Source organism: Pleurodeles waltl, unplaced genomic scaffold (genome assembly GCF_031143425.1).
Source record: "Pleurodeles waltl isolate 20211129_DDA unplaced genomic scaffold, aPleWal1.hap1.20221129 scaffold_37, whole genome shotgun sequence".
NCBI classification, from domain to species: Eukaryota; Metazoa; Chordata; class Amphibia; order Caudata; family Salamandridae; genus Pleurodeles; species Pleurodeles waltl.
Genome location: NW_027150076.1, coordinates 12,441,839 through 12,513,927, shown reverse-complemented (window position 1 = coordinate 12,513,927; position 72,089 = coordinate 12,441,839).

Sequence of the window (72,089 nt, the reverse complement as noted above, 5' to 3'; positions counted from 1 at the left end):
GGTCGATTCCTTATCAGAAGGTGAAGAGGGAGATGCAGAGGAACTCGGCTGAGCTCATGCATTCGTTATCTGAAGTTTCCCCAGAGACAGAGACCCTAAATAGCCAGAAAAGAGGGTTTGGCTACCTAGGAGAGAGGAAAGGCTACTAACACCTGAAGGAGCCTATCACAAGGAGTCTCTGACGTCACCTGGTGGCACTGGCCACTCAGAGCAGTCCAGTGTGCCAGCAGCACCTCTGTTTCCAAGATGGCAGAGGTCTGGAGCACACTGGAGGAGCTCTGGACACCTCCCAGGGGAGGTGCAGGTCAGGGGAGTGGTCACTCCCCTTTCCTTTGTCCAGTTTCGCGCCAGAGCAGGGGCTAAGGGGTCCCTGAACCGGTGTAGACTGGCTTATGCAGAATTGGGCACATCTGTGCCCAACAAAGCATTTCCAGAGGCTGGGGGAGGCTACTCCTCCCCTGCCTTCACACCATTTTCCAAAGGGAGAGGGTGTCACACCCTCTCTCAGAGGAAGTTCTTTGTTCTGCCATCCTGGGCCAGGCCTGGCTGGACCCCAGGAGGGCAGCTGCCTGTCTGAGGGGTTGGCAGCAGCAGCAGCTGCAGTGAAACCCCAGGAAGGGCAGTTTGGCAGTACCAGGGTCTGTGCTACAGACCACTGGGATCATGGGATTGTGCCAACTATGCCAGGATGGCATAGAGGGGGCAATTCCATGATCATAGACATGTTACATGGCCATATTCGGAGTTACCATGGTGAAGCTACATATAGGTAGTGACCTATATGTAGTGCACGCGTGTAATGGTGTCCCCGCACTCACAAAGTTCAGGGAATTGGCTCTGAACAATGTGGGGGCACCTTGGCTAGTGCCAGGGTGCCCTCACACTAAGTAACTTTGCACCTAACCTTTACCAGGTAAAGGTTAGACATATAGGTGACTTATAAGTTACTTAAGTGCAGTGTAAAAATGGCTGTGAAATAACGTGGACGTTATTTCACTCAGGCTGCAGTGGCAGGCCTGTGGAAGATTTGTCAGAGCTCCCTATGGGTGGCAAAAGAAATGCTGCAGCCCATAGGGATCTCCTGGAACCCCAATACCCTGGGTACCTCAGTACCATATACTAGGGAATTATAAGGGTGTTCCAGTAAGCCAATGTAAATTGGTAAAATTGGTCACTAGCCTGTTAGTGACAATTTGAAAGTAATGAGAGAGCATAACCACTGAGGTTCTGGTTAGCAGAGCCTCAGTGAGACAGTTAGGCACCACACAGGGAACATACACATGCACACCTATGAGCACTGGGGCCCTGTGTGACAGGGTCCCAGTGACACATACATATAGGCCACAAACCTATGAGCACTGGGGTCCTGACCAGCAGGATCCCAGTGACACATAACAACCATACTGAAAACATGGTGTTTTCACTATGAGCACTGAGGCCTGGCTATCAGGATCCCAGTGAGACAGTGAAAACAGTGACAAACACCCTGACATACACTCACAAACAGGCCAAAAGTGGGGGTAACAAGGCTAGAAAGAGGCTACCTTCTCACAATAAGTTACACCACACTCCTTCCACATGGCCTTTAAGTATGCAGACATGAAATTGCTTCCCCTGTCTGATACTACTTCCTTTGGGAAGCCCACCATGGAAAATATTCCCATGAGGGCCTTTGCCACTGCAGGAGCTGTAGTGGTCCTTAAAGGAATAGCTTCAGGATATCTTGTGGCATGGTCCACTACCACCAAGATAAACCTATTGCCTGAAGCAGTAGGAGGGTCAAGGGGGCCAACTATGTCAACCCCTACCCTTTCAAAGGGAACCCCAACCACAGGCAGTGGAATAAGGGGTGCCTTTGGTGTGCCACCTGTCTTGCCACTGGCTTGACAGGTTTCACAGGACTTACAAAACTCTTTTGTGTCCTCAGACATCCTAGGCCAATGAAACAAGGGAACAAGTCTGTCCCAAGTTTTCATTTGTCCCAGATGTCCAGCTAGGGGAATGTCGTGGGCAAGAGTTAGGAGGAACTTTCTGTACTCCTGAGGAATCACTAATCTCCTGGCAGCTCCAGGTTTAGGATCCCTTGCCTCAGTATACAAGAGGTTGTCCTCCCAGTAAACTCTGTGAGAGTCACTGACATCCCCATTAGCCTGTTTGACAGTTTGCTGTCTTAGACCCTCTAATGTGGGACAGGTTTGCTGTGCCACACTCAGCTCTTCCCTGGCAGGCCCCCCTTCACCCAAAAGCTCAGCAGTGTCTGCTTCCAGCTCCTCTGGTGTAGGTTCTGCACAGGGAGGGAATTCTTCTTCCTCAGAAGTTGAATCCACTGTAGAGGGAGGGATAGTAGGAAGTGGTTTGCTTCTACTAGCCCTAGCTTTAGGGAGCACTTGGTCCATTGTTCCAGGATCCAAGCTTCCCTGTCCTTTTTGCTTTATGGCCTGAGCCCTGGTTAAAGCAAATATATGCCCTGGGATGCCCAGCATTGCTGCATGGGCCTCCAACTCCACATCTGACCAAGCTGATGTCTCCAAATCATTTCCTAGTAGACAGTCTACAGGTAAATCTGAGGCTACCACAACTTACTTTGGAACAGTAACGCCCCCCGCAGTTGAGATTTACAACAGCCATGGGGTGGCTAAGTGTGTTGTTGTAGGCATCGGTTACTTGGTACTGGTGACCAAGCAGGTGTTGTTCAGGGTGGACCAGTTTTTCTATGACCATAGTCACACTGGCACCAGTGTCCCTGTAGGCCTGAACCTCAACACCATTTATTAGGGGTAGCTGCTTTTACTTATCCATATTAAGGGGACAAGCAACTAAGGTGGCTAAATCAATAGCCCCCTCAGAGACTAACACAGCCTCTGTGGTCTCCGTAACAAGACCAACCCCAACTAAGTTACCAAAAGTGAGCCCAGCTACTCCCTTGGATTGGCTATTAGTAGGTTTGCTCCCACCACCACTGCTATTAGTAGGGACACTAGGGGTAGCAGTAGGGGTTGTAGTGGTAGGAGGCTTGGCGCTTTTCTTTGGACAACTGGGATCTGTTGTCCAATGGCCTTTTACTTTACATAAATAGCACCATGGTTTCTTTTCTTTGTTTTGATTAAAAGAGGATTTGGGCCCACCACCCCCACCAGAGTGTTTTTGTGGGCCTGATGAAGACTCATTTTTAGATTTGTCCCCACCCTTGTCAGAAGACTTACCATCCATCTTTTTGTTGCCATCTTTGTCACCCCCTGTATGAACTTTTCTGTTCACCCTTGTTCTGACCCATTTGTCTGCCTTCTTTCCCAATTCTTGGGGAGAGGTCAGATCAGAGTCCACAAGGTACTGGTGCAACAAATCAGACACACAATTATTAAGAATATGCTCTCTCAGGATCAAGTTATACAGGCTGTCATAATCAGTAACTTTACTGCCATGTAACCACCCCTCCAAGGCCTTCACTGAATGGTCAATGAAATCAACCCAGTCTTGTGAAGACTCCTTTTTGGTTTCTCTGAACTTTATCCTGTATTGTTCAGTGGTTAAGCCATAACCATCCAGGAGTGCATTCTTAAGTACTGTAAAATTATTGGCATCACTTTCTTTCACAGTAAGGAGCCTATCCCTACCTTTTCCACTGAATGATAGCCATAGGATAGCAACCCACTGCCTTTGAGGGACATCCTGTACAACACAGGCCCTCTCAAGTGCAGCAAACCACTAGTTAATTTCATCCCCCTCCTTATAAGGGGGAACTATCTTGTGCAGATTCCTGGAATCATGCTCTTTTGCAGGATGACTATGGGGAATACTGCTGCTGCCAACATGGGTTTCTAAACCCAACTTCTGTCTTTCCTTCTCTAGTTCTAATGACTGTCTATCCAAATCCAGCTGTTGCTTTTTAAGCTTCAGTCTGGTTTGTTCCACCCTCAACTTATTGAGTTCCCTTTCTAACAATCTGTCATCAGGGTTGGTGGGAGGGACATTCCTAGATACAGAGGTATGATGGGAATGAACAGATGGAGACCTGTCCCGTACAGAGGGCACCCTAACAGCTTGGCTGACAGTGTAATGTGAGAGCACATCATCTGTATGATGTGACTCCACCTCAGTAACAACTATGCTAGACTGTCTAGTAATGGGCAGGCTCAGAAGTTTCTTTCCTGAATCTTTTCCTGGGGGAGTCCCTGGATCAGATTGGGAACCATTAGCTACTTTTTCAACAGATGGGGCACTTTTAGCCTTATCTTGTTCTCTAAGCATGTTAAGTAACAATTCCAAGGAAGGATTCTTCCCTACACTCAAACCTCTCTCTATGCAGAGACTCCTTGCTCCTTTCCAGCTAAGGTGATCAAATGCAATCTTAGACAGGTCAACATTTTGGCCTGTGCCAGACATTTTTAGAGAGAGTTAAAGTGATAGAAAAAGAGAAAAAAAAGTTTTCAGAACTTTTTAGAAAGACAGAAAAAACTTTTTAAACTTTTAAGAACTTTTTGAAAGTTTAGAAGTACTTTTCAGCACTTTAGAAAAGAGAGAAAAGAGGAAATGCAAAACTTTTGAGGCTATGTGTACACACACTGAACTTGTTTTGTATATTTTTCTCTTATGAAAAGTACAATGACAAGAGTGGTAAGTAGTCTCAAAACACTTATCCCACCGCTGCACAACCAATGTAGGAGGCTGGACTGGCTTGTAGTGAGTACCAAGGGGTACTTGCACCTTGCACCAGGCCCAGTTATCCCTTATTAGTGTATAGGGTGTCTAGCAGCATAGGCTGATAGATAATGGTAGCTTAGCAGAGCAGCTTAGGCTGAACTAGGAGACGAGTGAAGCTCCGACAGTACCACAAGTGTCACTTGCACAATATCATAAGAAAACACAATACACAGTTATACTAAAAATAAAGGTACTTTAATTTTATGACAATATGCCAAAGTATCTCAGAGTGTACCCTCAGTGAGAGGATAGGAAATATACACAAGATATATGTACACAATCCCCAAAATATGCAGTATAGTCTTAGAAAACAGTGCAAACAATGTATAGTTACTATAGATTGAAATGGGGACACATAGGGATAGGGGCAACACAAACCATATACTCCAAAAGTGGAATGCGAACCACGAATGGACCCCAAACCTATGTGACCTTGTAGAGGGTCGCTGGGACTATTAGAAAATAGTGAGGGTTAGAAAAATAGCCCACCCCAAGACCCTGAAAAGTGAGTGCAAAGTGCACTAAAGTTCCCCAAAGGACATAGAAGTCGTGATAGGGGAATTCTGCAGGAAAGACACAAACCAACAATGCAACAATGATGGATTTCCAATCTAGGGTACCTGTGGAACAAGGGGACCAAGTCCAAAAGTCACAAGCAAGTCGGAGATGGGCAGATGCCCAGGAAATGCCAGCTGTGGGTGCAAAGAAGCTTCTACTGGACAGAAGAAGCTGAGGTTTCTGCAGGAACGAAAAGGGCTAGAGACTTTTCCTTTGGTGGACAGATCCCTCTCGGCGTGGAGAGTCGCGCAGACATCTTTTCCTGCCGAAAGACTGCCAACAAGCCTTGCTAGCTGCAAATTGTGCGGTAAGCGTTTTTGGATGCTGCTATGGCCCAGGAGGGACCAGGATGTCGCAAATTGCGTCAGGAGAGAGAGGGGACGTCGAGCAAGACAAGGAGCCCTCTCAGCAGCTGGTAGCACCTGGAGAAGTGCCAGAAACAGGCACTACAAGGATGCATGAAACAGTGCTCACCCGAAGTTACACACAGGAGTCCCACGTCGCCGGAGACCAACTTAGAAAGTCGTGCAATGCAGGTTAGAGTGCCGTGGACCCAGGCTTGGCTGTGCACAAAGGATTTCTGCTGGAAGTGCACAGTGGCCGGAGTAGCTGCAAAAGTCGCGGTTCCCAGCAATGCAGTCTGGCGTGGGGAGGCAAGGACTTACCTCCACCAAACTTGGACTGAAGAGTCACTGGACTGTGGGGGTCACTTGGACACAGTTGCTGGATTCGAGGGACCTCGCTCGTCGTGCTGAGAGGAGACCCAAGGGACCGGTAATGCAGCTTTTTGGTGCCTGCGGTTGCAGGGGGAAGATTCCGTCGACCCACGGGAGATTTCTTCGGAGCTTCTAGTGCAGAGAGGAGGCAGACTACCCCCACAGCATGCACCACCAGGAAAACAGTCGAGAAGGCGGCAGGATCAGCGTTACAGAGTTGCAGTAGTCGTCTTTGCTACTATGTTGCAGTTTTGCAGGCTTCCAGCGCGGTCAGCAGTCGATTCCTTGGCAGAAGGTGAAGAGAGAGATGCAGAGGAACTCTGATGAGCTCTTGCATTCGTTATCTAAAGTTTCCCCAGAGACAGAGACCCTAAATAGCCAGAAAAGAGGGTTTGGCTACCTAGGAGAGAGGATAGGCTAGCAACACCTGAAGGAGCCTATCAGAAGGAGTCTCTGACGTCACCTGGTGGCACTGGCCACTCAGAGCAGTCCAGTGTGCCAGCAGAACCTCTGTTTCCAAGATGGCAGAGGTCTGGAGCACACTGGAGGAGCTCTGGACACCTCCCAGGGGAGGTGCAGGTCAGGGGAGTGGTCACTCCCCTTTCCTTTGTCCAGTTTCGCACCACAGCAGGGCTAAGGGGTCCCCTGAACCGGTGTAGACTGGCTTATGCAGAATTGGGCACATCTGTGCCCATGAAAGCATTTCCAGAGGCTGGGGGAGGCTACCCCTCCCCTGCCTTCACACCATTTTCCAAAGGGAGAGGGTGTAGCACCCTCTCTCAGAGGAAGTCCTTTGTTCTGCCATCCTGGGACAAGCCTGGCTTGACCCCAGGGGGGCAGAAACCTGTCTGAGGGGTTGGCAGAAGCAGCAGCTGCAGTGAAACACCAGGAAAGGCAGTTTGGCAGTACCAGGGTCTGTGCTACAGACCACGGGGATCATGGGATTGTGCCAACTATGCCAGGATGGCATAGAGGGGGCAATTCCATGATCATAGACATGTTACATGGCCATATTCGGAGTTACCATTGTGAAGCTACATATAGGTAGTGACCTATATGTAGTGCACGCGTGTAATGGTGTCCCCGCACTCACAAAGTCCGGGGAATTGGCCCTGAACAATGTGGGGGCACCTTGGCTAGTGCCAGGGTGCCCTCACACTAAGTAACTTTGCACCTAACCTTTACCAGGTAAAGGTTAGACATATAGGTGACTTATAAGTTACTTAATTGCAGTGTAAAATGGCTGTGAAATAACGTGGACGTTATTTCACTCAGGCTGCAGTGGCAGGCCTGTGTAAGAATTGTTAGAGCTCCCTATGGGTGGCAAAAGAAATGCTGCAGCCCATAGAGATCTCCTGGAACCCCAATACCCTGGGTACCTCAGTACCATATACTAGGGAATTATAAGGGTGTTCCAGTAAGCCAATGTAAATTGGTAAAATTGGTCACTAGCCTGTTAGTGACAATTTGGAAAGAAATGAGAGAGCATAACCACTGAGGTTCTGATTAGCAGAGCCCCAGTGAGACAGTTAGTCACTACACAGGTAACACATTCAGGCACACTTATGAGCACTGGGGCCCTGGAGAACAGGGTCCCAGTGACACATACAACTAAAACAACATATATACAGTGAAAAATGGGGGTAACATGCCAGGCAAGATGGTACTTTGGCCATCGCCTAAGTAAGGGATATTTGATGAGGACATAATTGAACATACATTGACTTACATTGGATCTAAATATCAAAAGAAAAAGAGAAAGAAGAGGGAAGCTATTTTGTTGTTATGGCGGGTTTTCTGTGATACAAAGACAAAAATAAAATCGACAATGTTAGAAAGGACAGCAACACAAGTATAAGAAATATCTACAGGAGGGGTCGCAAGGGACCCTCACCGTATGGTCTCTATCCTATTCGGCCAGCGGCCGGATATCAGGATCCAGTACTGGTCGAATTTGAGGAAGGTGAGACAGAGGTGAAGGAGTCGGAGAGAACGCATAGCCTAGTCCCGACAGCTCCTTGGGCAGAGTATGAACAGAGAAGAAAGGAAGGAGCAATATCTAGGGTGCAACGTACTGGAGAACGGGCAGAAAGAGTTGAGAATGTTGACTCTCTTCGAGGGCGATGGAATACTGGGAAGGTTGTCCTCAAATTGGGAGATACATCTGCGAGTACATTGAGGGAGGCAGCAGGAGAGTGGATGTTGTAAGAAAGGGAAAAGGAAGAAGATGTAGAAATGCCACAATATATAAGATATTCAGAAGAAACAAGGAGGGAAACAGGAGCAGAGGCAGCAGTTGAGGACTGAGATGACGACTCTGATACGAATTAGGTCGCAGCAGGAAGAGGCAGAGGCCTGTATAACTTTCGACCCCGTCCTATACGAAGGTTACAATTAATAGCGCAAGACTCAGGAGAGATAAAGAGGAAGTCAATTTAAAAAAAACCAACTTGAGGTTGTCACCCATTGAGACGATAAAAAGGGAAGAGGGCAGGTATTTTTGCCAAGCCTTTTCAGATGAATTAGCAGAATGGACTGAAAAAAAGGGAGAAAACCTTGGCCCCAACAGGGCTCTTTCCAGCCCTATGATTTAGCAATAGCAGAAGACTGTATACGGCAGGGACAGGGTGCCCCGGGTTCGGATTATCCATACATGCAAGAGTGTCTTGCAGTTTTGGAGATGTATGCTGAAGATAAACCGACTGAAGTGATACTCAGTAACAGGCCAGACCCAAGGTTAGGTCGTAGGTTAACAGGTTCCCTGCCTATCACTCAACTGCCTCTCATATTTAAGAGAGGGCAGGCACCGACATATGTGCCTTGGCCACAAATGGATAAAGAGAATTTATAAAGAGCACTGCCCCCACTGTCTAAATGTGCAGGAAAATGGATAGGGCGTTTTGAAAAACACACCGCTGGAGTGAATCTCGCTCTGGGTGATGTCAAGTGTTTGTTGAGTTCTCTGGCAGGAGATGAGGTAAATACTATATTTACGAGAGCAGGACTTCCTCGAGTTACGGTGACAAATACGCAGTTTGATGTATCTTCCTTTAATAATGTCCGCCAGCATGTTTGGGATGTGCTGCGGCGGACATATCCAGATAGGCCAGATATCGAAGCCCTTATGGCAGAAAGTATTAAACCATCTGAGGACATTGCAGAGTTTATTATGAGAATGAAAGAATGATGGATACAGGAGGTAGGATGTAATTGGGAGAACACTGGAGGAAATGCACTTTTATTTTATATTGTGCTGAAGAGAGGCCTTCCTGCAGAGGTACAGGTAAAGCTAGATGGAGTGGTGGGAATTGAGGCTAAATCATGGCCAGAAACAAAGGGGAACATAATACATTATTTCAAACGAAAGCAAGAGAAAGATAAAGAAAGAACAGAACAGACAGAGAGAGCTACTGCTAAGTTAGTGCAAAAAAAATGTAAGAAACCTAGCACAGAAGGAGCACTTGTGACAGCACCATCAGTGACTGTCGCAACACCAGTGCAATGGCAAGCACCAGGAGGCCAGGCAGTAAGTGAGATGGGGAGAAGACAAGGAGGTCCGGTGGGAGAAAAAGAAGCAATGCAGGGGAGAAGGCAAGGCGGATTCCGAGGGGGTCAGCCATGTTTTTATTGCAGCAGGTTGGGCCATTTTGTAACGGAATGCAGAATTACGAGGATGGATGAATGTATGCAGGGGTGGCCTACCTTGCAAAGACAGATAGTGAGGCCGCCGCAGATGCAATAGGGACCACAACAATATACAAGAGTGCCCCTCAAGCTCAGTGGATGGCACCTCAGGGGCCACCGCATGTAGGAGGCTGGCCTGGCTTATAATGGGTACCAAGGGTACTTACACTATGTGCCAGGTCCAGTTATCCCTTATTAGTGTAGAAGAGGTGTTTCTAGCACCTTAGGCTGATAGAAGGTAGCTATAGCAGAGCAGCTTAGGCTGAACTAGGAGACATGCAAAGCTCCTACTATACCACTGGTGTCATATGCACAATATCATAAGAAAACACAATACACAGATATACTAAAAATAAAGGTACTTTATTTTTATGACAATATGCCAAAAGTATCTCAGTGAGTACCCTCAGTATGAGGATGCCAAATATACACAAGATATATGTACACAATACCAAAAATATGCAGTAATAGCAAAAGGAAGTAATGCAAGCAATGTAAAGTTACAGTAGATTGCAATAGGAGCACTTAGGTATAGGGGCAACACAAACCATATACTCCAAAAGTGGAATGCGAAACACGAATGGACCCCAAACCTATGTGAGCTTGTAGAGGGTCACTAGGACTGTAAGAAAACAGTGAGGGTTAGAAAAATAGCCCAGCCCAAGACCCTGAAAAGTAGGTGTAAAGTGCACCTATATTCCCCAGAGAGCACAGAAGTTGTGATAGGGGAATTCTGCAAGGAAGACCGACACCAGCAATGCAAGGAACAAGGGGACCAAGTCCAAGAGTCGCAACAAAGTCGAGAGTGGGCAGATGCCCAGGAAATGCCAGCTGAGGTTGCAAAGGAGCTGCCACAGGATGGTAGAAGCTGTGGATTCTGCAAGAACGAAGAGGGCTAGAAACTTCCCCTTTGGAGGATGGATTTCCCACGTTGTGTAGAAGCTTGCAGAGGTATTCCCATGCAGAAAGACCGCAAACAAGCCTTGCTATCTGCAAGGGTCGCGGTTAAGGTTTTTGGATGCTACTGCGGCCCAGGAGGGACCAGGATGTCGCCACTTGGATGAGGAGACAGAGGGGGCGCCCAGCAAGTCAGGGAGCCCTCACAGAAGCAGGCAGCACCCGCAGAAGTACCGGAACAGGCACTTGGAAGAGGAGTGAACCGGAGCTCACCCGAAGACACAAAAGGGAGTCCCACGACGCCGGAGGACAACTCAGGAGGTTGTGCACTGCAGGTTAGAGTGTCGGGGACCCAGGCTTGGTTGTGCAGCGGTGGGATAAGTACTTGTAACTACTTACCACTCATTTTGTACTTTTCATAAGAGAATAATATACAAAACAAGTTCAGTGTATGTACACCTAACCAAAAAGTTTTGCTTTTCTTCTCTTACACTATCTGCTAAGTGCTAAAAAATACTCCTAAACTTTCTAAAAGTTTCAAAAAAGTTGAAAAGGTTTTTTTTCTGTTTCCTTAAAAAGTCCTGAAACTTTTTCTCTCTTTTATCTGTCCCTAAACCTTTTCTATCATGTCTGATGTAGGAACTGCTCTTAATCTGGTCAGCTCAGCTTATGACCACCTTAACTGGAAGGGTTTGAGGAGTCTCTGCATTGATAGAGGTTTAGTGGTGGGAAAGAACCCCTCTAGAGAATTATTATCTAACATGCTTATTGAAAATGATAAGGCCTTAGCTGGCACTTCCATTGAGAAGTTAGGAGATAGCTCACACTCTGACTCAGGGGAGCCCCCAGTAAAAGTGTTAGAGGGTGCCCTTCCTAACCTGCCCCTTAGCAGACCACCTAGCATAGCTGGTAGTAATGTAAGTTCACATCACAGTAGGGATATTTTTATTCCTGCAGGCCAGGTTGTTAGGGTGCCAACTGTTAGGGACAGGTCTCCCTCTGTTCATTCACATCATTCTTCTGTGTCAAAGCATTCCCAACCCACCCACCCTGATGACAGACTGTTAGAAAGGAACCTCAATAGATTGAGAGTGGAAGAGTCCAGGTTGAAGCGTAAACGGCAACAGCTGGCTCTAGACAGGGAATCTCTAGACTTAGAAAAAGAGAGACAGAGGTTGGGGTTTGGACCCCATGGTGGCAGCAGCAGTATTCCTGATAGTAATCCTGTGAAAGAGCATGATTCTAGGAATCTGCATAAGATAGTTCCCCCTTACATATTAACAAGTGGTTTGCTGCACTTGAGAGGGCCTGTATGGTACGGGGGTCCCTCAAAGGCAGTGGGCTCTATCCTATGGCTATCTTTCAGTGGAAAGGGTAGGGATAGGCTCCTTACTGTTAAGGAAAGTGATGCCAATAATTTTACAGTTTTAAAGAATGCACTCTTGGATGGATTTGGCTTAACCACTGAACAATACAGGATTAAGTTCAGAGAAACCAGAAAAGAGCCTTCACAAGACTGGTAGACTATGTTGACCATTCAGTGAAGGCCCTGGAGGGGTGGTTACATGGTAGTAAAGTTTCTGACTATGAAAGCCTGTATAATCTGATCCTGAGAGAGCATATTCTGATACCTGTGTGTCTGATTTGTTACACCAATATCTAGTGGACTCAGATCTGACCTCTCCCCAAGAATTGGGAAAGAGGGCAGACAAATGGGTCAGAACAAGAGTGAAAAGAAAAGTTCATACAGGTGGTGACAAGGATGGCAAGAAGAAAGATGGTGAGAAATCTCAGGATAAGCATGGGGATAAGGGTAAAACCAAAGATCCTTCTTCAAATCCTAAACACTCTTCAAGGGGTGGGGATAAAACAAATTCTTCCTCTTCTTCACAACCTCCACACATTAAAAAGCCTTGGTGCTTTGTGTGTAAAAATAAAGGCCATAGGCCAGGGGATAAGTCCTGTCCAGGTAAACCCCCTGAGCCTACCACCACTAATACATCAAGCTCTAGTGCCCATAGCAGTAGTGGTAGTAGTGGTGGGACTGCTGGCAACAGTCAAGCTAAGGGTGTAGTTGGGTTCACTTATGGGTCCATCATAGAAACTGGGGTAGTCAGTCCCAAGACAGTTTCTGTCACACCTAGTGGCATTGGCCTTGCCACAATGGCTGCTTGTCCCCTTACAATGGATAAGTACAGGCAGTCAGTTTCAATAAATGGTGTTGAGGCCCAGGCCTACAGGAACACAGGTGCCAGTATCACTTTGGTGACTGAAAACCTGGTGGCCCCTGAACAACACATCATTGGACAACAGTTCAAGATTATTGATGTCCATAACTCCACTACGTTTATTCCCTTACCTATAGTTCAGCTTAGTTGGGGTGGAGTTACTGTCCCTAAGCAGGTGGTAGTGTCACCTAGCTTACCTGTAGACTGTCTCTTAGGTAATGACCTAGAGGCCTCAGGTTGGGCTGAGGTAGAGTTTTATACCCATGCAGCCATGCTGGGTATCCCTGAGGAATTGTTCCCTCTCATTTCTACTGAAATGAAAAAGCAAAGGAGAGAAGAAGGCCTGAAAACTCAGGATCCCTCTCCAACAACAGGTAAAAAGGGTATCACAGTATCCCCTAACCACCCTGCCATTCAGGATGCCATTCCTGTGGTGGGAGAAACCTCTCCTAGGGTGGCACCTGTTCCAAGGGAATCATCAGCTGGCATAGCTGTACTCCCTGAGGTGGAAGTACCTCTCCGTGGGATAACTCATATTGGTGAGAAAAACAGCACCATTTTAGTTAACATGGAGCATCCCTCCAACCCTCCCAGAGAAACTTTAGTGCAGAAACCCTGCACTGCCTCACAACACTTAGGACAGCAACCCTGCCCTAGTGTGGAGCTCATAGGACAGCATCCCTGCTCCAAATCAAGAGAAACAGCATCCCTGTTCTCTCTTCCAGCCATATGGACAAAGTTTTTGCCCAGCTATGGCTTTACTGAGACAGCATCCTTGTCTGGCATTCTCATCACTAGAAATAGGTCCAGTGGACAATCCCCACTGTTCTAAACTCAAACTTACTGATAGAAACTCTGAAAATATATCTTCACATTGTTGCTTAGCTAAAAAAGTTCAAACTGGGTGGTTTACATCCCCACAAGGAAGTAACCATATAGTGGATGATAAAGGGAGTAACCAGTCTATTGCGGAGCTACTCTCTACTTATCACCACTTAGACAATAAAGTCTCAACTGGCCAAGGTTAGCCTTATTGTCCTTCGTTTGGGGGGGGGGTTGTGTGAGAAAGTAGCCTCTTTCTAGGATTGTTACCCCCACTTTTGGCCTGTTTGTGAGTGTATGTCAGGGTGTTTTCACTGTCTCACTGGGATCCTGCTGGCCAGGGCCCAGTGCTCATAGTGAAAACCCTATGTTTTCAGTATGTTTGTTATGTGTCACTGGGACCCTGTTAGCCAGGACCCCAGTGCTCATAAGTTTGTGGCCTATATGTGTGTGTTCCCTGTGTGATGACTAACTGTCTCACTGAGGCTCTGCTAACCAGAACCTCAGTGGTTATCCTCTCTCTTCTTTACAAATTGTCACTAACATGCTAGTGACCAATTTTACCAAGTCACATTGGCATACTGGAACACCCTTATAATTCCCCAGTATATGGTACTGAGGTACCCAGGGTATGGGGGTTCCAGGAGATCTCTATGGGCTGCAGCATTTCTTTTGCCACCCATAGGGAGCTCTGACAATTCTTACACAGGCCTGCCACTGCAGCCTGAGTGAAATAATGCCCACATTATTTCACAGCCATTTTACACTGCACATAAGTAACTTATAAGTCACCTATATGTCTAACCTTCACCTGGTGAAGGTTGGGTGCAAAGTTACTTAGTGTGTGGGCACCCTGGCACTAGCCAAGGGGCCACCACATTGTTCAGGGCAAATTCCCCGGACTATGTGAGTGCCTGGACACCATTACACGCGTGCACTATACATAGGTAACTACCTATGTGTAGCGTCACAATGGTAACTCCGAACATGGCCATGTAACATGTGTATGCAAATTTATTTTAGCCCATTTCTGCCCCCCCTGGGGCTGGCTGAGCTAGAGGCCAAAATCCACATGGAGGCACTTTGCAAAAAACACCTCTGTTTTCTGTGAAAAAATGTGATGTGTCCACGTTGTGTTTTAGGCCATTTCCTTTCGTGGGCGCTAGTCCCACCAACACAAGTGAGGCACAATTTTTATCGGGAGACTTGGGGGAACGCTGGGTGGAAGGACATTTGTGGCTCCTCTCAGATTCCAGAACTTTCTGTCACTGAAATGAGAGGAAAAAGTGTTTTTTTGGCCACATATTGAGGTTTGCAAAAGATTCTGGGTAACAGAAACTAGTCAGATCCCCCACAAGTCACACCATCTTGGATTCCCCTAGGTGTCCAGTTTTCAGAAATGTGCTGGTTTGCTAGGTTTCCCAAGGTGCCAGCTGAGCTAGAGGCCACAATCCACAGGTAGGCACTGTTTTCGGTGAAAAAATGTGATGTGTCCATGTTGTGTTTTGGGCCATTTCCTTTCGTGGGCGCTAGGCCTACCCACACAAGTGAGGTACCATTTTTATCAGGAGACTTGGGGGAACGCTGGGTGGAAGAAAATTTGTGGCTCCTCTCAGATTCCAGAACTTTCTGTCACCGAAATGTGAGGAAAATGTGTTTTTTTAGCCAAAGTTTGAGGTTTGCAAATGATTCTGGGTAACAGAACCTGGTCAGAGCCCCACAAGTCACCCCATCTTGGATTCCCCTAGGTCTCTAGTTTTCAAAAATGCACAGGTTTGGTAGGTTTCTCTAGGTGCCGGCTGCTCTAGGGGACAAAATCTACAGGTAGGCACTTTGCAAAAAACACCTCTGATTTCTGTAAAAAAACTGGGATGTGTCCACGTTGTGTTTTGGGCCATTTCCTTTCGTGTGCGCTAGGACTAGCCACACAAGTGAGGTACCATTTTTATCGGGAGACTTGGGGGAACGGTGGGTGGAAGGAAATTTGTGGCTCCTCTCAGATTCCAGAACTTTCTGTCACCGAAATGTGAGGAAAATGTGTTTTTTTAGCCAAATTTTGAGGTTTGCAAATGATTCTGGGTAACAGAACCTGGTCAGAGCCCCACAAGTCACCCCATCTTGGATTCCCCTAGGTCTCTAGTTTTCAAAAATGCACAGGTTTGGTAGGTTTCTCTAGGTGCCGGCTGCTCTAGGGGCCAAAATCTACAGGTAGGCACTTTGCAAAAAACACCTCTGATTTCTGTAAAAAAACTGGGATGTGTCCACGTTGTGTTTTGGGCCATTTCCTTTCGTGTGCGCTAGGACTAGCCACACAAGTGAGGTACCATTTTTATCGGGAGACTTGGGGGAACGGTGGGTGGAAGGAAATTTGTGGCTCCTCTCAGATTCCAGAACTTTCTGTCACCGAAATGTGAGGAAAATGTGTTTTTTTAGCCAAATTTTGAGGTTTGCAAAGGATTCTGGGTAACAGAACCTGGTCAGAACCCCACAAGTCACCCCATCTTGGATTCCCCTAGGTCTCTAGTTTTCAAAAATGCACAGGTTTGGTAGGTTTCCCTAGATGCCGGCTGAGCTAGAGGCCAAAATCTACAGGTTGGCACTTTGCAAAAAACACCTCTGTTTTCTTTCACAAAATGGGATGTGTCCACGTTGTGTTTTGGGGCATTTCCTGTCGCGGGCGCTAGGCCTACCCACACAAGTGAGGTATAATTTTTATCGGGAGACTTGGGGGAACGCTGGGTGGAAGGAAATTTGTGGCTCCTCTCAGATTCCAGAACTTTCTGTCACCGAAATATGAGGAAAATGTGTTTTTTAGCCAAATTGGGAGGTTTGAAAAGGATTCTGGGTAACAGAACCTGGTCAGAGCCCCACAAGTCACCCCATCTTGGATTCCCCATGGTCTCTAGTTTTAAAAAATGCACAGGTTTGGTAGGTTTCCTTAGGTGCCGGCTGAGCTAGGGGCCAAAATCTACAGGTAGGCACTTTGCAAAAAACACCTCTGTTTTCTGTAAAACAATTGGGATGTGTCCACATTGTGTTTTGGGCCATTTCCTTTCGTGGGCGCTAGGCCTACCCACACAAGTGAGGTACCATTTTTATCGGGAGACTTTGGGGAACGCTGGGTTGAAGGACATTTGTGGCTCCTCTCAGATTCCAGAACTTTCTGTCACAGAAATGTGAGGAAAATGTGTTTTGTTAGCCAAATTGTGAGGTTTACAAAGGATTCTGGGTAACAGAACCTTATCAGAGCCCCACAAGTCACCCCATCTTGGATTCCCCAATGTCTCTAGTTTTCAAAAATGTGCTGGTTTGGTAGGTTTCCCTAGGTGCCGGCTGAGCTAGGTGCCAAAATCTACAGGTAGGCACTTTGCAAAAAACACCTGTTTTTTGTAAAAAAATGGGATGTGTCTACTTTGTGTTTTGGGCCATTTCCTTTCGTGGGCGCTAGGCCTACCCACACAAGTGAGGTACCATTTTTATCAGGAGACTTGGGGGAACGCTGGGTGGAAGGAAATTTGTGGCTCCTCTCAGATTCCAGAACTTTCTGTCACCGAAATGTGAGGAAAACGTGTTTTTTTAGCCAAATTTTGAGGTTTGCAAAGGATTCTGGGTAACAGAACCTGGTCAGAGCCCCACAAGTCACCCCATCTTAGATTCCCCTAGGTCCCTAGTTTTAAAAAATTCACAGGTTTGGTGGATTTCCCTAGGTGCCAGGTGAGCTAGAGGCCAAAATCTACAGGTAGTCACTTTGCAAAAAACACCTCTGTTTTCTGTCAAAAAATGGGATGTGTCCACGTTGTGTTTTGGGGCACTTCCTGTCGCGGGCGCTAGGCCTACCCACACAAGTGATGTATCATTTTTATCAGGAGACTTGGGGGAACATAGAATAGCAAAACAAGTGTTACTGCCCCTTGTCTTTCTATACATTTTTTCCTTCCAAATATAAGAGAGTGAGTAAAAAAGACGTCTATTTGAGAAATGCCCTGTAATTCACATGCAAGTATGGGCACCCCGGAATTCAGAGATGTGCAAATAACTTGATGAACCTACAAGCCCTACATATCCCCGCAACCAGAAGAGTCCAGCAGACGTAACGGTATATTTCTTTAAAAAATCTGACATTGCAGAAAAAAGTTACAGAGTAAAACGTAGAGACAAATTTCAGATTTTTTCAACTCAATTTCAATATTTTTCTTTTTCAGTTGTTATTTTCTGTAGTCTACACAAATTACCCCTTGCTGAATTCAGAATGTTGTCTACATTTCAGAAATGTTTCGGTTTCTGGGATCCAGCATTGGTTTCGTGCCCATTTCTGTCACTGACTGGAAGGAGGCTGAAAGCACAAAAAACCTTAAAAATGGGGTATGTCCCAGTAAAATGGCAAAATTGTGTTGAAAAATTGGGATTTCTGATTCAAGTCTGCCTGTTCCTGAAAGCTGGGAAGCTGGTGATTTTAGCATCGCAAACCCTTTGTTGATGCCATTTTCAGGGAAAAAACCACAAGCTGTCTTCTGCAGCCCCTTTCTCCCATTTTTTTTTTAAAAAACGTCATTTTCACTGTATTTTGGCTAATTTCTTGGCCTCCTTCTGGGGAACCCACAAAGTCTGGGTACCTCTAGAATCCCTAGGATGCTGGAAAATTTGGCGTGGTTAGCTTATGTGAACAAAAAGTTATGAGGGCCTAAGCGCGAACTGCCCCAAATAGCCAAAAAAAGGCTTGGCACAGGAGGGTGAAAAGGCCTGGCAGCGAAGGGGTTAAAGGGGAAGCCGTAGCACTGGCAATACAGTACACCAGGAACAAGAGAGACAGCTACCGAAAATTATTTCCGATACCTATACTAGTGGGATAGTTTGGGAGCCAAGCCACAGGAATTGGAGTTACAAGGTACCACCCATACGGAGGGTACAAAGCAGGCACAAGAGGGCCCTAAGGAGCGCTGGGACAAACAAAAAGATTTCAAAGATAGAAGAAACAAGAGAGCTGATTCTCCACACCCGGAGAACTCCGAAAGGAGATACAATCTCAGAAATAGGGAAAGTATAAAAACTCCTGACAGATATACTGATTCACGTCCCTCTCGTTCCTTTCAGGATGCACCGGATAGACGTAGCGCGAGTCTTGAAAAGTGAAACAAATGAAAGACTCGTCGCAGTCTACAATTAAAAAATATGAAAAGACTCCTCAGCAAAAGCCACAGTTTAAAAAGAAAAAGGTGGCAGCACTGACAGCTAAAAATGCTAGTGTACTTGAGAACACTGTTGAGGAACAAGAGGTGGGCAGTGACTCTGTTAACAGCGCAGCAGAGGTCACGATATGTCGCTAGAGTCTGAAAGATCATCTGGATGCGATAGCAACTAGCAATTTTTATCGCAGTTGAATCTGCGGATGGCTGCGTTCTCCCACCCAACAGGGTTTATGATCAAAAGATTCAGATAGAGGGAGACATGGAGTGCATCATTAGTGTGATATTTTGAGATGAACTTACTAGTGATATCCTGAACACGTCCGTAAGCTCCCGCATGGGGAAGATGTCATTTTGCATTCTTTCTCTGATCTTGTTACGGAAGCAGAAAAAGAAGCCTATGCTACTGAATGGGCTTTAGCGCAGGGACCTCCGTTGTATCGCAATCATGTAGGTTGGGACAAGGAGTCTCCTTGTCATATTATTCCCGTTAGGTCCACACCCCAACCGCAGCCACAATATCCTGTTAAACATGAAGCAAAAGCACCAGTGAGGGAGATCCTCACCCGGCTTAAGTACCAGGGAGTGATTGAGCCCTGTACATCTTCAATGAATAACCTGTTATTCCCTGTTGCAAAGCCGGACCATTAATACAGAATAGTCATTGATTATAGACTTTTAAATAGTCATACACGCACATATGCTATACAAAACTCACATAGCACAGCACTAATAAATCATATAGTGTGGAAAAAATATAAAACAACATTAAACATATCTAATGGCTTTTTCTGCCAGAACGTAGCACATGAAAGTCGGAACTTGAGTGCATTCTCATTTGGCTCACAGAAACGCTTTTGTCGTTTGCCCCAAGGCTATAAGAATGGCCCAGGACTGTTCTCAACCTGTGTAACATCAATATTACATGATATTGATTCCGAGCCGTTATCCTTTGTGGATGACATATATCTCACAGACGACGACCTCGGCATTCATCTTGCAAGGGTCGACCGGATCATTTTGGGATTTGCAGACCTCGGTTACAAATTCAACTTTTAAAAAAGTAAGATCGCCTTTCTCAATGTATTGTTCCTGGGATACAAGCTATCGAACAAGGGCAAGAGCCTGGCCCGGACTTTCTGGAGAAATGGGCACAACTGCACCTTCCTAACACTCTCAAGAAGCTACAGTCATTACTAGGTTTCTTCAACTTTGGCAGAACATACATTCCAGATTATGCACAACGTATCAAGCCACTCTATGACTTGGTTCAGCCCAATTTTTCTACTAGACACTGGACAGTTGAACATACACGCATCCTTAGGGAAATGCAACAGGACATGCTAGAAGCTAAACACTTACACACACGTGATAATAAAACAAATTTGGTTATCAGAATAATTGCTGGTGCCATTGGATTTACTTATGTCACCTTCAACGAGGGTGACACGGTACCCATAGCATATAAATCACATTTATACTCAAATGCAGAACAGCATTTTGCACCTACAGAAAAGATTCTGATGGCAGTCCAGATGGCTGTCATAAAAGAGAGGCCACTTGCCTAGGGGAAACGTATTATTGTTGTCTTACCGGTGCTGGCCTTAGAGGCTGTTACCAAAGCAAGCGTTCCCAATGCTAAAGCATTACATCCTCGTTAGATTCAATGGGCAAAATCTCTGAACGCCACTGATGTCGATTACATTTTTGATCCAAAACTTCAGACACAAGAGTTTCTCCAGTACGAACAAGAGTACCCCGCTCCTCTAAATATTTTACCACTAGACAGGTACCAAACTGTCATATACACTGATAGTTCAGCACAATCGGCTGTAGGTACTAAACATCAATACTCAGCAGCTTGCGCAGCCGTGAGCGGAGTGATGGAAGATGGAGTCTTCCACCCTCACAATACCTGCACGCAGACCTTAGGGGACTGCACAGCCCAGTTGGCTGAACTTAAAGCTCTTATACTAGCGCTCAAACATACTGAGTCAGGAAGCCTGACTTTAAGAGTCTGTGACTACTGCATTCAGTCATACAACGATTATGTTAATCATTGGAAGCTGAACGGGGTTACAGATTCTAAAGGGAACACCATTAAACACAAAGGGGGTTATTACAACTTTGGAGGAGGTGTTAATCTGTCCCAAAAGTGACGGTAAAGTGACGGATATACCACCAGCCGTATTACGAGTTCCATAGGATATAATGGACTCGTAATACGGCTGGTGGTATATCCGTCACTTTACCGTCACTTTTGGGACGGATTAACACCTCCTCCAAAGTTGTAATAACCCCCAAAATGTTGTGGAGGAGGGTGACTGATCTTAAGGATAAGCTACTGTGTGTACATGTAGTGCATACATTGGGTCACCAATGTGTATGAGTACACATTACTGGCAATACATTGGCTGATGAAGCAGCCAAAGCAGCAGTAGTTACGGCTTCTGTGGCTGCAGTGACTCTTTCACAAACAAGATTGGATAATGAAATATTGACTGCCGTGAAAGCTTCGGCTGCAGGCAAGCCCCTTCCATAGGGATACCCTCCAAACTATACTTACCATATCAGTGCGCAGAATGTTGCCTACACAACAATTCCTGGGGTTGGAGATCGAGTGATCCCCAACGAAGACCAGAGATTAGATCTAGTAAAAGCAGCGCATGAGGGTGTCGCTTCCGTACATGCTGGGATATCGGCCACGATAACACTCTTACAGAAATGCTTCTGGTGGCCTGGTCTATGCAGAAGAACAAAGAAATATGTCCTTTGCTGTGACATTTGCCAGCAGATAAAGGGCTCCAATATCAAACGCCCACAGCAGACATCTCTCTTAGTGTCCAACAGGCCACTACAGTGTGTGTACCTTGACCATTGTGATCCCTTACAGCCTGATGGTGCATACAAATATATTCTAGTCGCAGTAGATTCTTGTTCTACATTCCTGTGGGTATGGCCACAGCGGTCGGCTGACGCTCGGACTGTTATAAAAGACTTGCTGATCTTTATCGGTACATATGCGGTTGCAGCATTCCATTTGGATCAGGGCCCTGCATTTGACTCTAAGGCATTCAGGGACACCATGGGGACGATGGGTGTTGAACTCCATTACTCCTCACCATACCATCCCAAGGGAAATTCGGTCATGGAGAGGCGGAATCGGAATCTAAAGCAGTCCTTAACAGCTTGAGTATTAGGTTCAGCCCGCAGTTGATTATATCACCTATATGGGGTCCAGAGACCACTGAATAATCTGCCAAGGCGGTCCTTGGGGGGACGCACTCCATATGAGGTTCTCTTTGGGATACCTATATATATCCCAGATCTTGATGCCTCTGGTTGGGTGGCAGCAGAAACACCATTTGACATAAATGAATGTCTCACTGTCTTACAGCAGCTTCAACAATTTTGTGATGATTAATCATCCACCAGTGCTGCCACTTTAGGAATAAGGGATTTAGCGAAAACTTCGACTGGCTGGATTCCTAAAGTTGGGGATCTGGTTTGTGAAGATCACTGTGAAGAAGAAATTCGGCCCATCATACAGGGCACCTGTACCGGTCATGGGAAATCAAGGTACCAGGACCTTATCACCACTGTCTGGCTCTCGAACGAACAGATTTATCTCCATTGATGACATCAAACTACACCATGTGGCCGATCCTTTACAGTAGACCAAGAGGTCCCTTGGGTGTTTCCCGATCCCCTCTCACTACCCATCAGGATATACATCCACATTGTAGAATGAACAACACTACTACGGACTATGCAACAATGTCCAATGCTGTTCCAGATACCTCCTCGACCATGGGGAGGGGGGAAAATGAACTCTTGCTAGTTCCAGTCACCACTTCAGTGATCACTCCTGTCCAAGATTTGGCTGTTTTTTACACAAACAACTCACAGACTGTTGACACCATCTACCAAGAGCCTCTACGTGAAGTGGACCAAAGTACATATAATGCACCTGCTCCTGTGTTTGCAGAGACTGCCTCTGGCTATTTCATTGACATGGATGACTTTTCTTCAGACTCATCCACTACTGTGATTGACAATGTTTCCACAAGATGTAAGCTGTATCAATGGTTTAAAAAGAACTATTTGATATACCCGTGGAATTATTTATGGTTCTGTTTGACATTTTCAGCATTATTTTCATGAATTGGTTTTGTGACTGTTTTCTTTTTTCTCATAAATGGTCACTATATTCCTGATCGCTCCTCTGTAGTGCCTGTTGATGAAGTTTTAACTCCATATCATTCCTCACAGAAGGTCCGAAGAGACTTGTCCCCTGTAAATGTTACAGCAATACCGATTTCTGATGGGATTATGTGGGACAAAGCTCCCTTTGATATATACGGACCTACAGAGATTATTCAAATACCATACGTGTTCATAAATTCTATGACAGATGTAATTACACTTGATGTTGTCTCTGATGATTGGGATGTCCACACAGTTGATTCCATGCTAACTGAAATGAAGGACTATTCCGCTTTTAAAAGTGATGATGTATATGAACATACAATGAATTAAGGGGAACTGTTCTGCTATAACAATTGGGGACATTACTACCTACACCGTGCCATTAGATATAGACCAGTATTAAACTACACACAGTGGGAACACTGTTCTACACAACTGGTGGGGAGCCCAAAATACTATAGTGAAAAATTTACATATTTCTCTGGGCATGATACAAAAAAAGCAGAGTTTTATTATTTGAAAATACCTCCAGCACAAATTAGGAACATTTTGCTAACTCACACAAAACTGATTTATTCAGATCCTTTTGTTTCCCGGCTCGCAGTTGAAGGTTACGAATACTGGAAGAGCACTATTGACTTGAAAAGTGTATGGGGAACACAAGATTGGCAGATACAGGGTAGGGAGGCTCTATTTCGAGCATGCCTGGTTCCTGTGCAAATGATTTTCTTAAATGACACTATTCAGCAGACATCCTGTCTGGGGTTAGCAAAAATTAAAGACTTGAACACGCCCAGTATCCCCACTCCGGCAAGGTTTAAAGATTGGCAATATTTCCTTAATATCACGGTAGTGAATTGTTCACTCCTTTTAATCTTTCCAGGGAACAGCAGACAATGGCAAAAAGGGAAGCTAGTTTCACCATGCTTCACGTAGGAAAACTAGATAAGTTGCCCTTCACGGTTGAAGAGAGTCCTTCAACTATTTGACTCTTACATGGCATAATTAATTTACCCATTTCGACCTTTCGTTTCTCAAGCTGCCTGAAATATCTTGCAGTGGGAAGGTACGAGCAACTAGGAGATAGCTATATTAAGGGAGAGTGGGAGTTGCCCTTTGAATATAAATGTCTGAACGGCGAAGGTGAGGTCTTTCTTAGCAGAAGCAAATGTGAGACTGCTGTTAGTCATTCAATGGTATGTAAGCAGGTGTCCCTTCACGGTCTTTGCAATGCGGGGGTCGCAAACTTGGCCTGTTTGCTGAAGGGTACTCCCGTCCCTTTGGTTCGCAAGGTATTTCATGTGCTTTCCAATGGAAGTTATGTGGGCCTGAACGATCAAAGTTGTTGCAGCATGCGACCTGGAATTGCTTCCGCAATCTCGGTCTCGAAGGTCATTACGTGTTGTGGACATGTTTTATTCCCCCCACACGAGAGATAAAAGTATCTGACATGTGGCCTGTAGGAGGCTGGCCTGGCTTGTAGTGGTTACCAAGGGGTACTTACACTCTGTACCAGGTCCAGTTTTCCCTTATTAGTATAGAAGAGGTGTTTCTAGCAGCTTAGGCTGGTAGAAGGTAGCTATAGCAGAGCAGCTTAGGCTGAACTTGGAGACATGCAAAGATCCTACTATACCACTGGTGTCATATGCACAATATCATAAGAAAACACAATGCACAGATATACTAAAAATAAAGGTACTTTATTTTTATGACAATATGCCAAAAGTATCTCAGTGAGTACCCTCAGTATGAGGATGCCAAATATACACAAGATATATGTACACAATACCAAAAATATGCAGTAATAGCAAAAGAAAGTAATGCAAGCAGTGTAAAGTTACAATAGATTGCAATAGGAGCACATAGGAATAGGGGCAACACAAACCATATACTCCAAAAGTGGAATGCGAACCACAAATGGACCCCAAACCTATGTGAGCTTGTAGACGGTCGCTGGGACTGTAAGAAAACAGTGAGGGTTAGAAAAATAGCCCACCCCAAGACCCTGAAAAGTAGGTGTAAAGTGCACCTATAACCCCAGAGAGCACAGAAGTCGTGATACGGGGTTTCTGCAAGGAAGACCAACACCAGCAAAGCAAAGACAGTGCATTTCCGGACCTAAGTACCTGTGAAACAAGGGGACCAAGTCCAAAAGTCGCGACAAAGTCGAGAGTGGGCAGATGCCCAGGAAATGCCAGCTGAGGGTGCAAAGAAGCTGCCACTGGAAGGAAGAAGCTTTGGTTTCTGCAAGAACGAAGAGAACTAGGAACTTCCCCTTTGGAGGATGGATGTCCCACGTCGTGAAGAAGCTTGCAGAGGTGTTCCCACGCAGAAAGACCGCAAACAAGCCTTGCTAGCTGCAAGGGTCGCGCTTAGGGTTTTTGGATGCTGTTGTGGCCCAAGAGGGACCAGGATGTCGCCACTTGGAGGGGGAGACAGAGGGGGTGCCCAGCAAGTCAGAGAACTCTCACAGAAGCAGGCAGCACCCGCAGAAGTACTGGAACAGGCCCTTAGAAGAGGAGTGAAGTGAGTCCATGCGAAGTCACAAAAGGGAGTCCCACGACGCTGGAGGACAACTCAGAAGGTTGTGCACTGCAGGTTAGAGTGTTGGGGATCCAGGCTTGGCTGTGCACAAAGGAAATCCTGGAAGAGTGCACAGGAGCCGGAGCAGCTGCAAATCATGCGGTACCCAGCAATGCAGTCTAGCGTGGGGAGGCAACGACTTACCTCCACCAAACTTGGACTGAAGAGTAACTGGACTGTGGGAGTCACTTGGACAGAGTTGCTGAGTTCCAGGGACCACGCTCGTCATGCTGAGAGGGGACCCAGAGGACAGGTGATGCTGTCTTTTGTTGCCTGCGGTTGCAGGGAGAAGATTCTGTCGACCCACAGGAGATTTCTTCAGAGCTCCTGGTGCAAGAAGGAGGCAGGCTACCCCCAGAACATGCACCACCAGGAAACAGTCGAGAAGGCGGCAGGATGAGCGATACAAGGTTGCAGTAGTCGTCTTTTCTACTTTGTTGCGGTTTTGCAGGCGTCCTGAGCAGTCAGCAGTCGATCCTTTGGCAGAAGGTGAAGAGAGAAGTGCAGAGGAACTCTGGTGAGCTCTTGCATTCGGTATCTGAAGAGTTCCCCAAAGCAGAGACCCTAAATAGCCAGAAAAGGAGGTTTGGCTACCTAGGAAGGAGGATAGGCTAGTAACACAGATAAGAGCCTATCAGAAGGAGTCTCTGACGTCACCTGCTGGCCCTGGCCACTTAGAGCAGACCAGTGGGCCAGCACACCTCTGAATCCAAGATGGCAGAGATCTGGGGCACGCTGGAGGAACTCTGGGCACCTCCCCTGGGAGGTGCAGGTCAGGGGAGTGGTCACTCCCCTTTCCTTTGTCGAGTTTCGCGCCAGAGCAGGGCTGAGGGATCCCTGAACCGGTGTAGACTGGCTTATGCAGAGATGGGCACCATCTGTGCCCATCAAAGCATTTCCAGAGGCTGGGGGAGGCTAGTCCTCCCCAGCCCTGACACCTTTTTCCAAAGGGAGAGGGTGTAATACCCTCTCTCTGAGGAAGTCCTTTGTTCTACCTTCCTGGGCCAGGCCTGGCTGGACCCCAGGAGGGCAGAAACCTGTCTGAGGGGTTGGCAGCAGCCGCAGCTGCAGTGAAACCCCGGGAAAGGCAGTTTGACAGTACCCAGGTCTGTGCTAGAGACTCAGGGGATCATGGAATTCTCTCCCCAAAGACAGAATGGCATTAGGGTGACAATTCCATGATTTTAGACATGTTACATGGCCATGTTCGGAGTTACCATTGTGACGCTATACATAGGTAGTGACCTATGTATAGTGCACGCGTGAAATGGTGTCCCCGCACTCACAAAGTCCGGGGAATTTGCCCTGAACGATGTGGGGGCACCTTGGCTAGTGCCAGGGTGCCCACACACTAAGTAACTTTGCACTCAACATTCACCAGGTGAAGGTTAGACATATAGGTGACTTATAAGTTACTTAAGTGAAGTGGTAAGTAGCTATGAAATAACGTGGACGTTATTTCACTCAGGCTGCGTTGGCAGGCCTGTGTAAGAATTGTCAGAGCTCCCTATGGGTGGCAAAAGAAATGGTGCAGCCCATAGGGTTATCCTGGAAACCCAATACCCTGGGTACCTCAGTACCATATACTAGGGAATTATAATGGTGTTCCAGTATACCAATGTGAATTGGTGAAATTGGTCACTAGCCTGTTAGTGACAATTTAGAAAGCAGAGAGAGCATAACCACTGAGGTTCTGGTTAGCAGAGCCTAAGTGAGACAGTTAGTCATCACACAGGGAACACATACAGGGCACACTTATGAGCACTGGGGCCCTGGATGGCAGGGTCCCAGTGACACATACACTAAAACAACATATATACAGTGAAATATGGGGGTAACATGCCAGGCAAGATAGTACTTTCCTACACAACACCCGCCCCCCCCCAAACGAAGGACAATAAGACTAGCCATGACCTGATGAGTCTTCATTGTCTAAGTGGAAATATCTGGAGAGTCCATCTGCATTGGAGTGGGTACTCCCAGGTCTATGTTGCACTGTATAGTCCATTCCCTGTATAGATATGGACCACCTCAACAATTTAGGGTTTTCACCTTTCATTTGTTTTAGCCAAAGTAGAGGTTTGTGGTCTGTCTGAACAATGAAGTGAGTGCCAAACAGGTATGGCCTCAACTTCTTCAGTGCCCAGACCACAGCAAAGGCCTCCCTCTCTATGGCAGACCAACGCTTTTCTCTAGGGGTCAACCTCCTGCTGATAAAAGCAGCAGGTTGATCCTGGCCCTCAGAATTGAGTTGTGATAAGACTGCCCCTAACCCTAATTCAGATGCATCTAGATGCATTTTAGGACAGGTGCTGTGCACATGGCCTGTTTCAGCTCCTCAAAAGCTTTCTGACAGCTAGCTGTCCACAATACCTTTTTAGGCATTTTCTTGTAAGTGAGATCGTTAAGTGGGACTGCAATGGAGCCATAGTTTTTAATGAATCTCCTGTAATACCCAGTGATGCCTAGGAAGGCTCTCACCTGGGCATGTGTTGTAGGGGGGACCCAACCTATGATAGTTTGGATTTTCCCCTGAAGTGGTGCAATCTGTTCTCCACCTACCAGGTGTCCCAGATAAACCACTTTCCCCTGCCCTATCTGGCACTTTGAAGCCTTGATAGTGAGGCCTTCTGCAGGGCCTCCAAAACCTTCCACAGGTGGACCAGGTGATTATCCCAGGTGGAGCTAAAGACAGCTATGTCGTCCACATATGCTGCACTAAAAGCCTCCAACCCTTCCAGGACTGTATTCACCAACCTCTGAAAAGTGTCAGGTGCATTTTTCAAACCAAAGGGCATTACTGTGAATTGGTAGTGCCCTCCAATAGTCGAAAATGCAGTTTTTGCTTTAGCATCCTCTGATAACTTGATCTGCCAATACCCTGCAGTCAAATCAAAGGTGCTTAGATACTTGGCAGATGCCAGTGTATCTATGAGCTCATCTGCCCTGGGTATAGGGTGAGCATCAGTTTTTGTTACCTGGTTGAGACCTCTGTAATGTACACAAAACCTCATCTCTCTTTTCCCATCTTTTGAGTGAAGCTTTGGTACAAGCACCACAGGAGAGGCCCATGGGCTTTCAGAATGTTCAACCATTCCTAGTTCAAGCATTTTCTGAACTTCTTATTTTATGCAGTCCCTGACATGGTCAGGCTGCCTATAGATCTTACTTTTGCTGTCTCCAGTATCTATAGTGTGCTCACACCAAGATGTGGTGCCTGGCACAGTAGAAAAGAGTTCAGAAAACTGATCTAGGAGATTTATGCAGTTGTCTTTCTGCTCAGCAGTAAGACAGTCTGCCAACACTACACCTTCCACTAGAGCATCTTGTTCTGTGGAAGAGAAGAGATCAGGGAGAGGGTCACTCTCTTCTTCCTGTCCTTCATCTGTTGCCATGAGCAGGGTGAGATCAGCCCTGTCATAGTAGGGTTTTAGGCGATTGACATGGAGCACCCTAAGGGGACTCCTGACAGTGTCCAGGTCAACCAAATAGGTGACCTCTCCCTTCTTTTCAACAATGAGATGGGGTCCACTCCATTTGTCTTGGAGTGCTCTTGGGACCACAGGCTCCAATACCCACACATTCTGTCCTGGTTGGTACTGAATCAGAACAGCCTTCTGGTCATGCCATTGCTTTTGGAGCTCTTGGCTGGCCTGAAGGTTTTTACTGGCCTTTTTCATGTACTCAGCCATTCTGGATCTTAGACCGAGTACGTAGTCCACTATGTGTTGCTTGGGAGCTTTTAAAGGTTGTTCCCAACCCTCCTTCACAAGTGTTAGGGGACCTCTTACAGGGTGCCCAAAGAGGAGTTCAAAGGGGCTGAAGCCCACTCCTTTCTGGGGTACCTCCCTGTAAGCAAAAAGGAGGCAAGGTAACAAGACATCCCATCTCCTCCTGAGTTTTTCAGGGAGTCCCATTATCATTCCTTTGAGAGTTTTGTTAAACCTCTCTACCAGTCCATTTGTTTGTGGATGATAAGGTGTGGTGAATTTGTATGTTACACCACATTCCTTCCACATGGCCTTCAAGTATTTAGACATAAAGTTGCTACCCCTGTCTGATACCACCTCCTTTGGGAAACCCACCCTGGAAAAGATTCCCAGGAGTGCTTTTGCCACTGCAGGAGCTGTAGTGGTCCTTAGAGGAATAGCTTCAGGATATCTTGTGGCATGGTACTCTACCACCAAGATAAACCTATTGCCTGAAGCAGTAGGAGGGTCAAGGGGGCCAACTATGTCAACCCCTACCCTTTCAAAGGGAACCCCAACCACAGGCAGTGGAATAAGGGGAGCCTTTGGAGTGCCACCTGTCTTGCCACTGGCTTGACAGGTTTCACAGGACTTACAAAATTCCTTTGTGTCCTCTGACATCCTAGGCCAGTAAAACAGGGGGACAAGCCTTTCCCATGTTTTAATCTGACCCAAATGTCCAGCCAAGGGAATGTCGTGTGCCAGAGTTAGGAGGAACCCTCTGTACTGCAGGGGAATGACCAATCTCCTGGCTGCTCCAGGTTTTGGGTCCCTTGCCTCTGTGTACAAGAGGTTGTCCTCCCAGTAAACTCTATGTGAGTCACTGACATCCCCATTTTACTGTTTGACAGCTTGCTGTTTGAGACCCTCTAATGTGGGACAGGTTTGCTGTGCTACACTCAGCTCCTCCCTGGCAGGCCCCCCTCCACCCAAAAGCTCAGCAGTGTCTGCTGCCAGCTCCTCTGGTGAAGGTTCTGCACAGGGGGGGAAATTCTTCTTCCTCAGACGTTGAATCATCTGAAGAGGGAGGGATAGTGGGTAGGGATTTACCCTTACTAACCCTAGCTTTAGGGTCCTCTTGGTCCATTGTTCCAGGATTCAAGTCACCCTGTCCTTTTTGCTTTTTGGCCTGAGCCCTTGTCAAAGCAAGAATATGCCCAGGAATGCCCAGCATTGCTGCATGAGCCTCCAACTTCACTTCTGCCCAAGCTGATGTTTCTAAATCATTTCCTAGTAGACAGTCTACAGGTAAATCTGAAGCAACCACAACTTTCTTTGGACCAGTAACCCCCCCAGTTGAGATTCACAACAACCATGGGGTGGCTAAGAGGGTTGTTATGAGCGTCTGTCACTTGGTACTGGTGACCAAGTAGGTGTTGTTGAGGGTGTACCAGTTTCTCTATTACCATGGTAACACTGGCACCTGTGTCCCTGTAGGCCTGAACCTCAACGCCATTGATTAGGGGAAGTTGCTTGTACTTATCCATATTAAGGGGACAAGCAACCAAGGTGGCCAAATCAATGGCACCTTCAGAGACTAGCACAGCCTCTGTGGTCTCCCTAACAAGACCAATCCCAACTAAATTACCAAAAGTGAGCCCAGCTACTCCCTTGGATTGGCTATTAATAGGTTTGCTCCCACCACCACTGCTATTACTAGGAGCACTAGAGGTTGCAGCAGGGGTTGTGGTAGTGGGGGGCTTGGTGCTTTTCTTTGGACAACTGGCATCAGTTGTCCAATGGCCTTTTACTTTACATAAATAGCACCATGGTTTCTTTACTTGATTAGAAGAGGATTTTAACCCACCACCCCCACCAGAGTGTTTTTGTGGGCCTGATGAAGACTCATTTTTAGATTTGTCCCCACCCTTGTCTGAAGACTTACCATCCTTCTTCTTGCCATCCTTGTCACCCCCTGTATGAACTTTTCTGTTCACTCTTGTTTTGACCCATTTGTCTGCCTTCTTTCACAATTCTTGGGGGGAGGTCAGATCTGAGTCGACTAGATATTGGTGTAACAAATCAGACACACAGTTATTCAGAATATGCTCTCTCATGATTAGATTGTACAGGCTTTCATAGTCAGAAACTTTACTGCCATGTAACCACCCCTCCAAGGCCTTCACTGAATAGTCAACCAAGTCTACCCAGTCTTGTGAGGACTCTTTTCTGGTTTCTCTGAACTTAGTCCTGTATTGTTCAGTGGTTAAGCCAAATCCATCCAAGAGTGCATTCTTCAAAACTGTAAAATTATTGGCATCACTTTCTTTCACAGTAAGGAGCCTATCCCTACCCTTTCCACTGAAAGATAGCCATAGGATAGCAGCCCACTGCCTTTGAGGGACCCCCTGTACCATACAGGCCCTCTCAAGTGCAGCAAACCACTTGTTAATGTCATCCCCCTCCTTGTAAGGGGGAACTATCGTGTGCAGATTCCTAGAATAATGCACTTTTACAGGATTGCTATCAGGAATACTGCTGCTGCCACCATGGGGTCCAAACCCCAACCTCTGTCTCTCTTTTTCTAAGTCTAGGGATTCCCTGTCTAGAGCCAGCTGTTGCTGTTTAAGCTTCATCCTGGTCTCTTCCACTCTCAACTTATTGAGTTCCCTTTCTAACATTTTGTCATCAGGGTGGGTGGGTTGGGAATGTTTTGACACAGAAGAAAGATTTGAATGAGCAGAGGGAGACCTGTCCCTAACAGTTGGCACCCTATCAACCTGGCCTACAGGAATAAAACCATCCCTACTATGATGGGAGCTTCTATTACTACCAGTTATGCTAGGTGTTCTGCTAAGGGGCAGATTAGGAAGGGAACCCTGTAACACTCCCTCAAGGGGCTCCCCTGAGTCAGAGTGTGAGCTATCTCCTAACTTCTCAATTGAACTGCCAGCTAAGGCCTTATCATTCTCAATGAGCATGTTAGACAGTAACTCTCTAGAAGGGTTCTTTCCTACCACTAAACCTCTATCAATGCAGAGACTCCTTAGGCTCTTAAAGTTAAGATTGTCATAAGTTGTACTGACCAAATTAAGAGGAGTTCCTACACCAGACATGATAGAAAAAGGTTTAGAGACAGATCAAAGATAGAAAAAGTGTCAGGACTTTTTAAAGAACAGGAAAAAAACTTTTTCAACTTTTTGAAACTTTTAGAAAGTTTAGGAGTACTTTTCAGCACTTAGCAGATAGTGTAAGAGAAGAAAAGCAAAACTTTTTGGTTAGGTGTACATACACTGAACTCGTTTTGTATATTATTCCCTTATAAAAGTACACAATGACAAAGTGGTAAGTAGTTGCAAGTACTTATCCCACCGCTGCACAACCAATGTAGTAGGCTGGCCTGGCTTGTAGTGGGTACCAAGGGGTACTTACACTCTGAACCAGGTCCAGTTATCCCTTATTAGTGTAGAAGAGGTGTTTCTAGCAGCTTAGGCTGATAGAAGGTGGCTATAGCAGAGCAGCTTAGGCTGAACTAGGAGACATGCAAAGCTCCTACTATACCACTGGTGTCATATGCACAATATCATAAGAAAACACAATACACAGATATACTAAAAATAAAGGTACTTTATTTTTATGACAATATGACAAAAGGATCTCAGTGAGTACCCTCAGTATGAGGCTGCAAATATACACAAGATATATGTACACAATACCAAAAATATGCAGCAATAGCAAAAGGAAGTAATGCAAGCAATGTAAAGTTACAGTAGATTGCAATAGGAGCACATAGGTATAGGGGCAACACCAACCATATACTCCAAAAGTGGAATGTGAGCCACGAGTGGACCCCAAACCTATGTGAGCTTGTAGAGGGTCGCTGGGACTGTAAGAAAACAGTGAGGGTTAGAAAAATAGCCCACCCCAAGACCCTGAAAAGTAGGTGTAAAGTGCACCTATAACCCCCAGAGAGCACAGAAGTCGTGATACGGGGTTTCTGCAAGGAAGACCAACACCAGCAAAGCAAAGACAGTGCATTTCCGGACCTGAGTACCTGTGAAACAAGGGGACCAAGTCCAAAAGTCGCGACAAAGTCGAGAGTGGGCAGATGCCCTGGAAATGCCAGCTGAGGGTGCAAACAAGCTGCCACTGGATGGAAGAAGCTTTGGTTTCTGCAAGAACGAAGAGAACTAGGAACTTCCACTTTGGAGGATGGATGTCCCACGTCGTGAAGAAGCTTGCAGAGGTGTTCCCACGCAGAAAGACCGCAAACAAGCCTTGCTAGCTGCACGGGTCGCGGTTAGGGTTTTTGGATGCTGTTGTGGCCCAAGAGGGACCAGGATGTCGCCACTTGGAGGAGGAGACAGAGGGGGTGCCCAGCAAGTCAGAGAACTCTCACAGAAGCAGGCAGCACCCGCAGAAGTACCGGAACAGGCCCTTAGAAGAGGAGTGAACCAGAGTCCATGCGAAGTCACAAAAGGGAGTCCCACAATGCTGGAGGACAACTCAGAAGGTTGTGCACTGCAGGTTAGAGTGTCGGGGATCCAGGCTTGGCTGTGCACAAAGGAAATCCTGGAAGAGTGCACAGGAGCCGGAGCAGCTGCAAATCACGCGGTAACCAGCAATGCAGTCTAGCGTGGGGAGGCAAGGACTTCCCTCCACCAAACTTGGACTGAAGAGTCACTGGACTGTGGGAGTCACTTGAACAGAGTTGCTGAGTTCCAGGGACCACGCTCGTCGTGCTGAGAGGGGACCCAGAGGACCGGTGATGCAGTCTTTTGTTGCCTGGGTTGCAGGGGGAAGATTCCGTCGACCCACAGGAGATTTCTTCAGAGCTCCTGGTGCAAGAAGGAGGCAGGCTACCCCCAGAGCATGCACCACCAGGAAACAGTCGAGAAGGTGGCAGGATGAGCGATACAAGGTTGCAGTAGTCGTCTTTGCTACTTTGTTGTGTTTTTGCAGGCGTCCTGAGCAGTCAGCGGTCGATCCTTGCGGTCGAGCTCTTGCATTCGGTATCTGAAGAGTTCCCCAAAGCAGAGACCCTAAATAGCCAGAAAAGGAGGTTTGGCTACCTAGGAAGGAGGATAGGCTAGTAACACAGGTAAGAGCCTATCAGAAGGAGTCTCTGACGTCACCTGCTGGCCCTGGCCACTCAGAGCAGTCCAGTGTGCCAGCACACCTCTGAATCCAAGATGGCAGAGGCCTGGGGCACGCTGGAGGAGCTCTTGGCACCTCCCCTGGGAGGTGCAGGTCAGGGGAGTGGTCACTCCCCTTTCCATTGTCCAGTTTCGCGACAGAGCAGGGCTGGGGGATCCCTGAACCGGTGTAGACTGGCTTATGGAGAGATGGGCACCATCTGTGCCCATCAAAGCATTTCCAGAGGCTGGGGGAGGCTACTCCTCCCCAGCCCTGACACCTTTTTCCAAAGGGAGAGGGTGTAAAACCCTCTCTCTGAGGAAGTCCTTAGTTCTGCCTTCCTGGGCCAGGCCTGGCTGGACTCCAGGAGGGCAAAAACCTGTCTGAGGGGTTGGCAGCAGCTGCAGCTGCAGTGAAACCCCGGGAAAGGCAGTTTGGCAGTACCCGGGTCTGTGCTAAAGACTCGGGGGATCATGGAATTGTCTCCCCAATGCCAGAATGGCATTGGGGTGACAATTCCATGATTTTAGACATGTTACATGGCCATGTTCGGAGTTACCATTGTGACGCTATACATAAGTAGTGACCTATGTATAGTGCACGCGTGAAATGGTGTCCCCGCACTCACAAAGTCCGGGGAATTTGTCCTGAACGATGTGGGGGCACCTTGGCTAGTGCCAGGGTGCCCACACACTAAGTAACTTTGCACCCAACCATCACCAGGTGAAGCTTAGACATATAGGTGACTTATAAGTTACTTAAGGGCAGTGGTAAATGGCTGTGAAATAACGTGGACGTTATTTCACTCAGACTGCGGTTGCAGGCCTGTGTAAGAATTGTCAGAGCTCCCTATGGATGGCAAAAAAAATGGTGCAGCCCATAGGGATCTCCTGGAACCCCAATACCCTGGGTACCTCAGTACCATATACTAGGGAATTATAAGGGTGTTCCAGTATGCCAATGTGAATTGGTGAAATTGGTCACTAGCCTGCTAGTGACAATTTAGAAAGCAGAGAGAGCATAACCACTGAGGTTCTGGTTAGCAGAGCCTCAGTGAGACAGTTAGTCATCACACAGGGAACATATACAGGGCACACTTATGAGCACTGGGTTCCTGGCTGGCAGGGTCCCAGTGACACATACACTAAAACAACATATATACAGTGAAATTTGGGGGTAACATGCCAGACAAGATGGTACTTTCCTACATGGCCTCACATAGACACTATTAATGTGAACTATGACAAGCTGATCAGGCTAAAGGTGCTATTGTTTCAAAAACAGGTCGCCTTGACATCCGCAAAAGAGACGTATGTTCACCAGATTGTGAGATCATCAGCCAAGATACAATCCCTATTAAATACCAACTTCCCCAAGCACTTTGGAGAACTGGTATCCAGAATATTCAATGCTTCGAACACTACTGGGATTGTCCATGTCTTTAAGGCTGTCGGGTCTGGTTTCGTATCCATCTTCCAGACTGTCTTTGGTGTCATCCCGTCAGCCATCCATCCGCTCTTTTCAAGTGTGTTTGGTGGCTTTCCAATTATTTTGGCTTTGATTGGCGGACTACTACTGCTATTTCTTCTGATTCTCAGTAGTTGTTTCTTTCCAGCTACACAGAGCAATGGAGCCGCTCCCACCAACTCCGCCGTGAACGCATGGTTCGGATCTTCCGTGCACCCTTGCTGGTGGAACTGGAGCATGACTGGTCGTTGTCATTTCGGCCCCTTCTCTGGTGCATACAACCAGTTTTCCGCTGCATATGGTGACTCTTTGAACATCTGCCTACGGTCTGTCTTGCTGTTGCACCAACATCTCCTGTGGACCACGAACTGCTGATGTCCCCGATGAGGGTTCATACACGGTCATGCCCCTTGAGACTGAGATTGCTCCGCGAGACCACCTATGAGCCTTCCGTTTTGAGATCTACCATGGACGACGGCACTGCAACGGATGACTTTACACCAGAAAGTGCTGCTCACTACTGCTCTGTGGATCCGTTTGTCCGCCAGCACTCGACTTAACATCAGATGATGTGGACTCATTTTTGGGGTACTTGGTTGATGACTTCGATGACACTCTTCGAGATCACGCGTACAGCAAATAATTTGACGAATTGGCTTGCCATTCCCGACTAAAATTATGCATTTAAATTAACTTGCTTTGGCACGCTGTGCTTGTTGTGGTTGACATTAACATCTCTGTATGTGTTTTAGCTAAATTGTTTTTATTACTTTTTAAACACATTTTAATTTTTTTTTTAGCTAATTGTTATACTTTTAGCTTTTTTAGTTCAGAGCAATTTTAGCATTTGGGTTCCTGTACCTTTGTCATACCTGTTACGGCAATGGGAAGGGTGTAGTTAATCCTAGTTTGTTTTAATGGGATAACAGGAGTCAGCTTAGCCTTTGGCTTGCAGACTCGTGCCCCCGTCACCTAGTGACTTTGAACCTACTTAGCTTGCTCTGTCTTAGCCCATTTAATTATTTAATTCATCTAAGATGGCTGCCTTGTTTATAGTTACGCCACTTGTTATGCTTTGCATTATCAGTGCCACTGCGCTAAGGCGTCAACATCAAGCAACAAAGACAAACAAACAGTAGGTATTCACACTTAGGGATTTTCCCTCTCTATACTTTCGAGGGATTGTTTATATTAATTGCCGTCCCAAGCATGTCTGTTATCTATTGTTTGGGAACACACCTACGTCAGGGGTCCTGGTAGATCTGTATAAATACATCACACTTTAGACAGATAATCAGAGGGATTGCGACCAGAGGGCATTGCCACCATCGCTGATATCGATGCTGCACGTCATCTTGACGCTGACCCAGTCTTCGTGTCCCTGCGGAGTCTGAGATAGAGACCTCATTCCAAGGTAACAAGGGTTGGGGGCTCCTCTCATGGCCATGGCATTGGCAGATTTGGTTCAGAAAACCCAGCTCTCCTTTAGGTAGGAGGTTAGGCCTGTCACATTAGGGTATTAGGGCATATTACACCTTGTATGTCTTTTTCATGCAATGCAAAATGGTGGGGGTCTTTGTAATAATGACTCCCGTCTTCACAATTCTGTTTCTTGCATTATTCATTATCCTGATCATTGCAGACCATGCAACATATCGCAAAATTGCGGTTGTGTTGAATAAAAACTATTGAAACTTTACTGCATCTTTGTCATTTTTCTGTGTTTGTATGAGGCATGATATATCTGTGAGAAAGGGGTCATCTCCGTTTAACCACGACACTCCCAGAGATGTCTTATTCTCGAGTCCATGCGTAAAGGCTACCAGAAACCTCTTTTTATTATTGTGTTTCTGGTAAGGTGCTGCTAGTGAGCCGGTAAGGTTGGGACCACAGTTGCGACTTGTTGTAGGATAGGCATAGTCGCCTACAAACAAAAAGTACTGTCATTTTCTAACCAGCAGTCTTGCCCAGAGCAAGAGTCCAAACTACGACACACCCGCTCGAGAGACTGTGGCCTTGCACTCCCCAGGACCAAGCACAGGTCATGCTGCCCCCTCCAGAACCAGTGGGGAAGATACCCACTTGTGAGACTGTGGCCTATCACTCCCCAGGACCAAGAACGGGGCATGTTGCCCCCTCCAGAACCAGTGGGGAAGACACCCACTTGTGAGACTGTGGCCTATCACTCCCCAGGACTAAGCACAGGGCATGCTGCCCTCTCCAGAACCAGTGGTCTTGTTTCCGCTTCCGGCAGAGGTGCCCCCCCTCCTTCCAGGTGCCTGCCTATTTGCCAACTGATGCCCCTGCAGTGTTCTCTCCGTATTGATGCAGGTGACAAGTGGGGCCTTGGACTTTGCCCTGTGGACCACGAGAACTGAGGACTGGACAGTGTCCCTTTTTTGTATACATGTACATAACTGTTTCATTGCCGAATCGAATTAATGATATTGATGTTGATCTCATTACAATCATTTTAGTCCATTCCTGTAGTCCTTGCATTATTCTGCAGATTTTCGGGGTCAAATTGTTTATGTAATGCAGTGGGTTGTGTGTATGGTGTGTGTATGTCGGGTGTGTATTGTGCGTGTGTGTGTCACTCTCGTTTCCCCCCTCCCTTGTGTGCTAGGCAGCTGTACCCACCGTTGTAGTCTTCGCCGGCATTGGTGTTCGTGGTGGAGCAGAACGTAGAATATCATCGGGAAGACTTGCAATTCTGGTTCCATGGCGGCGTGGTTCTTACCTGTTCTCCAATGGTGAGTCCTGTCACTTCTTTGCAGTATTACTGCCAGGCTTTTGTTGGTGTTGGTACCACCCCGGAAAAGGTGGCGGATTGCTTGGTCATTATATGGTGGGCGTTACTTTCACTTACCCCTGCCTGTAGGTGGATACCGCTGTGGTGGATGTTGTTTCCGGCATGGCGGTCGGTGTGTTACATTGGCTGTCTATTGGAGATATCACTGCCATGGTCATATTTTGGCGGTCATTACCGCAGCCTGTTGGCGGTATTACCGCCACTTTATCACTGACCACCAGGGTTGTAATGAGGGCCTATATCTTTACGCTGTTATGCTACACCAGTTGCAGTTTCATGGATAGGTAGTAAACAATGGAGGTTTCAGACATATAACAGCAGACTGTGGATCGGTGTTTGGGACAAGACCAATTAGAGTTCTGTATTAGTGTCTTTCTATGATGAAATGGTTGCAGGGCTTTCAAGGAGATCTTAGTTTGCATGCTTGTAGGAAACTGGGTTACTGGTCAAGGGGGTGAAATCCTACTCAAGCATCAACTACAATTACTGTCAGGCTGAAACACAAGCAAGCCCAAAATCAACATGTACTTAACACTTTTGTAGCTTTGCACTAAAGCAGTCAGGCTTAACTTAGAGGCAATGTGTGAAGTATTTATGGAGCACTTCAAACAGTAATAAAGTGAAAACACACCAAAAGAAAAATCCCAGAAGAATTTAGAAAAAAGGAGTTAAAGCAATACATTATTTGAGAGCAAAATGACAAGAATTCAAACAATAGAACCAGAGATAAGCAATTTTAAAGATTTAAGCGAAAACAGTGCCTAGACCGGGACAAATTCACAAGCTCAGCCCAACCGAGAAGGAGCATGGGCCATATACAGAGACATAGGGCCTCATTACAACATTGGCGGTATTGACCACCTACCGACACGGCGATGACCGCCAACATACTGCCGCCGTGGCTACCAGCCGTCTACGCGTATCATGACAGCCATCGGTATTCCGCCAGAATGCTGGTGGAACACCGCCGACGGTCATGGCGGCGGATGGCGGTAAGGCAGCGCTGTTGACAGCAGCACCGTCACGCCAGCAAAACACCACAGACCGTATCATGAGCAATGATACTGCCTGGCAGTGTTTTGGTGGCGGATGCTGGAGGACCTCCTGCAAGCAGGTAAGTCGGGTCCTCCGACCGGAGAGGGGGTTGGGGGTGTTCTGTGTATGTGGGGGGGTGTATGTTTTGGTATGCGTGCATGCGGGTGTGAGTAACGTTGGATGCATGCATGAATGAGGGATTGTGAGTATTGTGTGTTGTGAATGCATGTGTGTGACAAACTATGTTGGAGCGTGTTGCGGTGTGTGAGTATGTACGTGCATGCGTGGGTGGTGGTGGGTATGCGTGTGTGCATGTGTGGATATGGGAGCGCGTGTGGTTGTGTATATGTGCGGGGGCAGGAGAGGGAGGCGGAGGGTGGGGGAGGACTCTGGGGAGGGGGCGGGGGATTTCCTGGTACTGATAGTGCCTAACGTCATGGTTTTCATGGCGGTAAGTTTGGCACGAAAACCATGGCGGTAGGCCGGGTCGTAATCCCAAGGATGGGATTGTGATGGCCACCGGGCTGGAGACCGAAGTCTCCAGCCCAGTGGCCGTTACCACCCTGGTGGTCGGTGTGTTGAAGTGGCGGTAACCTCTAGGGTCCAAATCCCATTTGTTTTACCGCCGGCCTATTGGTGGTATTACCGCCGCTTTAACACCGACTGCGATGGTTGTAATGAGGGACATAGTTATGCCAGCTGAACAAAGGGCCAGATGTAGCAAACAGTTTGCACGTTGCAAACTGTGAATTTTGCTGTTTGCGACATGCAAACTGCAGTTTGCAATGCACAAAACCCCTTTTGCGATTCGGTAACCTGGTTACTGAATCGCAGGTTTGCGAGTCGCAATTAGGAAGGGGAGTCCCCTTCCTAATTGGGAGTCGCAGTGCAATGCCAGATTGCTGTGTGACCGCGAACGCTGTTTGCACCCATTTGAAATGGGTGGTAACCCATTGGCAAAAGGGAAGGGGTCCCCATGGGACCCCTTCCCCTTTGTGAATGGAACTGCAAACATTTTCTCAGAGCAGGCAGTGGTCCTCTGGAATGTTTCATTTTTTAGTTTTGTAATGCATCACGTTTTCCTTTGAGGAAAACGGGCTGCATTACAAAAAAAAAAAAACTGCTTTATTTAAAAGCAGTCACAGACATGGTGGTCTGCTGTCTCCAGCAGGCCACCATCCCTGTGAGTGCCCCGAGTCTCAAGGGGGTCACAAATTGCGACCCACCTCATTAATATTAATGAGGTGGGCCTTTGGACCACCCTGCGAGTCGCAGATGCTGTCAGGGACACCATCCTACATTCCAATTTGGAACTCGCAAATTGCGAGTCGCTCTGACTCGCAATTTGCAATTCGCAAATTGGAATATACCTACATCTGGCCTAAAGTACTTTAATTCCTGGTTGCAGAGCATTGTGAGATCCCGCATCAAGGATACATCTCGCAATGGCAGATCTGATGAGATGCAGGCAGTGTTGTGAGGTCTGCCATCGTCATTGAGGATGGTGTCGATCGAAGCTTGCAATGCAAAGTCCTGCATCGGGAATGCATCATGCAGCAGCAGTTCTGTGGAGCTGTGTGCTGCAGTGCAAGTTGCTGCATCGGATATGCGTCACACAGCGGCAGTTCTGCTGCAGAGCTGCAAAGTTATGTGTTGCACTGCATCGATTCTGCCCATGAGACCACAGCTTGGCAGGTAGAGCACATTCAGGTCCATTTCCAAAGGTCCAGGACTAGGGTGGCACCACTTGGGGACAAGGCTCACAGCAGGCAGACTCCAGGTGCTGGGTGCAATGTGGTTGTAGCCTTTTCTGTTCCTGAGACTCTGATCAGACGGCCAGCCAACAAGCCCTTGGAGTCACTATGGGGGTGCTGGGTTCAAGATGCAGGTCCAGTCCTTTTCACTCAGACAGCAGGGCAGCAGACAGCAGTATAGTAGAGAAGCAGAGCAAGAGAGTAGCGGTCAGTCTTGCAGCAGAGTTGCACAGCAGGCCTTCTGAGTCTTTTGCAGGTCCAGAAGTGTACTGAAGAGTTGGGACTGAGGGTCCAATATTTATACCTGGTTCCAGCTTTGAAGTAGGAGAAGGTTCTTGAGTTTTGTACCCCAGACATGTTTGGAATTTCTTGGCCCCCTGCCCTGGCCCCTGGTTGTGGGGGCACAAAAGACTAGTGTGAAATATTATGTGACTGTGATGAGGCGTGTAAGTGTGGTAGGTGACATCTCCTCTCCCTTTTCAATTCAGAGATGGCCCATCTTGCCAACAGCTATCCCCCCTTTGTCTCGCTATCTGGAAGCAATACACAAAGACCAACGTCCAGCTGCAACTAGTCATGTGACCCAGGATACCAACTCCAGGCACCAAAAGTTGGCATTTTCAGATTTGTGATTTGAAGTCTAACTTTAAATTAAAAAGAGCTTTAAATTACAATTCTTTGGAGACCAAACTTGATATTCATTCTTACTCCTAATTGAAAGTCATCATTTATTAAATGTAATAAGGCAACCCAATGTCATCCTCTGGGAGAGACAGGACTTGCAGTAGTGGAAAATGAATTTAAGAGTTTTTCACTACCTGGATATTGAAAAAGTAGAAAGTATATGTTCAACTATTATAATACAGGTACCATGCCGTAGGGGCTGTTTAGGGCCTACCCTAAGGGTTACATATGTATTAAAAATAAACATTTAGGCCTGGCAGAAGGTTTGTTATGTCAGGTCAAAATGGCAGTTTAGAACTGCATACACAGGCTGCAATGGCAGGCCTGAGACATGTTTTAAAAGGCTACTTTAGTGGGTGGCACAATCTGTGCTGCAGGCCCACTAGTAGCATTTAATTTACAGGCCCTGGGTACAGGCAGTGCAAAGTTACTGGGTACTTACATGTAAATTAAATGCACCAATTGGGTTTAAGCCAATGTTACCATGTTCTGGGGAGTGAGCACAAGCACTTTAGCACCGGTGAGCAGCAGTAAAGTGCACAGAGTTCTAAAGCCAACAACAAAGAGATCAGCAAAAATATGGAGGTTTAAGGTAAAAAGTTTGGAGAAAGACCACCATAAGGCTGACAGATCTAACAATGCTGCCTGCCAATAGTGATCTAAATGTGTCTCTCTATTTAGCTCTTCTATACTTTGATGTAGCATTTTTGTTTTATTCAGCAGCTCTGTTCATCAGCTCCTTCTGCGTCTTTTCTGGGTTTTATGTGCTCTTGGTGGCTTGTATTTGCTATTTGAGGTCGGTTGTGTAATGGATGGTTGGTGTCAGAACCCCTTTCAGAGGGCCATGGGGCAAGCATGAGTTACTGTCTCAACCGTGGCTCAACTGTGGTGGTTGAGGCCTTTTACTACTGATGTTCCAGGTCCTGACTTACTTTAAGCATTAAGCAACTGGCCCAAGAACCCCTCAGCACTTGACTATCAGTGGCATCGCTGATCGAGCAGTCCAAGGCTTCTTAGAGAAGAGGTAGGTGTAGGGTGAAACCAGGCTCACAACTTAAAATGCATTCACCACTGGGCCCCAAGTATTTACCAGTGGCTGAGATTAATTAAAGCATTCTACTTTTTTGTATACTTCAAATTCATACCCACACGGCATCTAACATACTCATCAAATATCAAGATACATTGGGGCATATTTACAAGCCCCTTGCACCTCCTTGCGCCTCCTTGTGCCACATTAGCGTAATTTTTTACATTAATTTGGCGTTAAGGAGGCATTTTTGCCACACCATATTACAAAGTGGTGCAATACATGCAATGCACCACTTTGCAACCCAGGCATAATGTATGGAAGGGGGGCATTCCAGCGCTGGGAAGCCTGAAAAAATGTTGCAGTGAAATTTACAAGATTTCACTGCACCATTTTTTCTGTCATTTTTAATGCCTACTAAGAGCGTTCAATGTTGTTCAATGGGCCTCCCTGCACTTTGCTGCACTAGCATCAACATTTTTGATGCTAGTGCAGCGAAGCACCACAATAGCATCACGAATGTTGAGGCTATTGTGCTAACGACCACCTTGGTGCGTCGTATTATAAATATGGCGCACCCATGGTGTCGTTAGGTGCTGGTAGTGGGGCGCAAGAAGAGTGGCGCATCAAAGCTGATGCACCACTTTCTTGTAAATATGCCCCATTATTCCTCTGTGCTGTTACTCCTTGGCACGGTGTTTCCCAAAGTTTGCGCCGCGGCACCCCGGTGCGCCGTCAGAACTCGCCTGGGGCGCCGCGCACACCTTGGGAACATTGGAAATGCTTTCACTGTGTGAAATCAAGACTCGCGGTGTAAAAAAATCAAACTTGATGGGTTTTAGAATTTACATAGTAACATTGCAAAACCCTAACATGTTTGATTTTTTTTCACTGCGATTCTTTCTCTTTCATACTGCTGCACGGCTCCATTCTAAAGCCATGTTACGTTTAGAACGGAGCCGTGCAGTAGCATGAAAAAGAAGCATCACTGTGCGCATAAATCAAACTTGTTAGGTTTTTGAAATGTTACATTGTAAATTGCAAAACCCATCAGGTTTGATGCGTTTCCACTGCGAGTCTTTCTCTTTCTTACTACCGTACAGCTAACAAAGCCACCAGTAGTATGAAAGAGAAAGACTCGCAGTGTAAACAAATCAAACTTGATGGGTTTTACAATTTACATCGTAACAATGCAAAAGTTTGATATATTTGCCTTGCTATTCGTTCTCTTTCATGGCTACTGCACGGCTCCATTCTAAAGCCATGTTACATTTAGAACGGAGCCATACGGTAGTTACTATGAAAAAGACAGAATTACAGTGCAAATAAATCAAACTTGTTAGGTTTGTGCAATGTTATGTTGTAAATTGTAAAACCCATCAATTCAGTGCCTAATTTGTAAATAAAAACATGCCAGTGCTGAAAGCTCTCCTCTGTAATATGCAGCTGCTGCGATTAAATGTGCAAGCACAGAATACTGAGGCAGCGTAATCCTAAAGCCATCTTGGGCCCCTTCAATCCATTTACAGCTTCTCCCTGCCCCTTCAGCTCACATTTGCAGCTTTCTGATTTCTCCCAATGTGGAGCTCTTCCCTCCTTCTCTTCCTTTGTCTTTCCCATATGTGTCTTTTGATCACAGTAAATGCCTGATGCAGAAAACTAAGTGCTGACCTTTAAAAGTAAATGCCAGTGCCCTCCATCAGAAACCACGATCTCAAATTAAGCACTGCTTCCACTGCGACTATTTCTCTTTCACACTACCGTACAGATAACAAAGCCGCACTGTAGTATGAAAGAGAAAGACTTGCAGTGGAACAAACCAAACATTATGGGTTTTACAATTTACATCATAGCAGTGCAAAAAACTAACAAGTTTGATTTATTTGCATCACGATTCTTTCTCTTTCATACTACCATATGGCTTCATTCTAAGGACGTTACATTTAGAACAAAGCTGTACGGTAGTATGAAAAATAAAGAATCACAGTGCAAAGAAATCAAACTTGTTAGGTTTTTGTAATGTGCATTTGGGGCCCGAGTAACCCATGTGGGAATGCCATGTGGGGGAGTTTTGGAAGACACACCTATCGCAGAAGCCCTTTATCGGCTTCATCCCAATTATTTTCAGGAAGAAAAATGGAAGTGCTCCCGAGGCTGGCTTACATCCTCTCACACGTAAAACTAAAAAAGTGACATAACTGGGAGCCACGGCCAATGGCCAATAAGTAAAGGGAGCCACAGGCCGAAAAAGATTGGGAACCACTGCCATAAGTTATTACTAAACACAGCACCCCCGAGGGCAGAGCCAGGTGGCGCAGCACCAGGTGCAGCTGTAGGGGTCGCACCCCCCTAAAGCCAGCCCTGCTTGTATGTAGATGTTTACTATGCGGTACGATTGGCAGCTCGGCAGATGCGGCTGGAGACAGGGACATTTCTTCACAGTGCTTGCCAGTGGGTCATAAATGTGTTCAGGCTACATGCTCATCCAATCCTTGCCCTCTCTGCAGAACACAGAGTGATGGTCATATGTGTGCCAACTGTAATTACCCTTTTATATGAAAGTGCATGAAAGAGGTATACTCAGCTGTCGAAACATTAACAGCATCAGAGAAAAAGAAAATGATGTGTATCCAGGTGAGGAGGCAGTGAGAGACTGGAGGGGGTGATGTAGGGGCGACACAAGGATCACACACAGAGGAACTGAGTGAAAAGACGGTGGGAAACAGGAAGGAGATGATGTGTATCCAGGTGAGGAGGCAGCGAGAGACTGGAGGTGATGTAGGGGTGACACAAGGAGCACACACAGAGGAAGTGAGTGAAAAGACAGTGGGAATCAGGAAGGAGATGATGTGTATCCAGGTGAGGAGGCAGCGAGAGACTGGGGCGGTGATGTAGGGGCGACACAAGGATCGCACACAGAGGAACTGAGTGAAAAGACAGTGGGAAACAGGAAGGAGATGATGTGTATCCAGATGTGGAAGCAGCGAGACACTGGGGAGGGGGATGTAGGCAGTGACACAAGGAGCACACACAGAGGAACTGAGTGAAAAAACAGTTTTGAAACAGGAAGAAGATGATGTGTATCCAGATGAGGAGTAAGCAAGATACTGGGGGGTGATGTAGGGGGCGACACATGGGGCACACAGAGAGGAACTGAGTGAAAAGACAGTGGGAAACAGGAAGGAGATGATGTGTATCCAGGTGAGGAGGCAGCGTGAGACTGGGAGGTAGGTGATATAGGGGTGACACAAGGATCACACACATAGCGCTTTTAAAATCAAACGACGGAGGCCTGCTGCACTGGTGCCCCAGAGAGAGCAGTCATTTCCAGCCAAGTGAAATATACAACCTTAGCTTAGGCTGATAGATAATGGTAGCTTAGCAGAGCAGCTTAGGCTGAACTAGGAGACGTGTGAAGCTACTACAGTACCACTTAGTGTCATATGCACAATATCATAAGAAAACACAATACACAGTTATACTAAAAATAAAGGTACTTTATTTTTATGACAATATGCCAAAGTATCTTAGAGTGTACCCTCAGTGAGAGGATAGGAAATATACACAAGATATATATACACAATAGCAAAAATATGCAGTATAGTCTTAGAAAACAGTGCAAACAATGTATAGTTACAATAGGATGCAATGGGGAAACATAGGGATAGGGGCAACACAAACCATATACTCCAAAAGTGGAATGCGAACCCCGAATGGACCCCAAACCTATGTGACCTTGTAGAGGGTCGCTGGGACTATTAGAAAATAGTGAGAGTTAGAAAAATAACCCTCCCCAAGACCCTGAAAAGTGAGTGCAAAGTGCACTAAAGTTCCCCTAAGGACAAAGAAGTCGTGTTAGAGGAATAATGCAGGAAAGACACAAACCAGCAATGCAACAACTGTGGATTTCCAATCTAGGGTACCTGTGGAACAAGGGGACCAAGTCCAAAAGTCACAAGCAAGTCGGAGATGGGCAGATGCCCAGGAAATGCCAGCTGCGGGTGCAAAGAAGCTTCTACTGGACAGAAGAAGCTGAGGTTTCTGCAGGAACGAAAAGGGCTAGAGACTTCTCCTTTGGTGGACGGATCTCTCTCGCCGTGGAGAGTTGTGCAGAAGTGTTTTCCCGCCGAAAGAACGCCAACAAGCCTTGCTAGCTGCAAATCGTGCGGTTAGCGTTGTTGGACGCTGCTGAGGCCCAGGAGGGACCAGAAGGTCGCAAATTGGACCAGCAGAGAGAGGGGACGTCGAGCAAGACAAGGAGCTCTCTCTGAAGCAGATAGCACCCGGAGAAGTGCCAGAAACAGGCACTACAAGGATGCGTGAAACGGTACTCGCCGAAGTTGCACAAAGGAGTCCCACGTCGCCGGAGACCAACTTAGAAAGTCGTGCAATGCAGGTTAGAGTGCCGTGGACCCAGGCTTGGCTGTGCACAAAGGATTTCCGCCGGAAGTGCACAGGGGCCGGAGTAGCTGCAAAGTCGCGGTTCCCAGCAATGCAGCCCAGCAAGGTGAGGCAAGGACTTACCTCCACCAAACTTGGATGGAAGAGTCACTGGACTGTGGGGGTCACTTGGACAGAGTTGCTGGATTCGAAGGACCTCGCTCGTCGTGCTGAGAGGAGACCCAAGGGACCGGTAATGCAGCTTTTTGGTGCCTGCGGTTGCAGGGGGAAGATTCCGTCGACCCACAGGAGATTTATTCGGAGCTTCTGGTGCAGAGAGGAGGCAGGCTACCCCCACAGCATGCACAAGCAGGAAAACAGTCGAGAAGGCGGCAGGATCAGCGTTACAGAGTTGCAGTAGTCGTCTTTGCTACTATGTTGCAGGTTTGCAGGCTTCCAGCGCGGTCAGCAGTCGATTCCTTATCAGAAGGTGAAGAGAGAGATGCAGAGGAACTCGGATGAGCTCTTGCATTCCTTATCTGAAGTTTCCCCAGAGACCCTAAATAGCCAGAAAAGAGGGTTTGGCTACCTAGGAGAGAGGATAGGCTACTAACACCTGAAGGAGCCTATCAGCAGGAGTCTCTGACGTCACCTGGTGGCACTGGCCACTCAGAGCAGTTCAGTGTGCCAGCAGCACCTCTGTTTCCAAGATGGCAGAGGTCTGGAGCACACTGGAGGAGCTCTGGACACCTCCCAGGGGAGGTGCAGGTCAGGGGAGTGGTCACTCCCCTTTCCTTTGTCCAGTTTCGCTCCAGAGCAGGGGCTAAGGGGTCCCTGAACCGGTGTAGACTGGCTTATGCAGAATTGGGCACATCTGTGCCCAACAAAGCATTTCCAGAGGCTGGGGGAGGCTACTCCTCCCCTGCCTTCACACCATTTTCCAAAGGGAGAGGGTGTCACACCCTCTCTCAGAGGAAGTTCTTTGTTCTGCCATCCTGGGCCAGGCCTGGCTGGACCCCAGGAGGGCAGATGCCTGTCTGAGGGGTTGGCAGCAGCAGCAGCTGCAGTGAAACCCCAGGAAGGGCAGTTTGGCAGTACCAGGGTCTGTGCTACAGACCACTGGGATCATGGAATTGTACCAACAATGCCAGGATGGCATAGAGGGGGCAATTCCATGATCATAGACATGTTACATGGCCATATTCGGAGTTACCATTGTGAAGGTACATATAGGTAGTAACCTATATGTAGTGCACGCGTGTAATGGTGTCCCCGCACTCACAAAGTTCAGGGAATTGGCTCTGAACAATGTGGGGGCACCTTGGCTAGTGCCAGGGTGCCCTCACACTAAGTAACTTTGCACCTAACCTTTACCAGGTAAAGGTTAAACATATAGGTGACTTATAAGTTACTTAAGTGCAGTGTAAAATGGCTGTGAAATAACGTGGACGTTATTTCACTCAGGCTGCAGTGGCAGGCCTGTGTAAGAATTGTCAGAGCTCCCTATGGGTGGCAAAAGAAATGCTGCAGCCCATAGGGATCTCCTGGAACCCCAATTCCCTGGGTACCTCAGTACCATATACTAGGGAATTATAAGGGTGTTCCAGTAAGCCAATGTAAATTGGTAAAAATGGTCACTAGCCTGTTAGTGACAATTTGGAAAGAAATGAGAGAGCATAACCACTGAGGTTCTGGTTAGCAGAGCCTCAGTGAGACAGTTAGGCACTACACAGGGAACACACACATATAGGCCACAAACTTATGAGCACTGGGGTCCTGACTAGCAGGGTCCCAGTGACACATAACAAACATACTGAAAACATAGGGTTTTCACTATGAGCACTGGGCCCTGGCTGGCAGGATCCCAGTGAGACAGTGAAAACACCCTGACATACACTCACAAACAGGCCAAAAGTGGGGGTAACAAGGCTAGAAAGAGGCTACTTTCTCACACAACCCCCCCCAAACGAAGGACAATAAGGCTAACCTTGGCCAGTTGAGACTTTATTGTCTAAGTGGTGATAAGTAGAGAGTAGCTCTGCAATAGACTGGTTACTCCCTTTATCATCCACTATATGGTTACTTCCCTGTGGGGATGTAAACCACCCTGTTTGAAGTTTTTTAGCTAAGCAACAATGTGAAGATGTATTTTCAGAGTTTCTATCAGTAAGTTTTAGTTTAGAGCAGTGGGAATTGTCCACTGAACCTATTTGTAGTGATGGAAATGCCAGACAGGGATGCTGTCTCAGAAAAGCCATAGCTGGGCAACAACTTTGTCCATATGGCTGGAAGAGAGAACAGGGATGCTGTTTCTCTTGGGTTGGAGCAGGGCAGGGATGCTGTCCTATCAGCTCCACACTAGGGCAGGGATGCTGTCCTAAGTGTTGTGAGGCAGTGCAGGGTTTCTGCACTAAAGTTTCTCTGGGAGGGTTGGAGGGATGCTCCATGTTAACTAAAATGGTGCTCTTTTTGTCACCAATGTTAGTTATCCCACAGAGAGGTACTTCTACCTCAGGGAGTCCAGCTTTGCCAGCTGATGATTCCCTTGGAACAGGTGCCACCCCAGGAGAGGTTTCTCCCACCACAGGAATGGTATCCTGAATGGTAGGGTGGTTAGGGGATACTGTGATACCCTTTTTACCTGTTGATGGAGAGGGATCCTGAGTTTTCAGGCCTTCTCTCCTTTGCTTTTTCATTTCAGTAGAAATGAGGGGGAACAATTCCTCAGGGATGCCCAGCATGGCTGCATGGGCATAAAACTCTACATCAGCCCAACCTGAGGCCTCTAGGTCATTACCTAAGAGACAGTCTACAGGTAAGCTAGGTGATACCACCACCTGCTTAGGGCCAGTAACTCCACCCCAACTAAACTGAATTATAGCTAAGGAAAGAAACTTAGTGGAGTTATGGACATCAATAATCTTATACTGTTGTCCAATGATGTGTTGATCAGGGTGCACTAGGTTTTCAGTCACCAAAGTGATACTGGCACCTGTGTCCCTGTAGGCCAAGGCCTCAACACCATTTATTGAAACTGTCTGCCTGTACTTATCCATTGTAAGGGGACAAGCAGCCAGTGTGGCAAGGCCAATGCCACTAGGTGTGACAGAAACTGTCTTGGGAGTGACTACCCCAGTTTCTACTATGGACCCAAAAGTGAACCCAACTACACCCTTCACTTGACTGTTGCCAGCAGTCCCACCACTAGTACCACTACTGCTAGGGGCACTAGAGCTTGATGTATTAGTGGTGGTAGGCTCAGGGGGTTTACCTGGACAGGACTTATCCCCTGGCCTATGGCCTCTGTTTTTACACACAAAGCACCAAGGCATTTTAATGTGTGCAGGTTGAGAAGAAGAGGAAGAATTAGTTTTATCCCCACCCTCTGAAGAGTGTTTAAGATTTGAAGTGGGATCTTTGGTTTTACCCTTATCCCCATGCTTATCTTGAGATTTTTCACCATCTTTCTTCTTATTGCCATCTTTGTCACCCCCTGTATGAACTTTTCTGTTCACCCTTGTTCTGACCAATTTGTCTGCCTTCTTTCCCAATTCTTGGAGAGAGGTCAGATCAGAGTCTACCAGGTACTGGTGCAACAAATCAGACACACAATTATTAAGTATATGCTCTCTCAGGATTGTGTTATACAGGCTTTCATAATCAGTAACTTTACTGCCATGTAACCACCCCTCCAAGGCCTTCACTGAATGGTCAATGAAATCAACCCAGTCTTGTGAAGACTCCATTTTGGTCTCTCTGAACTTTATCCTGTATTGTTCAGTGGTTAAGCCATAACCATCCAGGAGTGCATTCTTAAGAACTGTAAAATTATTGGCATCACTTTCTTTCACAGTAAGGAGTCTATCCCTACCCTTTCCACTAAATGATAGCCATAGGATAGCAGCCCACTGCCTTTGAGGGACATCCTGTACAACACAGGCCCTCTCAAGTGCAGCAAACCACTTGTTAATGTCATCCCCCTCCTTATAAGGGGGAACTATCTTGTGCAGATTCCTGGAATCATGCTCTTTTGCAGGATGACTATGGGGAATACTGCTGCTGCCACCATGGGTTTCTAAACCCAACTTCTGTCTTTCCTTCTCTAGTTGAAAAGACTGTCTATCCAAATCCAGCTGTTGCTTTTTAAGCTTCAGTCTGGTTTGTTCCACCCTCAACTTATTGAGTTCCCTCTCTAACATTCTGTCATGAGGGTTGGTGGGAGGGACATTCTTAGATACAGAGGTATGATGGGAATGAACAGAAGGAGACCTGTCCCTTACAGAAGCCACCCTAACAGCTTGGTTAACAGAAACATTACTACCAGTATGGTGAGAATAAATGCTTTTGCTATGATGTGAGACAACACTATTTGTATGGTGTGGCTCATCATCATTACCAACTATGCTAGACTGTCTAGAAATGGGCAGGCTAGGAAGTTTCTTTCCTGAATCTTTTCCTGGGGGAGTCCCTGAATCAGATTGAGAACTATTAGGTACTTTTTCAACAGATGAGGCACCTATGGCCTTATCCTGTTCTCTAAGCATGTTAAGTAACAGTTCCAAGGAAGGATTCTTCCCTACACTCAAACCTCTCTCTATACAGAGACTCCTTGCTCTTTTCCAGCTAAGGTTGTCATATGCAAGTTTGGACAGATCAACATTTTGGCATGTGCCAGACATTTTTAGAGAGAGTTAAAGTGATAGTAAAAGATAAAAAGTTTGTCAGAGCTTTTAGAAAGACAGAGAAAAAAACTTTTAAAACTTTTTAGAACTTTTTAGGAAGTTAGAAGTACTTTTCAGCACTTAGAAAAGAGTGAAAAGAGGAAATGCAAAACTTTTTGGCTATGTGTATATACACTGACCTTGTTTTGTATATTTTTCTCTTATGAAAAGTACAATGACAAGAGTGGTAAGTAGTCTCAAAGCACTTATCCCACCACTGCACAACCAATGTAGGAGGCTGGACTGGCTTGTTGTGAGTACCTTGCACCAGGCCCAGTTATCCCTTATTAGTGTATAGGGTGTCTAGCAGCTTAGGCTGATAGATAATGGTAGCTTAGCAGAGCAGCTTAGGCTGAACTAGGAGACGTGTGAAGCTACTACAGTACCACTTAGTGTCATATGCACAATATCATAAGAAAACACAATACACAGTTATACTAAAAATAAAGGTACTTTATTTTTATGACAATATGCCAAAGTATCTTAGAGTGTACCCTCAGTGAGAGGATAGGAAATATACACAAGATATATATACACAATAGCAAAAATATGCAGTATAGTCTTAGAAAACAGTGCAAACAATGTATAGTTACAATAGGATGCAATGGGGAAACATAGGGATAGGGGCAACACAAACCATATACTCCAAAAGTGGAATGCGAACCACGAATGGACCCCAAACCTATGTGACCTTGTAGAGGGTCGCTGGGACTATTAGAAAATAGTGAGAGTTAGAAAAATAACCCTCCCCAAGACCCTGAAAAGTGAGTGCAAAGTGCACTAAAGTTCCCCTAAGGACAAAGAAGTCGTGTTAGAGGAATAATGCAGGAAAGACACAAACCAGCAATGCAACAACTGTGGATTTCCAATCTAGGGTACCTGTGGAACAAGGGGACCAAGTCCAAAAGTCACAAGCAAGTCGGAGATGGGCAGATGCCCAGGAAATGCCAGCTGCGGGTGCAAAGAAGCTTCTACTGGACAGAAGAAGCTGAGGTTTCTGCAGGAACGAAAAGGGCTAGAGACTTCCCCTTTGGTGGACGGATTCCTCTCGCCGTGTCGAGTCGTGCAGAAGTGTTTTCCCGCCGAAAGAACGCCAACAAGCCTTGCTAGCTGCAAATCGTGCTGTTAGCGTTGTTGGATGCTGCTGAAGCCCAGGAGGGACCAGGAGGTCGCAAATTGGACCAGCAGAGAAAGGGGACGTCGAGCAAGACAAGGAGCCCTCTCTGAAGCAGGTAGCACCCGGAGAAGTGCCAGAAACAGGCACTACAAGGATGCGTGAAACGGTGCTCGCCGAAGTTGCACAAAGGAGTCCCACGTCGCCGCAGACCAACTTAGAAAGTCGTGCAATGCAGGTTAGAGTGCCGTGGACCCAGGCTTGGCTGTGCACAAAGGATTTCCGCCGGAAGTGCACAGGGGCCGGAGTAGCTGCAAAGTCGCGGTTCCCAGCAATGCAGCCCAGCGAGGTGAGGCAAGGACTTACCTCCAACAAACTTGGACTGAAGAGTCACTGGACTGTGGGGGTCACTTGGACAGAGTTGCTGGATTCGAGGGACCTCGCTCGTCGTGCTGAGAGGAGACCCAAGGGACCGGTAATGCAGCTTTTTGGTGCCTGCGGTTGCAGGGGGAAGATTCCGTCGACCCACGGGAGATTTCTTCGGAGCTTCTGGTGCAGAGAGGAGGCAGGCTACCCCCACAGCATGCACAAGCAGGAAAACAGTCGAGAAGGCGGCAGGATCAGCGTTACAGAGTTGCAGTAGTCGTCTTTGCTACTATGTTGCAGGTTTGCAGGCTTCCAGCGCGGTCAGCAGTCGATTCCTTATCAGAAGGTGAAGAGAGAGATGCAGAGGAACTCGGATGAGCTCTTGCATTTGTTATCTGAAGTTTCCCCAGAGACAGAGACCCTAAATAGCCAGAAAAGAGGGTTTGGCTACCTAGGAGAGAGGATAGGCTACTAACACCTGAAGGAGCCTATCAGCAGGAGTCTCTGACGTCACCTGGTGGCACTGGCCACTCAGAGCAGTTCAGTGTGCCAGCAGCACCTCTGTTTCCAAGATGGCAGAGGTCTGGAGCACACTGGAGGAGCTCTGGACACCTCCCAGGGGAGGTGCAGGTCAGGGGAGTGGTCACTCCCCTTTCCTTTGTCCAGTTTCGCGCCAGAGCAGGGGCTAAGGGGTCCCTGAACCGGTGCAGACTGGCTTATGCAGAATTGGGCACATCTGTGCCTAACAAAGCATTTCCAGAGGCTGGGGGAGGCTACTCCTCCCCTGCCTTCACACCATTTTCCAAAGGGAGAGGGTGTCACACCCTCTCTCAGAGGAAGTTCTTTGTTCTGCCATCCTGGGCCAGGCCTGGCTGGACCCCAGGAGGGCAGATGCCTGTCTGAGGGGTTGGCAGCAGCAGCAGCTGCAGTGAAACCCCAGGAAGGGCAGTTTGGCAGTACCAGGGTCTGTTCTACAGACCACTGGGATCATGGAATTGTACCAACAATGCCAGGATGGCATAGAGGGGGCAATTCCATGATCATAGACATGTTACATGGCCATATTCGGAGTTACCATTGTGAAGCTACATATAGGTAGTGACCTATATGTAGTGCACGCGTGTAATGGTGTCCCCGCACTCACAAAGTTCAGGGAATTGGCTCTGAACAATGTGGGGGCACCTTGGCTAGTGCCAGGGTGCCCTCACACTAAGTAACTTTGCACCTAACCTTTACCAGGTAAAGGTTAGACATATAGGTGACTTATAAGTTACTTAAGTGCAGTGTAAAATGGCTGTGAAATAACGTGGACGTTATTTCACTCAGGCTGCAGTGGCAGGCCTGTGTAAGAATTGTCAGAGCTCCCTATGGGTGGCAAAAGAAATGCTGCAGCCCATAGGGATCTCCTGGAACCCCAATACCCTGGGTACCTCAGTACCATATACTAGGGAATTATAAGGGTGTTCCAGTAAGCCAATGTAAATTGGTAAAAATGGTCACTAGCCTGTTAGTGACAATTTGGAAAGAAATGAGAGAGCATAACCACTGAGGTTCTGGTTAGCAGAGCCTCAGTGAGACAGTTAGGCACTACACAGGGAACACACACATATAGGCCACAAACTTATGAGCACTGGGGTCCTGACTAGCAGGGTCCCAGTGACACATAACAAACATACTGAAAACATAGGGTTTTCACTATGAGCACTGGGCCCTGGCTGGCAGGATCCCAGTGAGACAGTGAAAACACCCTGACATACACTCACAAACAGGCCAAAAGTGGGGGTAACAAGGCTAGAAAGAGGCTACTTTCTCACACCGTCACCTCCTCTGCTTTGAGCTTCTGGAATCAAAGCACAAGAATGCACTTTCAAAGACTGATTTACCACCGAGGACACGTTTTAGAGGTGACAGATTTAACAAGCATTTGCAATGCAATGGGTCTCGCGTTTCCGAGAGTTAAAGCTATTAGCGTTGTGAACTCCTAACCGGACTTTTCTTGCCACATAAACTGAAAAGTAAAACATAAGAGAGCCGACGGCTGCCATGAGCACACAGCAAACAGAAAAGGAAACAGAAGTCTGCGCACAGTGAAACGTATCAGCAAAAGTGCAATTATCAATGCAACAGGGACGATGTTATGCAAAGTGCACTACTACTTCCCAGCCAGATCTCGCTGCCTTCGAAATAAAGAGAAAAAATAGTGCAGAAACCATACGGGAAACATGGAGCCTCGTATGTTGTCAGTAGTTGGCCGGTGCGCTCAGGCTAAACACCAGAAAAGGCATGACATATGCATGCCTTTAAGCTAATTTTAAAAGGCAAGCCCACGAACCAACCAAACTGATGGGCTTGACATGAACGTAGTTAAAATCCCACAGAAAGATTACACCAGGGACAGACAGAGCGTTTTTGCTTTCAATCCTAACTAGTACTTCAGAAGATTGCAATTTACAATTTTTTTTACATTTTAACTGAATTCTTATTAACAATGCAAAACAACAAGAAAACGGTTTTAAAGGCTAATTCCGAGCACACAGTGTAAGTATCTACTACACTACTGGTTTGTAAGATAGGTGTAGGAGCGTTACAAAGCATGTCAAACAAGAGAACATTAACATGTGCCTCCCCCTTACCCATATTTCCCCAATAGCTCCATGTGGATGAGTCATTGCTCCCGTCCATGTGGAAGAGTCATTGCTCCTCCATGTCGATGAGTCATTGCTCCTCGATGAGTCATTGCTCCCGTCCATGTGGATGAGTCATTGCTCCCGTCCATGTGGATGAGTCATTGCTCCTCAATGAGTCATTGCTCCTCCATGTGGATTAGTCATTGCTCCCGTCCATGTGGATGAATGAGTCATTGCTCCTCCATGTGAATGAGTCATTGCTCCCGTCAATGTGGATGAGAGTCATTGCTCCTCGATGTGGATGAGTCATTGCTCCCGTCCATGTGGATGAGAGTCATTGCTCCTCCATGTGGATGGATGAGTCATTGCTCCTCCATGTGGATGAGTCATTGCTCCCGTCCATGTGGATGAGTCATTGCTCCTCCATGTGGATGAGTCATTGCTCCCGTCCATGTGGATGAGTCATTGCTCCACATTGCTCCTCCATGTGGATGAGTCATTGTTCCCGTCCATGTGGATGAGTCATTGCTCTGAGTCATTGTTCCAGTCCATGTGGATGAGTCATTGCTCCTCCATGTGGATGAGAGTCATTGCTCCTCCATGTGGATGAGTCATTGTTCCCGTCCATGTGGATGAGTCATTGCTCCCGTCCATGTGGATGAGTCATTGCTCCAGTCCATGAGGATGAGTCATTGCTCCTCCATGTGGATGAGTCATTGTTCCCGTCCATGTGGATGGGTCATTGCTCCTCCATGTGGATGAGTCATTGCTCCTCCATCATTGCTCCTCCATGTGGATGAGAGTCATTGCTCCCATCCATGTGGATGAGTCATTGCTCCCATCCATGTGGATGAGGCATTGCTCCTCCATGTGGATGAGTCATTGCTCCTCCATGTGGATGAGTCATTGCTCCCGTCCATGTGGATGAGTCATTGCTCCGGTCCATGTCTGCCAGAGTAAATACTTTTTCCATAGGCACTTCAGTCCATGTGCTAAAAGTCTCTAGCCAGACCTTCATATCTTATTAAATGTTAGTGGAGAGCCCTAGCATGTATAAACCGTCTTCACAACCCACAAGCACCAATCCATACTGCAAGTACAACAATCCCGCCCCAGAATCACAAAACTGCCGCATAGGTGGACAATGCCTCATTTAGCTACTGTTAATGTTACATTACATGCAGCGCAACTATTGGCCATCTGATAACTCGTGCTGGCGCTGAACTTCTTTAGATGGGACAATCCCTTGGCGCCGCACTCGTTCCCCAGCTTACAGATTTCCAGCATATCACATTGTTTTCATCGCTCCACATTCTTAAATTCCGCCAGGACATTTGCTTCCAACAAGGGTGTCTATAATGTCACTCCCCCCTCACCCCCAACATCTGGTAGCTGTCGTCCATAATTCGAGCACTAGATATCTGGGGACAGTTACAAGCATGTGAGCCACACAGCCCTTCTGTCTGCCAGTACCACAGGCTCCTGCGGCTGGACCGCCCAGCAGCACATCTGGGTTTGGAAGGGCAACATTCCCCCCTATGGAGCGCTAGTCAGGGCCGACGATGCCATCCCGAGGCTGACCCTGCTTCAAAGGCGAAGGCGCGTCATGGCATTCTATCTGAAATAAATCATCTGGGACCTCGTAGGGTGCTCTGCAGCCCGTAAAGGACATTTGTAGTGTCACCATCTTGTACAGGGCATCTCTGGCCAACAGCGGGACGGGGGGCCCCTCCAGCGCTACTCGTCTCTGTTTATACTCCTCTAAGCTCCTCCCCAGGTACCGCCGCTGAGATTCAGCTGGCCCCAAGGACACAGATACCCAGGTAAACAAACCCCCCTGAGTCCACTCCAAGGGGCAAGGCCTGCCGGGGGCTGGCCCCAAGGGCACAGATACCCAGGTAAACAAATCCCCCTGAGTCCACTCCAAGGGGCAAGGCCTGATGGGGGCTAGCAGTAACCTGAAACAGCACTGATTTATGGCAGTTAATGTGTGGTACCCCTAAGTAACTTGAGAATACGACGAGAATTTCCAGGACTCTCTGGGTAATGAGCATCATGGGACACTTAAATACAAGAAAAGGTCATCAACAAATAAGGAGATTACGTCCCCCCAGACTGGGTCCCAGCGAAATGCCCGAATTTGTGCGTCATACATTATTAACGCAACTTTTCTGTTCTCTTTATTGAAGACAAGGATGACGAGAATACTCGACAAATGAACACTGTTTAGCCCCTTAGCCATGAACTACATGTATTATTACTGATGTAACTCAAAAGGAGCCGAATACGTTTCTTAAATAATGTCAAATTAATTCAAAAAATTATTTTTTTATTAATATAAGAAATGCAAAAAAGAAAATCACTTTTGGGGCTAGAAAACATATTTTGAACAGACAGATTTAGTTTATTTTCAACTCCGAGATCGTATAACGCTAATGAAATAACTACCACGTGGAGTGAAGATTACCTCGTGAAGCAATTGTCTGACAATAAGGCAGATGTGTGATTAAATTACTGGACATGAGATAAAGAAAAAAAGTCATATGAAATAATAAGGTGTTCATTGACTGATACCACAGACTAATCGCTGGATCTATTGATGACTGGTAACTATAAAAGTAAATGGAAAAAAAGCATTTGCAATGCAACGGGTCTTTGCTCGTGTTAGAGCTGATAACGTTGTAAACTCTTAACCGGACTTTTCACTTGTCATGAAACATATCGGAAAAAGTGCAATAGACGGAAAAAGTGCAATTAAGTGTGGGTCTGGGGTCCATTTGTGATTCGCATTCCACTTTTGGAGTATATGGTTTATGTTGCCCTTAGACCTATGTTCACCTATTGCATCCTATTGTAATTCTACACTGTTTTGAATTACTTTTCTTACTATTACTTACCTGTTTTGAGTTTGTGTACATATAACTTGTGTATATTACTTACCTTCTAACTGTGGGTACTCACTGAGATACTTTTGGCATATTGTCATGAAAATAAAGTACCTTTTTTTTTAGTAACTCGGAGTATTGTGTTTTCCTTTGATATTGTGCTATATGATATAAGTGGTATGGTAGGAGCTTTGCACGTCTCCTAGTTCAGCCTAAGCTGCTTTGCCATAGCTACCTTCTATCAGCCTAAGCTGCTAGAAACACCTCTATTCTACTAATAAGGGATAACTGGACCTGGCACAGGGTGTAAGTACCACAAGGTACCCACTATAAGCCAGGCCAGCCTCCTACATTGGTGGTGCAGCGGTGGGATAATTACTTGCAACTGCTTTACCACTTTGTCATTTGGTACTTTTCATAAGAGAATCATATACCAAATAGTTCAGTATATGTACACTTAACCAAAAAAGTTTACTTTTCTGTTATAAAACTTTTAACAAAGTTCTGAAAAGTTTTTGAAAACTCCTAAAAGTTTTCCCAAAGTTTGAAAAAGTTTTTTTCTGTGCTTTCTAAAGTTCTAAAACTTTTTCTTTCTCACTATCCTTAAACCTGTACTATCATGTCTGTTGTAGAGCCCACTCCCAAAACTGTTAATGCAACATATGAGAGTTTAAACTATAAATTTTTGAGGGGCCTCTGCCTGGATAGAGGTTTGAGTATAGGTAAGAACCCTACAAAAGAGTTTCTCTTTAACATGCTCATTGTAGATGACCAGAACCAGTCTGGCCCATCTCAGGAGAGGTTAGGAAAAGGAGAAGCTTTCCAGTCAGATTCAGAGGAGTTCCCTGGAGAAGCTGGGGAAGGTTCTTACAAGGGCCTGCCCCATAGCAGGGCACCTAGTGATACTAGTAGTGATAGAGGCTCCCACAATAGTAGGGCATCTTTCACCCCTAGAGGCCAGGTTACTAGGGTCCAGACAGTTAGGGACAGGTCTCCCTCTGAAACTTCCCACATTTCCTCTGTGTCTAAATATTCCCATTCCACCCACCCTGAGGATAACTTGTTAGAAAGGGAACTCAAAAAGTTGAGGGTTGAAGAGACCAGACTGAAGCTTAAACAGCAGCAGCTGGCCTTAGATAGGGAATCCCTAGACATAGAGAGGGAAAGACAGAGGTTGGGGTTAGTTCCCCTTGGTGGCAGCAGCAGTATTTCTGATAGCAATCCTGTTAAAGAGCAAGATTCCAAGAATCTGCACAATATAGTCACCCCTTACAAGGAGGGGGATGACATTAATAAGTGGTTTGCTGCACTTGAGAGGGCCTGTATGGTACAGTTGGTCCCTTCAAGGCAGTGGGCTGCTATTTTGTGGCTATCTTTCACTTGAAAGGGTAGGGATAGGCTCCTTACTGTCACAGAAAGTGATGCCAATAACTACAAAGTTTTGAAAGATGCACTCTTGGATGGATTTGGCTTAACCACTGAACAATATAAGATTAAGTTCAGAGACACCAGAAAAGAGTCTTCTCAAAACTGGATAGACTTTGTGGACTGTTCAGTGAAGGTCTTGGAAGGGTGGTTGCATGGCAGTAAAGTTTCTGACTATGAAAGCCTGTACAATCTTATTCTGAGAGAGCATATTCTTAACATTCTTAACAATTGTGTGTCTGACTTGTTGCACCAGTACCTAGTGGACTCTGATCCGACCTCTCCTCAAGAATTGGGAAAGAAGGCAGACAAATGGGTCAGAACAAGGGTGAACAGAAAAGTTCATACAGGGTGTGACAACGATGGCAAGAAGAAGGATGGTAAGTCTTCTGTGAAGGGTGGGGACAAAAGTAAACATTCTGAGTCTTCATCAGGCCCACAAAAATCCTCGGGGTGGTGGGTCCAAATCTTCTTCTAATAATCAACAGAAAAAGCCTTGGTGTTATTTGTGTAAAGTCAAAGGCCATTGGGCAAGTGATTCCACTTGTCCAAAGAAAAACCCTAAACCTCCCACCCCCACAACCCCTGCTACAAATTCTAGTCCCCCTAGTAATAGCAGTGGTGGTGGGAAATCCACTACTAATAGCCAATCCAAGGGTGTAGTTGGTCTCACTATTGGCAGTGTAGTTGGGGTTGGTCTTGCTAGGGAGACCACAGAGGCTGTTTTAGTCTGTGATGGTGGCATTGATTTTGCCACCTTGGTTGCTTGTCCCCTTAATATGGGTAAGTACAACCAACTACCCCTAATCAATGGTGTTGAGGTTGAGGCCTACAGGGACACAGGAGCCAGTGTAACTATGGTGATAGAAAAACTGGTCCACCCTGATCAACACCTACTGGGTCAGCAGTACCAAGAGACCGACGCTCATAACAACACTCTTAGTCACCCCATGGCTGTTGTGAATCTCAACTAGGGGGGGGGGGTTACTGGTCGAAAGAAAGTTGTGGTAGCCACTGATTTACCTGTAGACTGTCTCTAGGAAACTATCTGGTGACATCAGCTTGGGCAGAAGTGGAGTTGGAGGCCCATGCAGCAATGCTGGGCATTCCTGGGCATTTTTCTGCTTTGACAAGGGCTCAGGCCAAAAAGCAAAAAGGACAGGGTAACTTGGATCCTGGAACAATGGACCAAGTGCTCCCTAAAGCTAGGGGTAGAAAGGGTAAATCCCTACCCACTATCCCTCCCTCTACAGATGATTCCCCTTTTGAGGAAGAATAATTTCCTCCCTGTGCAGAACCTACACCAGAGGAGCTGTCAGCAGACACTGCTGAACTTTTGGGTGCAGGGGGTCCTGCCAGAGAAGAGCTGAGTGTAGCACAGCAAACCTGTCCCACATTAGAGGGTCTCAGACAGCAAGCTGTCAAACAGCAGAATGGGGATGTCAGTGACAGTCATAGGGTATACTGGAAAGACAACCTCTTGTACACAGAGTCAAGGGACCCAAAGCCTGGAGCTGCCAGGAGATTTGTCATTCCCCTACAATACAGAGAGTTTCTTCTCACCCCAGCACATGACATTCCTTTGGCTGGGCATTTGGGCCAGACGAAAACTTGGGAAAGACTTGTGCCCTTGTTTCACTGGCCTCATATGTCAGAGGACACTAGAGATTTTTGCAAGTCTTGTGTGGCCTGCCAAGCCAGTGGCAAGACTGATGGCACTCCAAAGGCCCCTCTAATTCCACTTCCAGTGGTTGGGGTGCCCTTTCAAAGGGTAGGGGTTGACATAGTTGCCCCCCTTGACCCTCCAACTGTTTCAGGCAATAGATTTATCTTGGTGGTAGTGGACCATGCCACAAGATATCCTGAAGCCATACCTTTAAGGACCACTACAGCACCTGCAGTGGCAAAAGCCCTCCTGGGAATCTTTTCCAGAGTGGGTTTTCCTAAAGAGGTGGTGTCAGACAGAGGTAGAAACTTCATGTCTGCATACCTAAAATCAATTTGGAAGGAGTGTGATGTTACCTACAAGTTCACCACCCCTTACCATCCACAAACAAATGGACTGGTTGAGAGGTTTAATAAAACTCTCAAAGGTATGATAATGGGACTCCCTGAAAAACTCAGAAGGAGATGGGATGTCCTGTTACCTTGCCTCCTGGGAATCTTTTCCAGGGTGAGTTTCCCTAAGGAAGTGGAATCAGACAGAGGTAGTAACTTCATATCTGCATATCTCAAAGGTATGTGGAAGTATTGTGGTGTTACGTACAAGTTCACCACTCATTATCATCCTCAGACAAATGGATTGGTTGAGACATTTAACAAAACTCTCAAAGGCATGATCATGGGACTCCCTGAAAAACTCAGGAGGAGATGGGATGTCCTGTTGCCATGCTTCCTTTTTGCTTACAGGGAGGTATCCCAGAAAGCAGTAGGCTACAGCCCCTTTGAACTCCTCTTTGGGCACCCTGTAAGAGGTCCACTTGTTCTTGTGAAGGAGGGTTGGGAACAACCTTTAAAAGCTCCTAAACAGGACATAGTGGACTATGTACTTGGCCTAAGATCCAGAATGGCTGAGTATATGAAAAAGGCCAGTAAAAACCTTCAGGCCAGCCAGGAGCTGCAAAAGCAATGGCTTGCCCAGAAGGCTGTCCTGACTCAGTACCAACCAGGACAGAAGGGAGGGTATTGGAGCCTCCAGGACTAATGGAGTAGACCCCATCTCATTGTTGAAAAGAGGGATAGGCTACCTATTTGGTAGACCTGGGCACTGCCAGGAGTCCCTTTAGGGTGATTCATGTCAACCGCCTAAAACCTTACTATGACAGGGCTGATCTCACCCTGCTCATGTCAACAGATGAAGGACAGGAAGAAGAGAGTGACCCTCTCCCTGATCTCTTCTCCACCACTGAAGCAGATGCCTTAGTGGAGGGAGTAGTTTTAGCAGATTCAATCAATCAATCAAAAAAATGTATAGAGCGCGCTACCCACCCGTGAGGGTCTCAAGACGCTGGGGGGGGGGGGTCAAAAAAGGAGGGGGATGGGGGGCAGGGAGGGTCACTGCTCGAACAGCCATGTCTTGAGTTTCTTTCTGAAGAGCAGGAGGTCTTTGGTTTTGGGAGATCGGTGGGGAGGGAGTTCCAGGTTTTGGGGGCGAGGTAGGAGAAGCACCTGCCTCCTGGGGTGGTGCGTTGGATGCGGGGGACTGTGGCTAGGGCGAGGTCGGCTGATCAGAGGTTGCGTGTGGGAGTGTGGAAGTTCACTCTTTCATTGAGGTAGGTTGGGCCGGTGTTGTGGAGGGATTTGTGAGCGTGGATGAGGATCTTGAATGTGATTCTCTTGTCTATGGGGAGCCAGTGAAGGGATTTGAGGTGTGGTGAGATATGTTCATGGCGGGGGAGGCCAAGGACGAGGCATGCGGCTGTGTTCTGGATTCTCTGGAGTTTGCGTTTGAGTTTGAGTGTGGTGCCGGCGTAGAGGGCGTTACCGTAGTCTAGTCTGCTGCTGATGAGTGCATGGGTGACTGTCTTTCTGGTCTCTGGGGGAACCCATTTGAAGGAGTGTGTGGAAGCAGGAGGAGGTTAGGGCATTGATTTGCTGTGTCATGGAGAGGGAGGGGTCTAGGATGATGCTGAGGTTGCATGCGTGGTTTGCGGGGGTGGGGGTGGGACCTAAGGCGGTGGGCCACCAGGAGTCGTCCCATATGGTTTTGTTGGGGCCGAAGAGGATGATCTCGGATTTGTTGGAGTTAAGCTTGAGGTGGTTAGTACTTATCCAGTTGGCGGTGTCGAGGAGAGCAGTGTGTAGGTTGGTTTAGGCAGTGGTGAGGTTGCGGGTGAGGGAGAGGATGAGTTGGGTGTCATCTGCGTAGGAGAGGATAGTGTGAGAAGGTAGCCTCTTTCTAGCCTTGTTACCCCCACTTTTGGCCTGTTTGTGAGTGTATGTCAGGGTGTTTGTCACTGTTTTCACTGTCTCACTGGGATCCTGATAGCCAGGCCTCAGTGCTCATAGTGAAAACACTATGTTTTCAGTATGTTTGTTATATGTCACTGGGATCCTGCTAGTCAGGACCCCAGTGCTCATAGGTTTGTGGCCTATATGTATGTGTCACTGGGACCCTGTCACACAGGGCCCCAGTGCTCATAGGTGTGCATGTATATGTTCCCTGTGTGGTGCCTAACTGTCGCACTGAGGCTCTGCTAACCAGAACCTCAGTGGTTATGCTCTCTCATTACTTTCAAATTGTCACTAACAGGCTAGTGACCAATTTTACCAATTTACATTGGCTTACTGGAACACCCTTATAATTCCCTAGTATATGGTACTGAGGTACCCAGGGTATTGGGGTTCCAGGAGATCCCTATGGGCTGCAGCATTTCTTTTGCCACCCATAGGGAGCTCTGACAATTCTTACACAGGCCTGCCACTGCAGCCTGAGTGAAATAACGTCCACGTTATTTCACAGCCATTTTACACTACACTTAAGTAACTTATAAGTCACCTATATGTCTAACCTTTACCTGGTAAAGGTTAGGTGCAAAGTTACTTAGTGTGAGGGCACCCTGGCACTAGCCAAGGTGCCCCCACATTGTTCAGAGCCAATTCCCTGAACTTTGTGAGTGCGGGGACACCATTACACGCGTGCACTACATATAGGTCACTACCTATATGTGGCTTCACCATGGTAACTCCGAATATGGCCATGTAACATGTCTATGATCATGGAATTGCCCCCTCTATGCCATCCTGGCATTGTTGGTACAATTCCATGATCCCAGTGGTCTGTAGCACAGACCCTGGTACTGCCAAACTGCCCTTCCTGGGGTTTCACTGCAGCTGCTGCTGCTACCAACCCCTCAGACAGGCAGCTGCCCTCCTGGGGTCCAGCCAGGCCTGGCCCAGGATGGCAGAACAAAGAACTTCCTCTGAGAGAGGGTGTGACACCCTCTCCCTTTGGAAAATGGTGTGAAGGCAGGGGAGGAGTAGCCTCCCCCAGCCTCTGGAAATGCTTTGTTGGGCACAGATGTGCCCAATTCTGCATAAGCCAGTCTACACCGGTTCAGGGACCCCTTAGCCCCTGCTCTGGCGCGAAACTGGACAAAGGAAAGGGGAGTGACCACTCCCCTGACCTGCACCTCCCCTGGGAGGTGTCCAGAGCTCCTCCAGTGTGCTCCAGACCTCTGCCATCTTGGAAACAGAGGTGCTGCTGGCACACTGGACTGCTCTGAGTGGCCAGTGCCACCAGGTGACGTCAGAGACTCCTTGTGATAGGCTCCTTCAGGTGTTAGTAGCCTTTCCTCTCTCCTAGGTAGCCAAACCCTCTTTTCTGGCTATTTAGGGTCTCTGTCTCTGGGGAAACTTTAGATAACGAATGCATGAGCTCAGCCGAGTTCCTCTGCATCTCCCTCTTCACCTTCTGATAAGGAATCGACCGCTGACCGCGCTGGAAGCCTGCAAACCTGCAACATAGTAGCAAAGACGACTACTGCAACTCTGTAACGCTGATCCTGCCGCCTTCTCGACTGTTTTCCTACTTGTGCATGCTGTGGGGGTAGCCTGCCTCCTCTCTGCACCAGAAGCTCCGAAGAAATCTCCCGTGGGTCGACGGAATCTTCCCCCTGCAACCGCAGGCACCAAAAAGCTGCATTACCGGTCCCTTGGGTCTCCTCTCAGCACGACGAGCGAGGTCCCTCGAATCCAGCGACACCGTCCAAGTGACCCCCACAGTCCAGTGACTCTTCAGCCCAAGTTTGGTGGAGGTAAGTCCTTGCCTCACCTCGCTGGGCTGCATTGCTGGGAACCGCGACTTTGCAAGCTACTCCGGCCCCTGTGCACTTCCGGCAGAAATCCTTCGTGCACAGCCAAGCCTGGGTCCACGGCACTCTAACCTGCATTGCACGACTTTCTAAGTTGGTCTCCGGCGACGTGGGACTCCTTTGTGCAACTTCGGCGAGCACTGTTTCACGCATCCTCGTAGTGCCTGTTTCTGGCACTTCTCCGGGTGCTACCTGCTTCAGTGAGGGCTCTTTGTCTTGCTCGACGTCCCCTCTCTCTGCAGGTCCAATTTGCGACCTCCTGGTTCCTCCTGGGCCCCAGCAGCGTCCAAAAACGCCAAACGCACGATTTGCGTGTAGCAAGGCTTGTTGGCGTCCATCCGGCGGGAAAACACTTCTGCACGACTCTCCAAGGCGTGGGGGATCCATCCTCCAAAGGGGAAGTCTCTAGCCCTTTTTGTTCTTGCAGAAACCTACGTAGGAAGCTGGACTGGCTTGTAGTGAGTACCAAGGGGGTACTTGCACCTTGCACCAGGCCCAGTTATCCCTTATTAGTGTATAGGGTGTCTAGCAGCTTAGGCTGATAGATAATGGTAGCTTAGCAAAGCAGCTCAGGCTGAACTAGGAGACGTGTGAAGCTACTACAGTACCACTTAGTGTCATATGCACAATATCATAAGAAAACACAATACACAGTTATACTAAAAATAAAGGCACTTTATTTTTATGACAATATGCCAAAGTATCTTAGAGTGTACCCTCAGTGAGAGGATAGGAAATATACACAAGATATATATACACAATAGCAAAAATATGCAGTATAGTCTTAGAAAACAGTGCAAACAATGTATAGTTACAATAGGATGCAATGGGGAAACATAGGGATAGGGGCAACACAAACCATATACTCCAAAAGTGGAATGCGAACCACGAATGGACCCCAAACCTATGTGACCTTGTAGAGGGTCGCTGGGACTATTAGAAAATAGTGAGAGTTAGAAAAATAACCCTCCCCAAGACCCTGAAAAGTGAGTGCAAAGTGCACTAAAGTTCCCCTAAGGACAAAATAGTCGTGTTAGAGGGAGAATGCAAGGAAAACACAAATCAGCAATGCAACAACGATGGATTCCTGTCTGAGGGTACCTGTGGAACAAGGGGACCAAGTCCAAAAGTCACAAGCAAGTCGGAGATGGGCAGATGCCCAGGAAATGCCAGCTGCGGGTGCAAAGAAGCTTCGACTGGACAGAAGAAGCTGAGGTTTCTGCAAGAACAAAAAGTGCTAGAGACTTCCCCTTTGGAGGATGGATCCCTCTCGCCGTGGAGAGTTGTGCAGAAGAATTTTCCCGCCGAAAGGACGCCAACAAGCCTTGCTAGCTGCAAATCGTGCATTTGGCGTTTTTGGACGCTGCTGGGGCCCAGGAGGGACCAGGAGGTCGCAAATTAGACCTGAAGAGAGAAGGGACGTCAAGCAAGACAAAGAGCTCTCATTGAAGCAGGTAGCACCCGGAGAAGTGCCAGAAACAGGCACTACAAGGATGCGTGAAACAGTGCTCGCCGAAGTTGCACAAAGGAGTCCCACGTCGCCGGAGACCAACTTAGAAAGTCGTGCAATGCAGGTTAGAGTGCCGTGGACCCAGGCTTGGCTGTGCACAAAGGATTTCCGCCGGAAGTGCACAGGGGCCGGAGTAGCTGCAAAGTCGCGGTTCCCAGCAATGCAGCCCAGCGAGGTGAGGCAAGGACTTACCTCCACCAAACTTGGGCTGAAGAGTCACTGGACTGTGGGGGTCACTTGGACAGAGTCGCTGGATTCGAGGGACCTCGCTCGTCGTGCTGAGAGGAGACCCAAGGGACCGGTAATGCAGCTTTTTGGTGCCTGCGGTTGCAGGGGGAAGATTCCGTCGACCCACGGGAGATTTCTTCGGAGCTTCTGGTGCAGAGAGGAGGCAGGCTACCCCCACAGCATTCACAAGCAGGAAAACAGTCGAGAAGGCGGCAGGATCAGCGTTACAGAGTTGCAGTAGTCGTCTTTGCTACTATGTTGCAGGTTTGCAGGCTTCCAGCGCGGTCAGCAGTCGATTCCTTATCAGAAGGTGAAGAGAGAGATGCAGAGGAACTCGGCTGAGCTCATGCATTCGTTATCTAAAGTTTCCCCAGAGACAGAGACCCTAAATAGCCAGAAAAGAGGGTTTGGCTACCTAGGAGAGAGGATAGGCTACTAACACCTGAAGGAGCCTATCAGCAGGAGTCTCTGACGTCACCTGGTGGCACTGGCCACTCAGAGCAATCCAGTGTGCCAGCAGCACCTCTGTTTCCAAGATGGCAGAGGTCTGGAGCACACTGGAGGAGCTCTGGACACCTCCCAGGGGAGGTGCAGGTCAGGGGAGTGGTCACTCCCCTTTCCTTTGTCCTGTTTCGCGCCAGAGCAGGGCTAAGGGGTCCCCTGAACCGGTGTAGACTGGCTTATGCAGAATTGGGCACCTCTGTGCCCAACAATGCATTTCCAGAGGCTGGGGGAGGCTACTCCTCCCCTGCCTTCACACCATTTTCCAAAGGGAGAGGGTGTCACACCCTCTCTCAGAGGAAGTTCTTTGTTCTGCCATCCTGGGCCAGGCCTGGCTGGACCCCAGGAGGGCAGCTGCCTGTCTGAGGGGTTGGTAGCAGCAGCAGCTGCAGTGAAACCCCAGGAAGGGCAGTTTGGCAGTACCAGGGTCTGTGCTACAGACCACTGGGATCATGGGATTGTGCCAACTATGCCAGGATGGCATAGAGGGGGCAATTCCATGATCATAGACATGTTACATGGCCATATTCGGAGTTACCATGGTGAAGCTACATATAGGTAGTGACCTATATGTAGTGCACGCGTGTAATGGTGTCCCCGCACTCACAAAGTTCAGGGAATTGGCTCTGAACAATGTGGGGGCACCTTGGCTAGTGCCAGGGTGCCCTCACACTAAGTAACTTTGCACCTAACCTTTACCAGGTAAAGGTTAGACATATAGGTGACTTATAAGTTACTTAAGTGCAGTGTAAAATGGCTGTGAAATAACGTGGACGTTATTTCACTCAGGCTGCAGTGGCAGGCCTGTGTAAGAATTGTCAGAGCTCCCTATGGGTGGCAAAAGAAATGCTGCAGCCCATAGGGATCTCCTGGAACCCCAATACCCTGGGTACCTCAGTACCATATACTAGGGAATTATAAGGGTGTTCCAGTAAGCCAATGTAAATTGGTAAAAATGGTCACTAGCCTGTCAGTGACAATTTGGAAAGAAATGAGAGAGCATAACCACTGAGGTTCTGATTAGCAGAGCCTCAGTGAGACAGTTAGTCACTACACAGGTAACACATTCAGGCACACTTATGAGCACTGGGGCCCTGGGTTACCAGGGTCCCAGTGACACATACAACTAAAACAACATATATACAGTGAAAAATGGGGGTAACATGCCAGGCAAGATGGTACTTTCCTACACAACCCCCCCCCAAACGAAGGACAATAAGACTAGCCATTACCTGATGAGTCTTCATTGTCTAAGTGGAAATATCTGGAGAGTCCATCTGCATTGGAGTGGCTACTCCCAGGTCTATGTTCCACTCTATAGTCCATTCCCTGTAGGGATATGGACCACCTCAACAATTTAGGATTTTCACCTTTCATTTGTTTTAGCCAAAGTAGAGGTTTGTGGTCTGTCTGAACAATGAAGTGAGTGCCAAACAGGTATGGCCTCAACTTCTTCAGAGCCCAGACCACAGCAATGGCCTCCCTCTCAATGGCAGACCAACGCTTTTCTCTAGGGGTCAACCTTCTACTAATAAAAGCAACAGGTTGATCCTGGCCCTCAGAATTAAGTTGTGATAGGACTGCCCCTACTCCTAATTCAGATGCATCAGTTTGGACATAGAATTTTTTAGAGTAACAAGGGCTTTTCAGGACAGGTGCAGAGCACATGGCCTGCTTCAGCTCCTCAAAAGCTTTCTGACAGTTTGCTGTCCATAATACCTTTTTAGGCATTTTCTTGGATGTGAGGTCATTAAGAGGGGCTGCAATGGAGCCATAGTTCTTAATGAACCTCCTGTAATACCCAGTGATGCCTAGGAAGGCTCTCACCTGAGTCTGAGTGGTAGGGGGAACCCAATCAATAATAGTTTGGATTTTCCCCTGAAGTGGTGCAATCTGTTCCCCATCAACAAGGTGTCCCAGATAAACCACCTTACCCTGCCCTATCTGGCACTTTGAAGCCTTGATAGTGAGGCCTGCCTTTTGCAGGGCCTCCAAAACTTTCCAAAGGTGGACCAGGTGATCATCCCAGCTGGAGCTAAAGACAGCTATATCATCCAAATATGCTGCACTGAAAGCCTCCAGCCCTTGCAGGACTGTGTTCACCAACCTCTGAAAAGTGGCAGGTGCATTTTTCAAACCAAAAGGCATTACAGTAAACTGGTAATGTCCTCCAATGGTAGAAAATGCAGTCTTAGGTTTAGCATCTTCTGACATTTTGATCTGCCAATACCCTGCAGTCAAATCAAAAGTGCTTAGATACTTGGCAGATGCCAGTGTATCTATTAGCTCATCTGCCCTGGGTATAGGGTGAGCATCAGTTTTGGTTACCAAGTTGAGACCTCTATAGTCTACACAAAACCTCATTTCTTTCTTTCCATCCTTAGAATTGGGTTTTGGTACCAGTACCACAGGAGAAGCCCATGGACTGTCAGAGTGCTCAACCACTCCTAGTTCCAACATCTTCTGAACTTCTTGCTTTATGCAGTCCCTGACATGGTCAGGCTGCCTATAGATCTTACTTTTGACAGGTAAACTGTCTCCAGTATCTATAGTGTGCTCACACCAAGAAGTGGTGCCTGGCACAATGGAGAAGAGTTCTGAAAATTGTCCTAGGAGATTTATGCAATTATCTTTCTGCTCAGCAGTAAGACAATCAGCCAAAACTACACCTTCCACAAGAGCATCTTGCTCTGTGGAAGAGAAGAGATCAGGTAGAGGATCACTGTCTTCTTCCTGTCCCTCATCTGTTGCCATGAGCAGGGTGAGATCAGCCCTGTCATAGTAGGGTTTCAGGGGGTTGACATGGAGCACCCTAAGGGGACTCCTGGCAGTGCCTAAGTCAACCAAGTAGGTGACTTCACCCTTCTTTTCAACAATTGTGTGGGGTCCACTCCATTTATCTTGGAGTGCTCTTGGGGCCACAGGCTCCAAGACCCACACTTTCTGCCCTGGTTGGTACTGAACCAAAACAGCCTTCTGATCATGCCATTGCTTCTGGAGTTCTTGGCTGGCCTGAAGGTTTTTACTGGCCTTTTTCATGTACTCAGCCATCCTTGATCTGAGGCCAAGTACATAATCCACAATATCCTGCTTAGGAGCTTTTAAAGGTTGTTCCCAACCCTCCTTTACAAGTGTGAGTGGACCCCTAACAGGGTGTCCAAAAAGAAGTTCAAAGGGGCTGAAGCCCACTCCTTTCTGGGGTACCTCCCTGTAGGCAAAAAGGAGGCATGGAAGAAGGATATCCCATCTCCTGCGGAGTTTTTCAGGGAGTCCCATAATCATGCCTTTGAGAGTTTTATTAAATCTCTCCACCAGTCCATTTGTTTGTGGA